This window comes from Carassius gibelio, chromosome A13 (assembly GCF_023724105.1).
Source record: "Carassius gibelio isolate Cgi1373 ecotype wild population from Czech Republic chromosome A13, carGib1.2-hapl.c, whole genome shotgun sequence".
Lineage (NCBI taxonomy): Eukaryota > Metazoa > Chordata > Actinopteri > Cypriniformes > Cyprinidae > Carassius > Carassius gibelio.
In genome coordinates, this window is record NC_068383.1 from 22044521 (window position 1) to 22105982 (window position 61462).

General features: G+C 38.1%; 3 protein-coding genes and 1 long non-coding RNA gene across 5 annotated transcripts; 2 read left to right on the plus strand and 2 right to left on the minus strand.

Annotated features, from left to right (window-relative positions):
- Positions 1-5530: 5530 nt before the first annotated feature.
- On the plus strand, positions 5531-8254 carry LOC128026504 (cystatin-F). The gene is made up of 4 exons (XM_052613742.1): positions 5531-5709; positions 5918-6093; positions 6178-6297; positions 7558-8254. Exons 1-4 carry the CDS (start codon positions 5652-5654, stop codon positions 7648-7650), a joined length of 447 nt encoding a protein of 148 aa, XP_052469702.1. The 5' UTR covers positions 5531-5651; the 3' UTR covers positions 7651-8254.
- LOC128026503 (adipocyte plasma membrane-associated protein-like) lies at positions 7928-15535 on the minus strand. 2 transcript variants are annotated; one of them, XM_052613740.1, is made up of 9 exons: positions 15325-15535; positions 15088-15204; positions 13862-13977; positions 13493-13585; positions 12680-12796; positions 12248-12422; positions 12037-12171; positions 10959-11151; positions 7928-10269 (listed from the first exon to the last, which is right to left on the minus strand). In XM_052613740.1, the coding sequence occupies exons 1-9, from the start codon at positions 15414-15416 to the stop codon at positions 10060-10062; spliced, it is 1248 nt and encodes a 415-aa protein (XP_052469700.1). In that variant the 5' UTR covers positions 15417-15535; the 3' UTR covers positions 7928-10059. The 2 variants fall into 2 exon arrangements, with proteins under 2 accessions (XP_052469700.1, XP_052469701.1); XM_052613741.1 differs by having other exon boundaries at positions 15088-15247; positions 15325-15507.
- A 1628-nt stretch (positions 15536-17163) lies between these two features.
- Positions 17164-19929, plus strand: LOC128026506 (uncharacterized). The gene is made up of 3 exons (XR_008186443.1): positions 17164-17684; positions 17876-17936; positions 19291-19929. It is a non-coding gene; the product is annotated as an uncharacterized LOC128026506 (long non-coding RNA).
- Positions 19930-19946: 17 nt separating this feature from the next.
- Positions 19947-27685, minus strand: LOC128026505 (protein phosphatase 1G). Its single transcript, XM_052613743.1, has 10 exons — positions 27188-27685; positions 26907-26976; positions 26041-26126; positions 25252-25375; positions 24275-24687; positions 23713-23841; positions 23116-23350; positions 22873-23002; positions 22394-22490; positions 19947-21232 (listed from the first exon to the last, which is right to left on the minus strand). The coding sequence occupies exons 1-10, from the start codon at positions 27296-27298 to the stop codon at positions 21044-21046; spliced, it is 1584 nt and encodes a 527-aa protein (XP_052469703.1). The 5' UTR covers positions 27299-27685; the 3' UTR covers positions 19947-21043.
- Between the last annotated feature and the right edge of the window lie 33777 nt (positions 27686-61462).

Genomic DNA, 61462 nt, shown 5'->3' on the forward strand with positions numbered 1-61462 from the left:
TTACCCTCCGAACACTGGACATAGCAGACGTATGTACCGAATACAAGAAGCTATCAATCAAGAAGGTATCAGGATTATGAGTTATTTTTCATTTTTAGTTTTTGATTAATCACTTAGATTAATCATTCATTTTGACAGCACTATAATGTTTATTGTAAATAGTCAACCACACAAGAGTAATTGTTTTTAGCCTGCACCAATGTTCTTGTCCATTGCCCTCACAGAGTCCTGCAGCTAAGCTTGGATGTACATTTACATTCCATTCAAGGTTATTGATGACATGCCTCTGAAGTTTGACTTTTTGCACCATAACAATACTTATTGGCAACTAGTCATCATATCTCTAGCTCTTTAATGTATTTGCATTGTACTAAAATGAGTTCATTTTCAATGGGCATATATGCGGCTGAAACAGGTAGCCTAGTGCATCCCAAATTTTTCAACATGAACATTTTAATATAACATTATAGTCATTATGGCCTTTAGAAAAATGTTTTTTTGAGGAGGTGGGGTAGTGCACAATAGGCCCTTGTGGCACGGCCCAAGCTTTTGTTCTTAATGGCATTTTTTTTCCTTACATTACTTTTACTTTTATACTTTAAGTAGTTTTTTAAACCAGTACTTTTACACCTTTACTTGAGTAAAAAGCTTGAGTTGATACTTCAACTTCTACAAAAGTCTTTTTAAACCCTAGTATCTATACTTCTACTTGAGTAATGAATGCCAATACTTTTGACACCACTGACAGGCTCTAAAAACTGCTAGGGCAGAGCATAAACACAAATTCATAGAAAATAACCAAAACAATCCAAGGTTTTTATTTAGCACAGAGGCTAAATTAACAAATAACCAGACGACACCTGATTCAAATATTCCATCAACGTTTAATAGTAATGACTTTATGAATTTCTTCACTGATAAAATAGATAACATTAGAAATACAATAGCGAATTTAGATTCTACAGCGTCTAATACTTCAGTTTCATCCATCGCACCCAAAGATAAACTGCTATAAGGACAGGATGAGCTAAATAAACTTATCACTGCATCTAAACCAACAACATGTTTATTAGATCCTGTACCCACTAAATTACTAAAAGAGTTGTTACCTGTAGCCGAAGAACTGCTTCTCAATATTATTAACTTGTTGTTATCTTTAGGTCATGTCCCAAAACCATTTAAGCTGGCTGTTATTAAGCCTCTTATTAAAAAGCCAAAACTAGATCCTAGTGAACTGGCAAATTACAGATCCATTTCAAATCTTCCATTTATTTCTAACATTTTTTGAAAAAATTGTGTCTGCTCAGTTGCGCTCCTTCCTGCAAAGAAAAAAAAGATCTGTATAAAGACTTTCAGTCAGGTTTCTTGCGTTAGATCAACGATGCATCTCATTGCTAGCTTTACTTAGTGCTGCGTTCGACACCATAGATCATGACATACTCATAGATCGATTACAAAACAATGCAGGTATTTAAGGGCAGGCTCTAAGATAGTTTAGATCCTACCTGTCCGAACGCTACCATTTTGTTTACTTAAATGGGGTGTCATCTCATTTATCATCAGTAAAATATGGAGTGCCACAAGGATCCGTCCTAGGTCCCCTTTTACTTTCAATATACTGTACATGTTGACCCTTGGTAATATTATAAAAAAATACAGGATTAGTTTCCACTGTTATGCTGATGATACTCAGCTCTATATTTCAACGAGACCAGATAAAACTTTTAAATTATTTAAACTAACAGTGTTAAAAATATAAAAGACTGAATGACCAATAATTTTCTCCTATTAAATTCGGATAAGACAGCGATATTACTTATTGGACCAAAAAACAGTACACAGAATCAAGTAGACTATAGTTTGCAACTAGATCGATGTACTGTTACTTCCTCTACAGTTAAAAATATGGGTGTTATATTAGACAACTTGTCTTTTGAAAACCATATTTCCCATGTTACAAAAACAGCATTCTTCCATCTCAGAAACATTGCCAACCTACGAAACATGTAACCTGTTTCTGATGCAGAAAAGCTAGTTCATGCATTCATGACCTCTAGACTGGTTTATTGTAACTCACTTCTAGGTGGTTGTCCTGCTTCTTCAATAAACAAGCTACAGGTAGTCCAAAAAGCAGTGGCTAGGGTCCTTAACAGGTCAAGAAAATATGATCATATTACCCCAGTTTTACAATCCCTGCACTGGCTACCTATTAAGTTCTGTATCAGTTACAAATTATCATTACTTACATATAAGGCCCTAAATGGTTTAGCTCCTGCATACCTAACTAGTCTTCTACCACATTACATTCCCTAAGTTCACAAAATGCTGGACTTTTGTTAGTTCCTAGGATAGCAAAATCCACTAAAGGTGGTAGAGCTTTTTTACATTTGGCTCCCAAACTCAGGAATAGCCTTCCTGATAATGTTCGGGGTTCAGACACATTCTTTCCGTTTAAATCTAGATTAAAAACACATCTCTTTTGCCAAGCATTCAAATAATGCATCTCATAAATTGTGACTGCAGTTGCATCTGATCAAATGTGCATTCTTACTCTTTTTCTTTGGATAAACTAATTAATTTAGTTTGTTGGAACAGCAGCTATGCTAATGATGTCTCTATTTGTTTCTCTGTTTTGCCACAAGCTCCAGTCTGGATCCAGAACACCTGAGAAGAGATGATGCTGAGCCCTCAGAGGACCCCAGTTGATGCTAGCCCTGAATCAACAAACAGAACTAACAAATATTGCTACAAGTGTGATTGCATCATATAATAATTGCTGTTAATAATGTTCATCGTCTGGCTGACTATGTCTTGTATTAATTTTTCTAAAAAATCCTGTCATATGTGCACAAACTGACAGTCACCACTTATAAGCTACTACTAAATATTGTAAAAATACTTGTAAAAATAGTTTCTTTGTAATGATTTATATTGTAAATGAGCTATACAAAATAAACTTGAACAACATTCTTTTGAATCCTTTACGAAAAAGAAGTTTATTCAAGTATGCTATTTGTATATTTCTTTTAAACTAAAAATAGGAAAATTATGCTTTTAGTTTACTTTTTATTTACTTCTCAGAAATGTACTCCACAAAAATATTCTTAAAAAGACATTTAAGTATACTTGACTTATACTTACTAAAATTCTAAATAGATTTGAGCTATATTCCTAGAATTCATGTTTTCATTATTATAAGATAGAGGGCACTAATACACATCTTCTGCACATAATTTCCAAGAAAACACAAGTGAAGAAGAAAAGGAAACCGATATTAACACGTTATCTAACACGATTCATCTGATATGAATCAGCATCAAAACTGTAACGTTATAGAATAAAATGTTGACCAATGAAGAGTTAATAATTAGTCAAGTTATGGGGTGTTGATCGATGTTATTTCTTTATTTTTTATTAAACTTACCCTCGTTAAAGTGTTAAAAAAAGTGCATGAAGCATTATATACAAATTCAAACCTAAATAGTGATGTAGTATACTTAAAGTATGATGTAAAGTTCACTTAAAGAAAACGTATGAGTATACTTGCAGTATAAAACTACTGAACTAGTAGTTTACTGAGACTGTACTTCAAAATGTACAAAGTATTCAATTAGTAAACTGTCAGTAGATCTATAAGTTCACTTTTAGTATAATTGCAGTACAAACTACAAACATAGAGGTAAACTAGTTGTGTACTTAAGGTTTGCTACCATTATATATAGAGTGTACTTAAAAGTATACTTTTATTAGAAGGTGGCCCAATTTAGTCCCAAGGAGTATTGAAACAGTACACTTACATGTATACTTCTAGAACACTGATATTTGTATACTTGATACATAAAGTATACTTAAAAATATACCTGACCTTTACTTAAGTATACTTAGTAAAATACATTTGAAGTATTCTACTTTTTGGTTAAGGGATAGACTGGAAAATTATGTTGGCATTAATGGAATTGTTTTGGAATGGTTCAAATAATACTTATCTGACCATGATCAATTTGTAGAAGTGCGTAAATGCATAATACCACAAGGCTCAGTACTAGGACCATTGCTTTTCACACTTACAACAACTATCAACAAGAAACATGGTGTTAGCTTTCACTGTTATGCTGCTGATACTCCGCTTTACATTTCTTTGCAGCCTGGCCTAATTCTAAAAAAACGACAAAAAAAAAACAAAAAAAAAAACAGAGGTGTTAATTATTAATATATATATATATTTGCTATGCTTTCAATGTCAAATGACGAAACATTAATTAATGCGTTCATTACCTCAAGGTTAGATTCTTGTAATGATTTATTGGGTGTTTGCTTTGTGCACAACTCCAGCTAGTCCAAATTAGCCTGATTATTTATTATTTTAATCTGGCTTACACATAACACACTACTGCTTTACTATAATTCATATGTAAGGCTGCATTAATTTGGTAAACCAGAACCGTAACACTTTCCATAACACCAGATGTACTCGCTACATCGTTAGAAGAATGGCATCTATGTTAATATTAGTCTGTTTTATTCTTATTCCGAAGTCACTGTAGCCACCAGATCCAGTCTGTATCCAGATCAGAGGGTCACTGCAGTCACCCGGATCCAGTCCAGAGGGTGGATCAGCACTTAGAGACGACCTCTAGACGACCTCACAAGACCACGAGAACCAGACGAGTCCTCTGCTCAATCCGATTTGCGTTGCAGCCTGGAATTAATAAACCATACCATGCTGGCTTCGTCTGGACAGAGGAGGACCGAGCCTGGTATCTCCAAAGGTTTTTTTTTTTCTTCATTTCTGTCACCGATTGAGTTTTGGTTCCTTGCCACCGTCTCCTTTGTCATTGTTGGCTTGACTGCACAGACACTATTAGAAGAGAGCTGAACTGAGCTGGACGATGACATCAATGAATCAACAGTGAACTAATTTTAACTGAATAACTGACTGTTTTCTGACTCGTTTTTCCTGTTTAATACTGCAAAGCTGCTTTGGCACAATCTGTATTGCATAAAGCGCTAAGGTGACTTGACAAAAAATGGGTCGCAACTACAGTTTCATTTTGAATATTATTGACTGCAGAGATGCAGATCTCTAATCTAGCACAAATCAACACAGTTTTACTCCGCTCAGCCAATAAATCAACATTCAGATGCACTACTCACATGTAAGCGTTTATTCTTATCTGCTAATTTCATCACCGGATGTGGGAGGAAACCACAGGAGTTCACTTGCATCTTTCAAAGCATTTCAACACACAACCTCTTTCAGTTCAGTCTGAGGAAGGATTCAGTTCTTTGTTCTTGTTGATTTCGGTGGTCTCTACAATGTTTCATATTTCTAGAAGCAAACCCTCAACTTCTACACGCACTTGGAACTATCTGGAACTATCAAAACTAAAAAAATCAATATATCAAAATATCAAAAATATTAGTTTTGCAGCATCTTTAAGGAACATCACATTGTACTCCAGCAGTAATTAGCAGTCAATTGACTTCACCTGTGTTCCTGTGTAAAAGGCCTTTGAGAGTCCACGTAGGAAACAATACTGCTGACCAATGGGAAATGTGCCTTCCCTCTAGAGGACTGCAGCACACAGTTGGTGGTTGAAGTGTTGCTGAACAGGAAGTTGCTGAGTAGAATTGAGAGAACTTCAACAGACATGAGGGTCTCTTATCAGGCTCTAGTCTTGCTTTTCTTAGCAGGCTTATGCTCACTCGGTAAGACAAGCTTTTCCTATAATTCTTTTCTTATTTGTTTGTAGATGAAGATGTTTGTTTAGTTTTGTGTGTTTTCTTGGAAGGATGAACTATATGGTCACTTAAATGGCTATTGTCTGTAATTGAGCAACACATAATATGATGTTCTTTTGTATAAAGAGCTGTGCAAAAATGACTAATGTTTGCATTTTTTCTTCTTTGACTAAAGAGAAAGTTCCAGTCCATGCATTTGTCAGCAAACCAATCCCAGGAACTCTACAGAACGTCAGCAAGAATGACACTGGGGTGAAGGAGGCCGTCCTGACTGGAACCTACTCATTTAATAATAAATCCAACGATGCCTTCCTCTTCAAAGCATCAGCTGTTGATGATGCGAAGAGACAGGTATAACTCCAGATGCCCATACGTCTCACTGTGTGTGTGTGTGTGTGTGTGTACATGCGTCATCCGATCTCTGCTCTGCTATAGATAGTCAAAGGCATCCGCTACATTCTGGAAGTGGAGATCTCACGGACCATGTGCAGGAAGAGGGGCAACACTGATGACCTCAACAACTGTCCCTTCCAGACAGACAGTCGGTTACGGCAGGTAAGACTGCTTTTCTATGGAGTTAGAGAAGTTCAAATGGCTTTCTGCTTCTGAAGTAACTCTGTGAAGCCAAAATAAGTGTTCAGTTTTCTGAATTCTTCATTAAATCACAGACAGACTTTATTCTTGTGATGCAAAGCTGAATTTTCAGCATCATTGCTCCAGTCTTCAGTGTCACCTGATAGCCTTTAACTTGGTTGTATTTAAATGTATAAGCGGTGTGTTTAAACTTGCACACTACTTTTTACAGGAAGAATATTCATGGCTTCCCTTTAATATTGATGGCTTTATAATAATTATAAATAGTTAGCAAGAGTTTAATATGAGACTAAATATTCAAATCTGGACTATGACCCCCGACCGAAACATGAGCCTGATGCACTTGATCTCAAGTCAGTTCTTGGTTGTCTGTGCAGACAGGAGCATTTCCTTGTTGAAAAATAACATCTGATAGATTCTCTTTAGATAACAATTTGATCTAAACTTGTCGTGAGCAAGCAATTCTGCAATCTTCTCTTTTACTCCAAAGCATTAATTGACTGTTGGTAGCTCTTCAGCTGAAAGACTCCTCCCATCATCCTCCATGATTCACTGTGATCGAGCTGCATTCATTACTGTAGTTCTCACCAGATCTTCAAAGACACCGCTCTGGCTCATCACCATGCAACTCATGTTTTATCATGAATCATCACTCCACACAACTCTGAATCAAACCTCACATACAGTACATGCTTTTTAAGGAGAGCATTGGCTAATTCATACAAATGTTCTTACCAGTCATTTAAGATCATTATAAGCTTAGCATTTAGCTATTTTTGGATTGGCACAGTGTATACTGTATTCACTGTATTAATGTATTCAGGATACATTAAGTTGATCAAAAGTGAAAGTAAAGATGATGCTACTAAAGGTTTCTATTTCAAATAAATGCTGTTCTTTTGAATGTTTTATTAATCAAAAACCGTTTCCAATATTATTAATAATAACCATTATTAACAGTTGAGCACCGATAGTAATTGAGCAGCAGATCAGCATGATTTCTGAAGGATCATGTGACACTGAACACTGGAGTAAGGATGCCTAAATTCAGCTTTGAGTCACATTTCCCAACTTTTCCAGTTTTTGAGAACCCTAAAAAATGTCTATATCAAGATAATTTAATCACCAGACTTAATACGTACAAGGCTTTATTAAACCATATTTTGAAGTTATGAACAACAATCATAAATATGATTTTTATGATCTTTTCTTCTCTTCTAGACCTTCTTCTGTCACTTTGACGTGTGGTCCGTTCCATGGATGAACATGATGTCAACTACATATTTTAAATGTCATTCTGATTATACATTCTGAAATCCTTTTCACCAAATTGTTTTTCAATGGCTCCACCTGGCATGTCATGCTAATTTAATACCGAACTGAAATAAGCCACAGTGCTGGTTATGAAGTCCAGAGAGCTTCAGTTCATCAGATGCTGAGCTTGTGTCGACTGACTCTGAGTGTAAATTATTCAGTGATGTATCAGGGGCCATCGCTTCGATCTCTGAGCTCTTTTCCTTTGAGCCGCAGATCTTTTGAGTAAACTGACCCTCGAAAGACACCAGCACTGATCAAACACACATCCAACGGGTTTGTATGAACTGATTTATTGATTTTTTTTTTTTTTTGTGACTACCCTTTTACTATATGTTATTGGGAATGTGGATGCCATATTTGTCCTAGATTCATAACTCCATATGGCCATTAGGTGGGTACATGCATCTGATGGGACAGTGGGTCTCAGCTGGATTTGTTTCAGAAGCAGCAACCAAAGCATTATCACAAAAAAGTGACAAATTGCTCTTAAAACTAAAATGAAATGCATTGATAGTAAACCATTCATTGATGTACATTTGAAAATGTAATTGTTAGAATATATATTTTGATGTCTAATAAAACAACGCAACATTAAGCATTATTTATATTATATATTTTTTTATTTAGCACATTTTTTTTGTTCATAAATTATTTTTAGATCAAACAACTGCAAGTTCGAGACACACAATCTTTAATGTCGAATGACTTATTTTTGTCAGAAGCTTGAATTCAACATCTTCCACTGACTCCATTGCCCTTCTCTGGGCTTCAAACCCTCAAATTTGGTGCTGCTAACATTATTCTGTAATCTTTAAACTACAGAAAATGTACTCACCCTCAGGTCGTCTAAGACCTAGATGAGTTTGTTTCTTCATCAGAGCAGATTTGGAGAAATGTAGCATACATCACTTGCTCACCAAAGGTTCCTCTGGAGTGAATGGGTGCCGTCAGAATGAGAGTCCAAACAGCTGATAAAGACAACACAATAATCCACAGCACTCGTCCATCAGTTAATATCTTGAGAAGAGTAAAGCTGTGTTTGTAAGAAACAAATCGATCATTAAGGCATTTTAACGTCAAACCATCGTTTCTGGCCAAAATAGCTTCAGGTCCATAATAACACTTCCTCCAGTGAAAAAAACATTCATTGTTGTTCCTCTTGACATCGAAATCCATTTTTGGACTGTTTTTGTTTCTAAAAGCTTGATCTGTGCATATTTCTCTCCTGATTCGGACGAGACAACTTTTTCATTGGAGAAAATAACATTATGGATGGAGGACTATTTTAGCAAGAAGCAATGATTTGAAGTTTGAACGTCTTGATGGATTTGTTTCTTACAAACACGCAGCTTTACTCTTCTCAAGATGTTAACTGATGGACTGGAGCTGTGTGGGTTACTTGTGGACGTTTTTATCAGCTGTTCAGACTCTCATTCTGACGGCACCCATTCACTGCAGAGGAACCTTTTGGTGAGCAAGTGTTGCAATGCTACATTTCTCCAAATCTCTACATCTTGGTTGACCTGAGGGTGAGTACATTTTCAGTAAATTTCAGCGAACTATTCCTTTAAGCCAATTTATTTTGCTTCCCCAACTACCCAAAATTGATTAATTTATTATTTCAGTTTAGCATTGTTCTCTTTTCCTCACTGTTGTCCAATCACGTGGGTCACACCTCACCAGTTGAGAACCACGGTTAACGTATATTATTGCTGATAATTCTTAAAGACGTAAATATGAACTGAAAACACGCAGATACTTGTGTAAAGGTGTGCTAAATACTACGAAACCAGCCGAGAGTGACGCAGATCTCGTTTCAGCAACATATACAAATGGTGATTTCAACCACTCAATTAAAAACGAACCAAAACATTCAAACGCCGGAGCATTTCTAGAACCGGAGATAATTATAGTAGTGTGTTTCAGCAGATTCATTTAATAATGACATCAAAATACCCTTTCACTTCCACTAAACAGCATCTCGATGATGCCACCCACGGAAATTATTAATGTTTTTACCAGTCATCTCGTTTTGTATCACAGTGCCTTGTATCACAAACTGTTAGCAGCTCTATTTTAAGGACCAGAAGACAGTCGGTGCAAATAATGCATGTACAGAAACTGCAGAAAATATGTCACGAGGGGGAAAAACTAAAATAGTAATGGCACTTCTTAAGATAAAAAAAAAAACAACAGCCTGTCAGAGAGCTTATTACACACTGCACGTCTCTAAAAAAAGAAAGAAAGTCACCCACATGGGTTAATGGAACAAAAGCACAGGCATCTATCAGAGCTAAATGAAGAGAACGGTGATCAGACGAAGGGACTGTGTTGTTAGTAAGTCTTGTTGATGTTAGCTTCAGAATCTGTTTGTGTGGAAGCCAGGGTGAAATGGCTGGTGATGTGTCACACTTTGCTCAGATCCAGCTTGCACAGATACGGCGAGCGGAAGGAGCCCAGGTACAGCTGGCCGTTGTACTCGTGCGCCTCGCTGATGTACGCCGCCACCATGCCGTGTGGGTCGTGGAGGCTGCGCACGCATGACCCTCCGTCCTGCAGCTCCACCACCAGACTGTAGCGCGGCACGAACTTCAGCAGAGTGTCCTGACTGAACAGCTGAACGCACAACACGTGGAGGAGCAGATCCATTTCACAAACACATATACAGTAACATTTTCAAAACCAACTAGGATAGTCAGAAAACTGAGGCAACTGTTTCCTAAGAAACCTTCACATTGGACTTGTTCTTGAATGAAGGAAAATAACAAAAACGTGACATTTTAAATCTCTATTTGTAAATTTGAAAAGTGATTTATTTGTTACTGTTACATTTAACTATATTTTTAACCATTTAAATATTTACATATGTCCATTTGAAGTGATTTATTATTTTACCTTTACATTTAATTTAAATAAATGGCTGTAAATGTCTATTTTACATTTAACTTTATTTTAAACCATTTCAATAAACAGCTAGAAACGTCTAAATATTTATGTCTTTTTGAAATATAATTATTTTTATGTTACATCTAAATCAAATAAGAAAATTTAAATAAACATCTACTCTATACATTTCCGTTGTTTTGTCAATTTGAAAAGTGATTTTTTGTATTTTTCCGTTAGTTTAACCTTTTTAATAAACATCTACGTTACAAATGTCTGTTTTTTTCTACTTAATGTGTCTTGATTTATTTTGCGGTTGCATTTTTTTACATTTGTGAATGATTAAAAATAATAAACTATAAATATGTCATTTGAAAAGTTAAAACATGTTGGTTTTTTTTAATAACCATGAATGATAATACCTTAAATATGAGCTTCTTTAACCAGGGTCTTTGGGACAGGAAGTCCAGCATGGAGAAGCCAGGGTTGGGTCTCACAGCGGACATGGAGACCCAGTATCCACCAGAAGAACTGCGCCGGATGTTGTCAGGAAATCCCGGGAGGTTGTCTATAAATGTATCCATCCCTCCTTTAATGAGACCCGAAACATGAATCCTGTGAAGAGAACAGAACAGTCTGTGTTTGGTTTTTCTGAGCCCATCAACATTGGCATCATTAGCAACATAACACTTTTGCTTCCAATTCATCAGCAACCCCTCGAGTCAACATAAAAGTCCTGATTTAACCACCAGACCATCGCAGATGAGCACATTAATATGAACACTTCTGCAGGTCTGAGACCACACTGGCTTTAGTAAGAGAAACATGCTACGCATCTCTCCACACAGGAAGCTTAATGATGGAGTCCGTTGAAACGGCATGCACTCATCATTTCTCCAGGTAAGGAGAGCGGCCTGTGCCTCCGGCAGACATGAGCCATCAAGAGCAGTGAATGAGCACAAAAGTTGAGTATGATTAACAAAAAATGAAAGTAAAGAGACATTTATAACGTTTCAAATTTCAAATATTGTTCTTTTGAACTACGTTTTAATCAACGACAATGCATCACCTCTTCAACTGTTTTCAACAGTGACAATAATAAACAATGTTTCTTGAGCAGCAAATCATCATCATATCAGAATGATTTCTGAAGGATCATGTGACACTGAAGACTGGAGGAATGATGCTGAAAATACAGCTTTGACGTCACAGGAATAAATCACATTTTAAAATACATTTGAATAGAAAACGGTTCTTTTAAATCGTAATAAAACTTCCTTATATTACGGTTTTACTGTTCAAATAAAAGTTCTGTCAAAGAAATTTGTCAAAAACATTGAAAAAGATCTTATTTCTAACTTTTGGCTGTCAGTGTAGCTCTAATGTTGGGGCTAATATCTTCCCATGTTTAAAAAAAAAACAAACAAAAAAAAACACACTATCCAAGTTTCTGAATAATCACCGATCAAAGTAAACAAAGAGCAGTTGAGTGAGCAGCACCTCCTTATTCTGGCCATGGTGGTTTCAGCCACGAGAACAGACTCCTCATCAGGGAAGAGCTGGATGCCGTTTGGAAACCTCAGGTTCTCCATCATCACGGTCACTTCCCTGCTCTCGGTATCATACTCCAGCAGACTGAAACAAGCACAGGAGCAACATCAGTCACTGCCAAAACGATCAGTGACAATGCTCCAAATAATAAAAGAGTTACCGTCCATCTGCCGTGGCTTCCATGATCAGGTGCATGAAGTCCCTGCGCTGCCATCTGCTGCTGGAGTCCGTGAAGTACACCTTCTTCCCATCCCGAGTCACGTCCAGATCATTGACGAAACCCAGACGCTGACCCCCGATCATCTTCCCTGTGCTCACCAGAGACTTCACCTCACCTAAAAGACAGAAAGAGACGGCGCTTGTTCATTGCAGCTCCACAGAGATGGCCACTATGAATGATTGTTGAAAACAAATCCTCGATTCCTCCATTTGTGTCTCACTGAAAAAAAAACTAATAACTAACTACAGGTTTGGAACATGTGGCTGAAAAAATAATCATTTAATGTGTATTTTGAACATGTTTTTGGTTGAATTATTCCTACAAATGAGTGCAGACATGTTAGGGCAGAATATGTGGGTTCCCTTTGCTCACCGGTGACAGGATTGACCTCAAACAGTCCCAAATAGGCATCCGCTACGAGCAAGGTGCCATTAGGACCCACCCGGATTCCCAGAGGACGTCCACAGGTGTGTTCATGCTCCTGAGAGCCTGTGAATCAGGAAACAAGTCACTTGATGGGTATTCAACACCAACGATAACAGCATTTGATGGTGGCATTATTTGAATGATATCTAATCAACATAACTCAATTAATATAAATCTACTGATGTCAAATAACAATGCGTCTGATGGAGCAAAATGCATGAGCTAGTTAACAATTAAAATCCTAAGCACATTTAATGTTTGTTTCCACTGTGTCAGCAGTTTAAACCACAAGCAGGCAAAAGAAAGGAGCATTTCCACTGAATCAAACACCTTTATACTATACTTTAGAAAACATTCAAACATCTCTATGAAGGGCTTTAATATGTTACATTAATGCATGTCCACTTCACATGCATTAATGTATTGCACCAGTGACATAAATCAAATGCAAAAAATTTAGCGCTTATATATATATATAAATATATAAAAGAAAATAATTATGACTTAAAATTGAGCACATAACAAAATCATTTAAACTTATTATATATTATAAATTGAAACATACTCCATGCATTTAAAAAAAATACTATAAATAATATATATTTGCTAGATTGATGCATTTTCTTTTATAAATGTTAACATTATAGTTTAGTATATGTCTTGTGCAACAGAGCCATTTCAAACACTAAGGTCACTCGTGTTGAATTCTGACATTACACGGCGCTTGAGGAAATAGTTCAATATTTGTGGTTTTCTTACCACACGGTGGCTTGCCAAGCGTTGCTAACACATGAATGTTCCTTCCCTCGATTTTGAGGATCTTTCCATCCGCCGTCCCAGTGTAGAAAACATCTGCAAAACAAGAATGATTCAGAAACATTACATGCTGTCATTTAAGCACACCAAATTATATACACACACACACACTTCCATATATCATACTTCCTTATTTACTGTCACGGTCTGCAAGCGCCCTACACAAATATACCTAATCAATCACACTCTCCTTGTCAGCTCAACTTTCATCTACGTTGGCCTGTACAACCTCAATCAGTGCACGCGGACCAACAGCTGGGACAAACTGGGTGAAAGGTCACGCTTGGACTGCATTGCATTGTAAATACTGACCTCCAATGTTAGCAAGGGATTCTGGGCCGATGAGCAGGTCCTCAAACAGTCGCTCGGCCTGTCTGAGTTTTAGGTTGGGCTCGTAACAGCCAGTCATCAGAGGGGGTTCATTCAGACTAATCAGTAAAAATAGAACAGACATTAGTCAAGACTTACATTCATCTGTTGAGGAGATGTCTGCATATCAACTGCAGAGCCATCAATTATAAACTACCGTCAGAACTAAAATAGAAATGAGAAAGCACGGTGGGATCTGGCTTAAGATATTTATATTTGATTTTGTCATGAGGCTCAAGAACACTGTGGCCGCAGATCAGATCAGAAAGGGTTATATTGGATCAGACGGAAAATAATTATTAAAGAGGGTTTCCATCAGCATTAAAGGAACGCTTCAAACAAATATGTGTCTCATCTCCTTTCACTCATTCTGCAGCAGAATGTCTGAGGTGGTTTAAAAACAAACATAAAATCAGTCCATATAATTCACGCACTATCTTCCAGGTCTTCTAAAGTCAATAGGTGCGTTCCAAATCTTCTACTTATGCACTGTTCTATCACGTTTTGTAGTTTAAATAGTGAGTAGTGCGTTCACACTGAACATTCCAAAAATCCAAACTCGAACATTCCAAAAAGAAAAAGAGAACTTTAAAACACCCGATGATGCACTTATACAATTATGCACTAATATATATATATATTTAGAAGTTTAGAAGAATTTTATATATATATATATATATATATATATATATATATATATATATATATATATAATAGGGCTTCTATGGTATTGCAACATTTCCAGCTTGTAATAAGACATTTAACAGTAAATCACTTGACTAGTACCAGTGAGTATAACTCATGGAATCTGTATGACACAATGTCCCAACTGTATTCCTCTATTCACCCCTCGTACACCATTACATGCACATACACGCTTATTGCTGCGTGAGTAATATCATATTGTATAAGTTTTATTCCACAAATGAATCATTTAGTAATCTATGACTACTAGAAAAGGACTTTCTATCCAAGTAAGCAAAATGCAGTTGGAACATTTACACTCCCCATAGATATCTTCATGACTTTTCAAAGCCGGATTCATTTTAGGACCTTAAATTTCCAGGTTTTCCATGACCGAGCAAACCCTGTACACCTGAACTCCCCCACGTGAGCAGCGTGTGTTTCATTCCAGGCCAGTGCGTGGTTAATGAGAGCAGAGAGCTCACCTGAACACCTCTGGATGAATGGGAGACTCCAGCAGGAACACGAGCACGAGCAGTGGGAAGAGCACGAGAGACACTAGTGTCAGGAATGTCACACGAAACACCTTCCCACTGTAAGTGCTGAAACACACACACATACCAGCAGGGATGTCAGGGATGCTGACTGGAAGAGGACACATTTGACACAAGTTAAACTGAAGGAAATATAAATGTTTCAGAAGGCAGGTAGGGCTGTCTCACCTTGTGCTTTTGTACTGGGGTTCATGGGCTTCATCTCTAATTACTTGAGGTCTGTTCAACCTCCTTAACCGCAGTCCTTCGGGCTCATTCATTCTGTTGTAGTGTAACTAAATAAATAAACTAAATAAACGCTGGTCCAACAAGCGACGGATGTATACGCTAAGTTACATCCCAGACTCACGCGCGTTCCCGACAACACTTCAACAGAGAAGAGCCGTTTTAATTTTATTTTTCAAATTAAAAGTCTTGCGCAAAAATATTAGGTAGCAAACCGACTACAGCATCTTACAGTAACATTAAATTGGTATTAATAAACAAACAACAAACATTTTATACAGCAAAACAACTACAACATATTAAGGCTAATTTGGAATTAATAAACAAACAAAAAAGTAAACACAAACTTTTTATGAAAAATATATCGCATTATGTTACATATTATATATGTTGTATAGATAAAACAGCTGAATCAAGAAATTAAGCACAAAACGTGAATAATATGATGTGCTTGTGCACGTCAAAACCTTGAAATGTTGCTTTACTGGAACAAAACTCTTAAAAGCATAAATAATATTCTAACAACACAAACAACGCGATCAATACATACATTATTAATAAAAATCCCCAGGACATTGTTATTGACTTGTACTTTTCGCTTTATTTTGAAATGTAATCTAGTTGTTCTACTCCCGTTATGGGCTATGGTAATTAATTAATAATTTTAATATTTAAAAATACATTTTGATCTATAATTTTGACTTTAATTATGAAAACCACACTTTTATATGGTTTAATGGTTTCTGACTTCACACTGCTGGTTAAAGCTGGCTCTTAGAGAGGTGTGTGTTAGAGGTGTGCGATACCGCTAGATTTGGTATCGATCCGATACCAAGTAAATACAGGGCCAGTATCGCCGATACCGATACCAATATCGATACTTTTTAATAATTAAGGTGGATGCGTCTTCAACCTAAATCTAAATGAATTTTCATGACTTTTAATTTGTTTTTGTGATTTGCATTTTGGGTTATTAATCAGTACTAGGAAAGCTTTTGTTCAGAAACAACTTTTGGTTACTTCTGATTTATTTAAATAAACAAAGTTACAAAATGATTACTTCACAAATATAAAAAATGTAAAAACAAATTCTCTTTTCAAGTAGCATGTTAATAAAAAAAATTTCTCCTCTTGTGCACTTCTTTTCAGGATTGTTTTCTTAAAGTCACAACGTTTTACTTCACAATTGTAAAACAAATTCTCCTTATACAAAATTCCTGAAGCCGACCTCTTCCACTATGGAAAGAGGCTGCAGGTCCTTCACAATCATTTCTGATAGGCGCCTTGTAATATCCACTGCTCTTGGAGAATCAGTTATTGATAAAATAATAAAAAATAATTAATTCTGGTGCACATCTAGGTGAAGTTTAAATATAGAAACTAGTATCCCTTTCACAGCTAACACAAAAAGGGTAGATCGGCCTGAAAATACAGCCATACAACGCTCTTCTTTCTCTCCGCCTCTGACTGACTGCTGTTAGAAATGCGCGGCTGAGCGGTGCGCGCGCCTGACTGCTGGTGGTAGCGCTAGTGGTGAGTCACGTGACGGTACAACACAGGAGAGGGAGAGGAGAGGAGAGCAGTGTCGAGCACGAGCAGCACTCTTAGAGCTTGCTCTGCTCTGTGACAGCAGCAGCATTTTGACAAACACGGCCAGGTGGCAAAACGAGAGAAACTGAAACTTAAGTATCGATATTTTCCCGTTGGTATCGATCAATACCGATACCAACGTTGGTATCGATATTATCGATATTAGTATCGATCTGCCCACCTCTAGTGTGTGTTGATGCTCCAATGGCTGTTATTAACAATGAAGACATCCAGACTACTTTGGATTGCTGTCAAGAGGCATGATCTCAGTGGTTGGTCAAATCTGTGTAATAGTCTGTTTGAACCGTATCTAGTTGAACAGCCTGCAGTTTTCATGGAAAGGTGCACAGGTTTGCTGTAGAATCTCTTTGGTCTGCCTTTTTGCAACCACCTCTGTTTTTACAATAGGAGAAAACGAGTTCTTGTATCCTTATAAAATTCATTAAATTTGCCTCACTGTTCTTAGATCACTTGGATAGAGAGCAACAGGTGCGTCTGACAGCACAAGGCAGCTACTGGCATTGTTTTGCCTGTGGCTTTGAATAATTGTTGCACAATTTTGGTGCTGACATGCATTGCAAATGTAAAAGATATGTTATGAGTGCTGACACAAGCAGTTATTTTGCAGATAACGGGGTCACCACTCTTCGGGAGGTTCACTTTCCAAGTGGAGCCTGCAGCATAAGACAAGTGTGTTTTTGACTAGATGATGGGTAAGATGTTGAGATTTAATATATGCATTCAATTAGTATTCTCTTTCGTTACAGTTACTAGCTCATTCCTTCAGGATTGACCCTTCTCAGATAATACTTAAGGCATTTTTGACTTGCTTAACCTTCTTGTGGTGTTTGAAACCATTGCTCTGTATCTATATAAACTGAATCATTTTGAAATCAATTTCAAGATACGAATCGAGGATGTCTAATTCCATTAAACTGCTGTATGCCACCAAACATCAAGCAGATGTAAGTGAGTCTGTTTAAACAACCTTCCTTCTGTTCATCTGTGAGTGTCAGCTTTAGACAATCAAAAGGAATTTGCAGCATCAGAAATACCCTTCTTTTATAATGGGACAACATTTGGTGCCTAGAATGAAGTTTTAGGGACTTTCTATGAGAGCATATTTATTTTATAAAAATATTAAAATAGCTTGTCACACTCTTATGTCTAATACCTGAATTTAAGCAATTTAAATAAATTCTAAAATTTAATTAATGTTAAATTCTCATGGCAGTAGCTGTAAATGAGGTACAATAACCACATGCTGAAATACAGTATGTTTTACATAAATGGCTGAAATGGTGCATTTTTGACTTGGTTAAAGGAATAGTTTACCAAAAATTAAAATTTTCTATAAATTTGCTCCCCCTCAGGTCATTCAAGATCTAGATGAGTTTGTTTCTTCATCAAAGCAGATTTGGAGAAATGTAGCATTATATCACTGGCTCATCAATGGTTCCTTTGCAGTGAATGGGTGCCGTCAGAATGAGAGTCTAAACAGCTGATAAAAGCAACACAATTATCCACAATTATCCACACCACTCCAGTCCATCAGTTAACATCTTGTCCTCTCAGTCGAAAACCTTTCGCATGGTTGTTTTGAATTGTTTAGCTTACAAGCATTGTTTAATCTGTGCACATCTCTCTCCTGATTCAGACGAGACAACCTTTCCAGCGTAGAAAACATTATCATAGAGGATCGAAAGCAATGGATTAAAATATCTTGATGGATTTGTTTCTTGCAAACACACAGTTTTTCACTGCACAAGATGTTAACTGATGGACTGGAGTGGTGTGATGTTTTCATCAGCTGTTTGGACTCTCATTCTGACGGCACCCATTCACAGCAGAGGATCCATTGGTGATCTACATCTTGGATGACTTCAGGGTAGTAAATATTCATCAAATGGGTCAACTATTCCTTTAATGTCTGTCCATGTTCATTTTTCCTAAATTTATTATGTCATCCTTTCTTAGTAATATTTTCAGGATTGACTACTATTAAATTTGTTCAATTGTTCTTGTTCTTTGTGTTATTATAGTATAGAAGTCTGGTTGTGCAGTTCTTTTTTTTTCTTTTTTTTGCATCTGTAGAGAATCTGAATCATATTTAAGAAGTTGAATAAAAAACTCATGTATTTTATCTGTGTAGTGGACACAAGTCGGCTTTGAAATGCATGAATATGATTGCATTATGGGATATAAGGCATCTAAAAAATAATTGCCGCCTGAGAATTTTTTTTTGTTTTTTGGTGATAACGTTTATCCACTTGGTGTTTTAGTGGATGTATGAAATAATTTCTTCTCAAATTCACACAGGTTTCTCCTATAGAATCACTAACTATCAACATGATAGAGCAGTGGATCCTCTGCAGTGAATGGGTGCCGTCAGAATGAGAGTCCAAACAGCTGATAAAAACATCCACAAGTAATCCACACAGCTCCAGTCCATCAGTTAACATCTTGTGAATACAGATACGTGGTTTTAGGCACTCTGCAACACGCGTCCCTCATCTGCTCTGTATTCAAGGTAAATCATAGCTTCCTTGGGCTTTTTGCTTTAGTACCGCATGGCAAAGTTACTTAAAAAGTGCATCTCTAATGGTGATCACTAATACAATTCATGAAAAGATAGCAAAACTTAAATGTATTTTTAAGAGGGTAGCATCTTCAAGTTTTTATATTATATCACACGGTTCATCATTTCATGCCAGCATTGATAAAGCACACCTTCAACACTCATTCATCCCTATAGAAGAGCTTTACTACACCTGAACCTCACTGTGGGAACCAGGCACTTATCACTGCAACACCTTTATTTTATTTGATAAATTACAGGAGTGTGTTCTCATTTGCAACACATTTTATCACTTTAAGAAAACAGTATTCTTCTAGTAAAGAGTACTTGCTGAATTTAAGTTAAAGTGTACTCTCTTATACAGAGAACTGTAGTTTACAAAAGCACAAACAACAAATCCATTTATAGTTGTTTAATAATACATGTTAATTTATGTGGGGGAGGGGGGTCAAGTGCTGTGAATGGTTATTTTTAACAACTTTGAAAGTAAAAATATTAAATTCAGTCTAATATGAGTTTAAAATGTGCATGTATAATTATAGAAAAATGTGCCTAGTACACGCATGTCACCACTGTAGTACAATGACTGTGCTTCGTATTTGGAGCAGTATTTAATGTTTAGCACACAAACAACAGATAGCAGTGGACAGACACCAAATTTCCTTCCCCACAAGAAAAACTTATTTGCTGTACTTGTCTCCACTTGTTTATTAATACAGAAAAAGTTGTAGTTCTGAGCAATGGCTTCCCTGAACAACCCACCAAGATGTTCTGAAAAAGTACCAAAATATATTCCAGAACACGTTGTATAATGAATTAGATGGATGCTTCAAGACGGAGGACAATGAGAAAACTCCTAGTATGCAGTGAGGATTTCTACTCTATAACTGCAATTTACTGAATTACTTCCAAATAAGGTATTGATCCCAATGTTCACCTTCTAATGGAAACAAAAGATTTATTACTGACATTAGGATCAATAGCAATGCAAACAGAAAGATGTTCTTCACTAACAAGAAACAAGGGAGAAAGGAATGTCCGTGTAATTCAGCATCAGAGACCATTTCAACACGATTATTGAAGGCGATGGCTTCCTCAGGAAAAATATAGACAAGTATCTTTCATCACATTATATTTAAAAAAAAATGCATTTGATCAATACCATATTGGAGTTCAGAAAAAAGGTCACAAATACTGACAATGATCCCCTACTAAATAAAGAAAGAGAAATCAAATAAAGTTGACCGTTATTGGAAAAACACTATGTACATAAACGAGGAGGAGACAGACTCGTGTGTCATCTCTGCTACCATACTGCGCTTTGTTTATTCAATTATCAACTACGGGACAAATGGTCTGGGTTTAACAGTTCTAGTTGCTTGCGTCTTTGAATTGTTTAAAACTAAAACGCTCTTTCTTGTGGAGCGATCCTTAAAACGTTCCCAGTGGTCTGTATTCAAACGGGAAAGTGTCCTGAAGATGACAACGGCACTTCTATTCAGTTTTGGGTTTTTTGCTGTCGTTGGCGTTTTCCTCCTCTGCGCTTTCCTCCGGCTTCCGCTTCTTGCTGCTCTCGCCTCTGTTGCTCCCGAGGTGTGGGGGGAAGGTGATGATTACACAGGTCATGTTGTCACATCCTGTGCCGTCTCCCGAGGTGTCTGGTGCCAAGCAGTGGTCCAGCAGCTAGACGGCAAACAAAAGCACTTCTTAGCAAGCGGACTGATTGTTTTCTTCATGGTTTATAATGACTACAAGACAATATTAATGCAAGTAATAATTATTTAATAATTTCAGAAACCGGGATATATACAGCAGCAAAACAACAAATGTAAATGGCGTGTAGCCTCGTAGTATTTTTACATTAAATAAACACTGCACCAGACTTAAAAAGTAAATACTAGGGCTGGGACTTTAACGCGTTAATTGAGATTAATTAATTACACAAAAAAATAAAGCGTTAACTAAGATTAATTAATTACAGAAAAAAAATTCCCGCATTTTTTATAACTTATTTTTGCACCGCGGAACGTTTCTCACTGGATGCGTTTCGGCGGACTGATTATGCTGAAGAACCAACTAGCGTTCGCATATCACCGCAGCACATCGAGCCTCAAGTATCAACTCAACGCAAAACATGTAGCAGCTAGCGTGGACTTTACACTTTATGTTGAACTATGTATTATTTTGTTGGTGCAACAGTTTATGTTGAACTCTTTATTGTTTTGGCCAAGGTTGTTGAGAGTTGGACTTAGTATGTTATGGCCTCTGAAGCAACAGAGAGATGTTTTCTAATAGTCAGTGTTTCTAATGTTCTGAATGTAATTGACAGTGTTGTGTTTTACTTAAAAAAAAACTTCACAGAAGGTTCCAGCACCTATAAGCTTCCTGAATTTCTGAAATGTACTATTTCTAAATTGTTTCTAAATATGCTATTGCTACACTTAATGGTAAAATTGCACTGGTCTGCTAGACTTGGTTGAACAAAGATAAACAATATTTTGTTGCTTAAGCTTATGTATTCAGTCATTATTCAATGGTATACTATAAATCCATGTGAAAAAAATTACTTCTCACTGTTCTCAGGTCAACATTTATATGCGATTAAAATGCGATTAATTTCGATTAATTAATTACAAAGCCTCTAATTAATTAGATTAATTTTTTTAATCGAGTCCCGGCCCTAGTAAATACATTTAAAAGTCTCTTAATACATATCTGATGGAGTTAACATTACCATCTTGCCAAGAAGAGAGCTTTAACACGAGAGCGTGTCACACATCTACAGAGATGCATTACTGAAATCATAAGAACCTTTAAAAACACAAAACAACTTTCAGCACTTACCTCTTCAATAATGGCAGACAGGGGTCTGTTTTGACCAGCCTCAGTTTTTAACCTCTCATTTACAAAGTCCACCACTTCTTGACTGCTCATCACATTCCTTTAAACACACCAAAACAAATGTAACCACACAGAAAATGTAATCAGCTCACTAGAGGAACTCCTTCAAAGAATTTCTCATGCAAGGTACAATCACAAATCAGAGTGAAATCAATGTGAACATTACATTCAATGGAGTGACTACATTATACCTAGATGTTATGCACCTAGTCATCACAGTGCAGAGAACAAAATTAATTTTTACCCCGATCAATCACGTCAACAAAACGTGCTAATATAGCCAAATACATGCACGAGGTAGATCCAAGAACTCAAAGCAAAATGTTACTTTAAAAATGTAAAATGCGACCTTATCAAAACCTCACACAGCCCTCAAAGATCCAACTTACAAAATCATGTTATATTTGAGTTATTAGTCTTACCAGATGCCATCACAGGCGATAACCATAAACTGGTGGTCTTCGTTGAGAGTCAGCACTTTGACATCAGGTAGAGCAGAGATCATCTGTTCCTCCGGGGGAAGAGCCTTGTTCCTTTTATAAAAGTGATCACCTTCAAGAAAACACAAGAACATCGGTTACTGTTATACTGTTTTTAACCAAAAACTAAATGTGCAAAATAAAAGCATTTGCACAGATAAATGAGCCAGGAAGCAGCAGTGTTACCAATGGCTCTGGAGAGGTTCAGGCCTCCGTTGACGCGGCCGTCCATCGTCACCTTCCCTCCAGCATTCTTGATCCTGCTCAGCTCCAGCTCGTCCTCGGGCTTGTGGTCGTAGGACATGTCCACCGCCTTTCCCTTTTCAGACACCACACACCTGGAGTCTCCAGCGTTGGCCACGATGAGCTGCTTTCCACGAATAAGAGCAACTACAGCTGTGGTGCCACTGTCTGAACCTGGCTGAATAACCGAGAGAGAGAGAGAGAAGTAAATCAAACAGACAACGCACATGGTCATGTGATCCACTCCTTACACAACTTATTTGAAGTTTTCAAAGCATTGGCTTCAGGAAGAATTTGTTCACCCAAAATAATATGCATGCTTATTTTTATTTTTAAGCTAAATCTGAATGTGTTTGCTACAGCACTGGGGATTCTTCATTTGTGTTCCACAGAAAAAAAAAAAAATAGCAAAAAGGTTTCTGAAGAACAGGAACAAAATGAAGACCGAATGAGATCAGAAACATTATCACCTGCTGCATTTCATGAATAAACACTACATTCACAATGAACCAGATCTCAGAGACCATGTGACATGCTCACCTCCTCTTTGCCGTCCATGCCTGGCAAGCACATTTCCTCCTCTTCATCGGTATCCTCTTCCTCTCCCTCTTCTGTGTCATCCTCTTCATCGTTCTCACTGCTGTTCTCATCGTCCTCCTCACTGCAGTCCTATTGGCCATAACAAAAAGAAAGAAATAAATGAAAAAAAGTTACAAAGAAAATAATACCATTCATGTAAAGTAGAACTTTTCATGAAAAAAAAAAACATTTCAAAATAGCATTTAGTACACTGTACAGTACATACTGTGCCATATATTTAGAAAATAAACCAGTTTAAGTTTTTGATTAAAAAAACACTAAAAAAAACTTTCTATTTTAATAGATTTTGAAATGTAATTTGTGACACAAAGCTGAATTTTCTGAAAACAACGACCTCATTCATTGTGTTTCGTCTGCCCACTCTGAGGCACAAGTCATTTATTAAATGAAAATTATTATAATCAGAGGCTCCTCCTACTTTTCTTAGTAAGCAACCCAGAACCTCGGCCATAACACAAACCTAGTCCTGAACGGTCCAAATGTGCTAGATTCATCCCCTCACCTCTTCCTCACTACCCTCCTCCTCATCTTCTCCCTCCTCGGACTCTTCACTGTCCTCGAAGAACTTGGACTTGGCACTTCCTGGAGCAGGAGCTGCAGACGAGGAGCAGGAAGGACCAGCATCAGAAGCAGACGCAGCCGCCCGTCTGCAGGCCCTCATCTTGGAGCCTGCGGCTGCATCTCCAGCACCGGCTGCCTTCTCCTTCCCATTGCTGTCAGCTTCAGACGCCCTGCTTCCCGTCTCACCATTGACTGCCTTCTCAGCATGAGACCTCTCTTCATCATCAGACTCTTTAGAGGCACCCGGAGACGGCTTTTTGGCATTTTTGTTTTGGTTCTGTCCGAAGCGGCTAAGCAGCTCCTCAATTGTCATGGTGGCCTCTTCATGCAGCAGAGCTGCTTCTTCATTATCAACTGACAGGAAAGGTGAACGTTAATTCGTAGCAGTGAAACTGTTCACATTTTACAGCTTAGGTGACAAAACACTAACTAAAGCTCATTATCGGAAACCCTCACAACACACATTGCAATTGCTCGTCACTTATATATTGAGAAGTATCATTACCAGATGTTGAATTTAAAAATAGCATTGCTTAGCATTAACCAAATAAGAAATATAATGCAAGTGTATCTTAAGTATTAATGTTGCATTAATTAAACAGCCCACCAAAATAAGAACAAGACCTAAAAACAACATTTCTCAGGATGCTCAGAACAATTTCTATAAGATGAAAGACTTAAAAGGGAAGTAATCTCCATAAGACAGACTGAAAACTATAAAAACACCAAAACACGTTATAATAGGATCTAAAGCATTGGGAAGCATCTTAAATCTTCCAAACATTTCTTTAAATCTGTCTATGGACACTCGTTTTCTTTAAAAGACAGGACGGGGGCATATTGTTGTGGATAGTAGAAGACCCTGGAGTCCAAAGGTCATCTAAAGGTAAAGGCCACACATACAACCCCGACACTAACCATCATCTTCATCCGCTACTTTTTCGGCTTCACCCTGAGGGCGTCCAGCTATCTGAACCAGTTCCTTGATGACTTCCTGTGTGGTGATCCGGGCATCTATAGCCAGGAACGCATCTTCCAGAGCCTGGGAAGATGACAGCAACCAGCACAAACATAATGGCTATGTTTACATGCACAACTTTTGTTTCAATTGGACTGAAGTAATTCTGATTGAAGCATATGAAAGTAGTGTTTACATGAACACTAAACCAAGAGATTGGCTTGATGAGCACGTTTATATGTCGCAAGTTTCAAATTAGCATTGGTTTTTTGACAATATAGAGTGTATCCCACTGTTTGTGCATGATAAACATTGTAGGACAATGGCTCTTTATTTTTTTCAAACCGTAGACTTAATATTTATCCATTTCTGGTCATATTTTGGCAACAGTGAGCATATAAACCAGTGTGCCACGCTGCTCATACCTATCACACAGTAAAATGCCCAATCTGATTACTAACAGATCATTTGTTTGCATGTAACTGGCTAGTGACTATACCCATTTTCAGATATGATATAATCTAATTAGACTACAGAAAGGCACGTGAGACAATAACGACAGTCAAACACGGTACTTTTCTGCAAAACCCTTCAAATCAATTCAGAATGATCATATTTACACACATGACCTCTACCAAAATACCACAGAGTAGCAGGCATGAGTCAATTAAAGGATCACAGCAGTCGCGAATGATATGGATCATTATCAGACGAGCACAAACCACCGTCTAAGACGCAGCAAGAGTTACCTTTTGCAGTTTGCCATCCTTATACGCCTTCTGCTCTTTAATGATGTCAGGTAAATACTTGGAGCAATACAAAGCCACCTCTTCACCTGGAGATACACAGTAATGAAACGATCAAACTGACAACTCATCCAAGAATCGTATTCACCCAAAAATGATTTGACCTACTGTACGTTAGGGCCACAAAGTGAGAGTTTAAGTGAATAATGACAGTTCACCCAAAAGTAGTACATTGATAACCAAGCGGTTGACGGTAGCCATCACCTCCCATAGTATTTTTCCACACTACTGGAGTCAGTGGCTATCGTCTACGATTCTGTTACTAATATTCTTTTGAATGTTCAATAAAAACAAGAAACTCACAGGTTTGGAACATCATTAGGGTGAGTAAATGATGACATCTTTCATTTTTGGATGAACTATAGCTTTAATGGAATAGTTCATCCACAAAAAAAGTTAATCATTGCAATTCATCAGTTTCATCCATCTGTGAAACATAAAAGGTGATATTTTGATGAATACTGGTAACCAAACTGTTTTGGTTTCACCGTATAGACAAAGAAAAAAAACTTGATTTAGGTTCCACAGAAGCAGATCATTCAGATTTTTGGGTGAACCACCACTTTAAGTCTTTTTTTTCTTTGCACAAAACTATGATATATGGACTATTTATATGGTTCTTTTTGGGGGGAGTTGACAGACATGTTTTACAAAAAAAGAAAAAAATCCTTGTTGTTGTCCACATGAAAAAGTAGCAGACTGGTTTGCAGCTACATTGAATCTGAGAAATACAGACTTGTCATTTTCGGGTGAATTCCCTCTTTAAAGTCTCTTACACGTGTTGTGGCCCATACAGGTCAATAGCTTACCTCCATGACCATCATAGACCGCAAACATCGCGGTTTCCTCATCCAGCTCCGGGATGCAGTTGTGCGCGTCCTAGGGAACAAAACAAGCCGTAAGAAAAGAGCTCGTGACGGGAGTCCCTCTGACCTCACTGGCGCACATCACTGCCAAACAAAACACACAACACAGAGCTAACACGATCACACTTCTATGAAGATCAAACACCGGCTAGAGGTCACTCTCTCGTGTTTATGTTCAGATATCATCAGCGATCCACAGAGAGTGAATTCAGCTGTGTGTTTACCTCCATAGACACCCTCCAGCCCTGCATGGCCGCGAAGCCGAAGCTCATGCTCTCGCTCCCGCCGTCGCCTGTGGTCTTCTCCGTGTTGGGCTGAGACAAGTAAGCTCCCATGACGGTTTCGTGGAGGAAAAGCGCGTAAATGAGAGAAATCCGGTTTGCTGAGTTCAAGGGCAGGTTTAGTGTCTGTGTAAACTCAGCTCTTGTCACATTTCAGTGTGCAGTGACCCTTAGATGAGAGCAGACCGGTGTGTTACTGTTAGCTGCTAGCGCTGCTGATGGAGTTTATAAACGAACAAACACAAACGATAGAAGAGTCCAGACGAGTCTGCCAGAAACTGAGCGAACTCACATTAAACAAGGAGGGCGATAAACGCGTATTTGATTTAAGTCTCTTGAAAAACAAAACAAAAAGCCCTTAACACGTGTGAGTCAACATAATCAACAGCTCTCCAGCAAACCCATTTTACAGAGGGCGGACCTCAGGCTCACCGGAAGCGGAAGTCTGCTTATTTAGCGACGGGTATTCTTATTCGTCAAGTGTTTTTTGGCGGTTGGCAAGCCAACCAATATGCGCTTTACCGCCATCTTCTGGACTGGAGTGTTGTAGGACTATAAGCACTAATTTATTAGCCTATCAAAAAGACAAACTCAAACTGAAGAGAATTTTACATTTGTAAAAGATCAGATTTTCCACCCTCTTTAAAATAATCAAATGATGTTGCGTTGCAGCCTGAAATGAGGACAGAAAGTGTTTTTGTCAGGGATGGGGTGGGTGGGGGGTTTATTCTTTTCTGTACTCTCTTTTTATGACAGTGTGATCAGTAGACTTAAATATAACAGTCATTAAAAATATATTGAAAGTTATTTGCATAAATAGAAAAGAGAAGTGTCCCCAGTATTGATCCCTGGGGCACACCTCTTTCTCACATAGGACTACACATTGTTTTAAATTATGCAGGTATGAATTTAACCACAAAACACATTTAAACACTATATTATATTATAACGCTATATATTTAAAAAAAAATGTTTATACTACCAGGAGGATATGATGGAAATAAAATTTAGGGTTTAATGCATTAATGAACAGATTAAAATGAAGGAAATTAAAAGAATGTATTTTTGCACAAAATGACGGTAGCCTGCCATAATCCACATTTAAGAAAATAAGCGGTTTTCTTCTTTATTTAAATTATTATTGTATAAATATAATTACATTTATGTACTCTGTTCATTCCCGTTAGTATGGCCATAAGACTGGGACACACACTTGTGTCACTTCCTGGTTTTGTTGACAGAGGGCGCTCAAACACAAAACTTCACACACATTTCAGTGACATTTTATGAGACCACTTGAGTCTAATCATTTCCATTTATCGATGCTTGTAAAATTGCAGAACAACCACTATCAGGCACAACAACTTGAATCCCTTTAAGGTTATTGTATTTGGTTTTATTATATGCTGTTACCTTAGAGTTCTTGTATTCTATTTTTAATAATAATAATAATAATAATAATAATAATAATAATAATAATAATAATAATAAAACTTGAGTCAGATCACCTGTCACATTTGATTGTATTTTTATTTTTTAAATGATTTGTTCAGTTTTTAAATTGTAGCACCTTTTATATGATTTTGACTCATTAGACCTGAAAGCATGAAATATATTTTTTTATTTACATATTTTTTATGTTTGTTTACAACAAAAGATTGACAGCTTCTTTAGTCAGATGACTTTTATGAACCTTCTGCACCTCCAGGCGAGATTAAGTCAATTTCTGTGCCATCATTTCTCTCAAGTCCTGAGTTGAAATCAACAATCTGACTGACTTTTCACCAAATCTCCCAGAGAGGGTCATCCCCCAAACCTGGCTGAAAAATGAGAGTCCCTGCTGTGATTGACGTTTTGAAAGAAGCCCGTCCAGATGGAGAGGTGTGAGAAAGTCTCTCAGCAAAAGAGCCTGAGGGGGGAGGAACATTATTCCCTCAACTGCTGAGTCACATGAGCCTCTTTGTTTGACCCACAGCAGCTGATATGTACAAACACTCGCACATGGCTGGAGCGTGGGACTGGTGCGCCACTCACCCACCTAAACAAACAATGAAGAAAACCAGCAGACATCTAAGAAACAAATGACAGTCGAACAACTAAACGAGTTTGAGATGCTACTGAACCTCGTTCTTCTCGATAAACCATGAAGGTCCTGCTAGCACACACCGTCTGCCCTTTTATAATTACTCGGTGTTGTTATTCATGAGGCTTTCCAATATTCACAGACTAATGAGATGATCGACACCTAATCAGGCTTACATTTCTCCTGAAGTGGCCTGAGATGTGTTTGTTCGCTTTGGGAGGGGGAGAACGAGAGTTCCCCTCTCTCTCTGTCTCTTGCGCTCTCCCCTTTTTCTCTCCTTGATGTGAACAACTGATGACCCGGGAATGCACGATCCCCCGGGGATTAGGGTTTGCTGGAGTCTATGGGTATGAAACACTGCCATCTGCCACCGGGCACATTCATATACTCGGCAGAAGGCCACATCATTTGTTGATTTAAATGGAGAAGTTAACTTTCCCAGGACTGTATGACCCTAGCACCCCCAGCTCCTATGCAATACTGTCTGTGAGCCAACGGGAACGAGGCGTATTTCAAGGGATTCCCGTTACCACATGATGATGGATCTCCTTCACACAATATGGCAGTGTGTCTGTGGACTCTGGGGGTGTGGGTGCATCTCCCCAGTTGATTGGTAGAATGCTAATGATTCTGAGAAGACTCAAAACGGCTTCATCCGAGCTGTCAGAGCCGGAGCACCTAAGCTGCAGACACAAAGTCAGGCTTCGGCTATTGTTGGACCAGATGCAAGGGAGGTACTTCAGAGCATTGGACTGAATGCTGGAGCTAAGTGTATAATTAGCCAAACTAACTGATCTCAACTAGTCGTTATCAATCTTGGGGAGTAACTAGTTGAGATTAGCGAATTAACTACATTTTACATTCGTGACATTAGCTCAGCTGTGGTGAAGTGTGAGAAAATACAGTTTTTTTTTTACTGATATTTGGATCACATTGTATTGCAGTCGCAGCCAGCTACGAAAAACGCAAGACGCAAGCGGTGGAATGGGGGAAAAGCGCAAAGTCTAGACTTTTCTAGACTCTAACTTTTAAAAAAGTTTAACTTACTTTATCTTGAGCTTGTCCAGTGAGCATGTTTTCATAGAAAAACAATGGTGAAGTATGTATAGTGCAGTGGAATGTAAAAACCCTTACAGCTGAGAAAACTAAAGCTGCAAACATTCATTTTAGTGATCGTTTCAAAGGTCTTATTCACTCATTCAATCGCTGAGTTCCAGTTTTTGCTTCTATTTAGAGTAAACCTGTCTGTTCAGTGTAATACTAATTGATGCCTGCTTTATTTCAGGCAAAATAAACATGATTTTTATTATAAAAGTAAATGATGTCATCTGGTTTATATATTTAATAAGACATGAAATCCGCCCTAACTATCTTCAGTCTTCAATACTTAATTCTAAAGTGCTTGGTGCTCAAGAAACATTCTTTATTATTGACACTCGTATAGTTGTGAAAGGGGAACAAATGCAAGGCTTCATAGTATGGCGCTCAATCGCAGGAAGCCCCGCCTTGTGAATGAAAGAGCCAATCGCTAATCAGTAAAGTCAGCGTGTCACTGCAGCTGCCGTTAGACGTGCGCTTAGGACTGTGCTTTCAGAAGCTAGCTTTTTATAACGTTATTTGAGCAAAACAAATTATATTTATGACACAGTTGTTGTCAGATTTCTTTGGTGATTTCTAATATGAAACTTACTCGTAAACCTAGTAAAAAGTTTGGGAGAATTTCATGTTTCTCATAAAAAGTAATAGTAGCTGCACTTGCATGCCTGAGACAGTTACTTTAAAAAAATAGAAACCTTTTGTAATATTATAAAAGTTAAAATTCACAATAACTGTGAAACTGTTAACATTTATTAATGAATGATTGTGTAGTTAGCAATAATTTCTAAGTTGATTGTAGTGTGTAAGTGTATTTTAACTACTTTTTGAGCAGCTTGAAACTGCAGATGTTATGGTTTTAAAGTAACTTCTTAACTCTGCTTATTATCCATGTGACTGTACCATTCAGTTTATTCTTGTTTGGGCTGGAAACACTGGAAACTCTTGTCAGAAAATCATTCATAATGTTGAATATAAATGTCACATACTAACACGATCTTATCAGTAGCATTCCCATGGGCATAAAACTGGTCAGCCAGCACAATAATCCCCACTGTGTTTCAAGAAATACCATGCCTTTAGTGCTATGAACTCACATGGAATCTGCAACTGAATTTAATAGTCTGTCTTTCACATGCTACACACCTTCAAGCCCATGCATATATCTTTTTGACAAAATTCTGCTGATTTTCCCCCCAAACGTAAATCCTGACTCTGAAAGGCATCTGTTGTCTATGCATGAACATGCATCAGAAGCAGATATTTTATTAGCTCTGTATGTTGATGTGTGCAGATTTTCTAAACATGACACACACACACACACACACACACACACACACTCAGTTTGACAGTTGTGCTTAGTGTCGCTCCTCTCAGATCTGCTTCAGTTATCGTTCACTGTTCTTCTCTTATTTAGGATGACAGTTATTCTTGCTCTTACTGAACATCTCTGCTGTTTTCCTTCCACTTAATTTCCTAATTAGGGTTAAGAATACTCTCATGCTTTAACACCCTCACAATAATGTCTATCATTTTCTTCCAGAATATGTCCACATTCTCACTTTGTGGACCCAATCACTACGTTTACATGCAGCCAATAACCCGTTCAAAACCGGGATATTAGCAATAACCCGGTCGCGCACGGCCATGTAAACACTGGCAAAAACCCGGATATGCTCATATCCCGGTTTTTAAAAAACGGGATATTATACCTGGGATACCCCTTTTCTAACCCGAATATTTGGTCTTGTAAACGCGTTTCGTCATATCCCCATCAAAATGTGTGTTCTGCGCATGTTCTATTCGCAAGGAATCTTGGTCTTTTGAGTCTTTGGATACAGGAAGAAGAATCGGAAATGACGCATATTGCGTCTTACGTCCAGACGCTAACCGTGCGTCACCGTTTACATTGGGATATTGGCGACTGATTACACATTCCATGTATACAGGAGTAACTCTCTCTGCTCACGCATGTAAACGGGTTATCCCGAATGTTTCAGAAACCCGAATAGTGACCTTAACCCGACCATAACCCAAATTTTAACAGCTTGTAAACGTAGTCAATGATAATGCAAATAACTGAGACAGAGCTTGAAGGGTGTTGCATGAAGTGCGTCTTAAGCTTCTTCTTATTATTGTGTATCATTGTATATTATTGTGCAAGAAAAATATGCAAATTCAACCAATAATCTGCCCCTAAACTAACTAAATGTTAGTGTTTTACAGCAACTTGTGATAATTTCAGCTGGAAACTGCAGTGAAATCTATGTATAGGAACGTTTTGGAGATTTGCAAAAAAATATAGAGATGCATTTTTTTGTTGTTGGATAAATGTAGAAAAAAGTATTGTTAGCTCCATTTTACACATTTTAATATGTTTAAAGTGTGTAATTTCCAACACAATTTTATGGCAATTCGTAACTATTTTCAGTTTTGGCGAATTCTTAGCAAATGCGTATGAATTTTCCATACAATCTGCTTAGGCTCCATTAGGTTTAGGGGTGAACCTGCATGCTGTTTTCTAAAGGTTTTACATTTAACCACTTATCAAATTGTACAACTTCATACAAAATCGGCAAATTGTAAAACTCATGAGATCGTGTTGTTAATTTAAGTTCCACTAGTAACACAGCATAATGACTTTTATCAAACATGTTTCCCAATCATCACTCAAAAAGTCCACAAAGAAACATTGTTTGGGTACTTGTGCTGTTGGGCTGTTCAAACAAACAACGATTAAAATTTTTAAATGTTTCTGTTCACCTTTAAATCCATTCTACAGACAATTAGTTCTCTATGGAAGTGCATAAATGGCCAAAAAGGTCATCAGTTTCTGTCTGAGATATGCTGATGGGCCTGTCTTCAGCTGTATTTGTTCTGCCCCAGTGTCACTGTTTTGCTAAAATGTGCCAAATGAGGGGTTTTCTCAGCAGAACGCTCAAGAGGTGTGAGCACCATTTGGGCGGGTTTATATGAAGCCGGGATTTCCTTGGCCAAGACAGAGACTGAGACAGAGTTTTGTCCCAGTAAATTGGCTTTCTCACCTCTTTAGTTTGTGTTACTGTGGGAAAGGAGCTGGTGAAAGTGCTGTTAGCATTCCTGAACCATACACCATCTGTCACAGGCACCATAAACATCCCCAGCACTTCTCTTCTTCCACTCCTCCAGCACCAAACTGTAGCTTTCTTTGATAGTTTTTTTGCGCACCATTTATATGTTTGTATCAGACGTTGTATTGCTGTGATCTCAGAGATATATATATATATATTTTTTTTTTTTTTGTCAAACTACAATATTCTGGACCAACTTACAAAAAAAAAATTTCAGTCAATTTTTTTTAATTCGTTTGCTTAAACTTTGGAAGACCTGAATGTTAAACGTGATGCCCTTTGCTCAGTGTGCATGAGCCTGTCAGGACAGACCTGCAACCCTTATTTCCTCCACTTGAGAAACGCTGGTCTGAAGGACTCTAAAGGATTTAGAAATTAAATCAAATGAACGCCATCCGTCTTCCTTTTACCATTCAAAGGCGTCTCAGGCTTCTCAATGTGCTGATATTAAATTAGTTCTTCAGGGTTTGGGATGAAGTGGTCAAGTTGCTTTGAATAATGAACTTCAGTCAAAAAACTCGTTGTTTCATTACATTGGTGCACATTACTCTTTACAGATAAGTTAATAATCTGCAAATAGTAATATTAAACAAAACAATAATGCGTTAATTATTCAAAATTATTTTTCTTTACTTTTCTTTAAGGTTCATGCTCCTTTTTTGTAGATAACTGAATAAATAGGGAGGATAATATTAACAGACAATATAAAAGCACTACCACGATATGGTGTGAGTATGAGAAGTAAAAAAAATATATATTATATTTTAACACTCACTATTCTAATTCTATTCTTTAAAAAATCTAACTACCTTTCTAATCTTTTTGTATTCTATTTTCTTGTCATTTATTATGCAATTGTGTGTGAGTGTGTGTGTGTGTGCGTGTAAAGACCTCTAACACTAGCTTGCTCATTTCTTTTATTATTCTATCTGTTTTGTTTTTATTTATTATATTATTTAAAATCCCATGCTACGAGTACTGTGTTAACCTAACTGACCCTTGTTATAGCACTTCTATATCATTGCTCTTTTTGTTGTTTTTGATTGCTTCCACTGTCTTCATCTGTAAGTCGCTTTGGATGAAAGCGTCTGCTAAATGAATAAATGTAAATGTACTATATATATATATATATATATATATATATATAAAATTTATATTCACATACTATTAGATAAGTGATTTTGTTCTAAAGACATTGAGATATTTTACTGAAAAACAAAACCAGAATACAGATGTTTTCCTGCATTATCTGAATGTACCATATGTAACCATTAACTGTAAAAAAATTATGTGTAAATGTAAAATGGTGACAAAGCAGTTTGGGTGGAGTTGCAGGTCACAAATAGAGGGCGCGCGCTGTCAGACGAGCCGCTCTCATTGATTCAGTCCATTCATCCCCTCATCCACATGACTTGAACACACACATGAAGATACATGAGCCATGAAGGGCTGTTTAGTGAAGCCCTCCCTGTGTCTTTACATGCCGTCAGCCTTTGCATTGTACAGTCACCGGCTATGGTGTAAAATTGAATTACCTGTTACAATGAACACTAGACACTGCAATCAGGATGGCTTTCTTTTCCCACAGCGCGGCGTGAGGAAGGGGTGTCAAGGGTAGAAAGCAGACACCAGCTTGTGGGAAAGAGATATAATTCAATCAGATCACAAAATAGCCAAGACCTGTTTTGTTGTCATGAAGTGCTGCACTGAATTCAAAGTAGCTGGTGTGTTAGTAAAAGGCAGATGCATACACTCATTAGGTTAACACACTCTAACCAAGTCCAAGTTAACAAATGCACATCAATAAAGTGACAATCCATTTCCTTTGTTGGGGAAAAACACCAAAAATACTCATCCATATCAAAGGAACCATTAGAAAATCAACTGCAGTATGTGAATTTAAACTGCAAGTCATAGAAATGATGTGGCTTTTTTGCAAAATAATTAACACAACGTAGCCTACCATGGTGTTACCATGTTCTTGCACATGCATGTACTGTTGTAATATCATAGTATTATTTGAAAATACCATGTAAATATCATCTTATTATAATGAAATATATTATATATATATATAATGTGCAATTATTCAGTATGCTATTTTTGTGCATGTTTGTATTCTTTACAATGCTTTGGAATACCATGGAAATACCATGGTATATTAACATAGAAAATCCTTCATTATCATGTATTACCATGCTTTCTACCATGCACTGTTGTAATACCATGGTATTCTTGAACTATAAGTACCAGTGTATGTAAAGAACATGAAATTATTCAGTATTATAGTATATGTGAAAGTACCTTAGTAATACCAGTTTTTTTGTACATGTACTATGGTATTCTTTGGCAATGCCTTGGAATAACATGTAAAAAAATCATAAAATAGTAATCATTCAGTACCATGGTATTACCATGTACCATTCTTTGAAAATATCATGTAAATATCATTGTATGATTATGCAGTCATTCAGTACCATTATATATATATTACTATATACTCTATATGTCCAGAACACATGGTATTACTTTGTTACTACCACATATGTATGAAACCACCATGTACTTACCATATTATATTAATACAATAATCATTCATTACCATGGTATGTACCGTGGCATATAGTATTTTAGCAGAATGGTGATACCATGTCTTCTTTGGATATACACCATGACTTCTTAAAGTATGAAATACTTTTCCATTTAGTATAGTAACTTACTAATTCCATTTCTTTAAAAATATACCATAAATTTCCTTGAAGCACTTCATGTTACCAGGTTAATACCACTGTACATGAAAATAGTAATACTTTAGTACCATAGTATATATATATATATATATATATATATATATATATATATATATATATATATATATATATATATGATAGTACAGTAAATTTTATGACAAATCTGACAAAGAAAATGGTCGTAATTGAGTTTGATATTAACAATTAACTATGACTTTGTGCCATTAAACTCCATTAAAACTGCAATAAAAATTAGCTGTTTATTAATACAGTGACATGCAAAAGTTTGTGAAACCCTTGCAGAATCTGTGAAAATGTGAGTAATTTTAACAAAATAAGAGAGATCACACTTAATGCATGTTATTTTTTATTTAGCATTGTCCTGAGTAAGATATTGTACATAAAAGATGTTTACATTTAGTGCACTACACAAATTTTTTTCAGAAATTATTAAAATGACCCCATTCAAAAGTTTGGGAACCCTTGGTTCCTAGTACTGTGTTCGGTTACCTGATGATCCAAGACCGTCTTTCTTTTTTTGTGATGGTTGTTTATGAGTGCCTTGTTTGTTCTGAACAGTTAAACTGAAAACTGTTCAGTTTTTCTTCAGTTCTTCAGTTTTCCAGGATCTTTGCATATTTGAACCCTTTCCAGCAGTGACTGTATGATTTTGAGATACATCTTTTCACACTGAGGACACATTTGAGGGACTCAAACACTATTAAAACTATCACAACTATCACTATTATCACTACTTAAACTATTAAAAAAGGTTAAAACGTTCACTGATGCTCCAGAAGGAAACAAGATGCATTAAGAGTTGGGGGGTGAAAACTTTTAAACACGATGAAGATGTCCAAATTTTTATCTGATATGGCACAGCTGGAGACTGTGAGATACACAAAACCCTGTTAGTAAAATCTTTCCTCTGCCCTTCTTCTCACATCAGCTTCCGCTTTCTTATCAGCGGCTTACATGACTAATTTTTAGCTCATTATTAGTGCTGCCTAAAGCAGGGCCTTACTGCAGGCGTCTGAGTGACAGAGTTATCAGGGAGGGAAGAGGTGGAGCAGAGGAGTCAGGATGGTCAGTTTCTAAAAGCAGCTGCTAATCATGTGATGTGAGATAAGTGTGTGCTAGTGCTTCCTCTCCGCCAGGCCTGCCCTGACTCAACTCAGGGTTTCGTTTATTGGAGAAAGTCTGACAAATGTAGCTGAATTCATCAGGTCTTATGAGAAAACAGAAATATATTATTTCATTTCTAAGAAATTAATTCACAAATATGCGTTTCTACAAACAAACAAAAACAAAAGAAAACATGAATGTCACGAAAACACGAATGTCCACTCCTAAAACTAACTGAATTTGGATGAAAATGTTCAAATTCATACTTCGCCACCAATTCGCCAAAATGTAAAATAGTTATGAATTGCAATGAGAGTGCTGTTGGGTATTTTTGTTTTCACTTTGTAACATAGAAAATGACATATATACTGTAAATGTAATATTTCTTGTAAAAACAGCTCAACTGTTGTAATCTACTGTAATCTAAAGTACCTTGGATTACTATGTAAATGAATGGCTATGCTTATCAATATAACACTACTGATAAATCTACTTACATTTAAAGCAGCTATACTCTTTCATGTATACATTTTTATCAATGAATATATTAATATATTGTACGAAACAAGAAAGATCTCAGTTTAGGTTAGATTGAGTCAAAAAGACGTGATTTAAAAAGAACTGAATTACTGATTCTTCTGAAAGAACCGGTTCAGTTACATTACAAATGAACAAAGGTAAGTGAAGCATCTGCATGAACTGGAAATGAATCAATGCAATTCATTACTGAACCTTTTTTGGACTGGTTCCATTTACGTTAGATTACAGGCAAATGAAGTGACTGCATGAACCGGTTGACTGAAATGAATCGGTCATTACAAGAAAGGAAACTTTGAAAGATGAACTGCTCATTATTAGGAGAAAACAGGATTATTAAAACATGTCATGCTACACTGCTGTCTGATGGGTAAAGTAGCTATAGGTGCCATGATCAGTTTGATTCAATACACAGGATTGAGTGAAATGAAATGACAATGAAATGTCTGGAGACTGAAGGTGGGGTCCCTGTCCGTTTAGCTGATCCATGGCTCTTTCTCATGGCTCTGTGAGGTGATGGGCCATCTGTGTGAGGCATGAGTGAGGTGAGAGCTCATTCACACCTGATGGGCAGCAAGGGCTCTGGGAATGCTTCCCCAAATCAGCCGGAGGGTCAATTGTTCATGACAACCCTCCACCATCACAAACACCCACATCAGCTCTCACACCACGCAAACAAACAAATAAACAGACAGATAAACAGACAGACAGAAAGGCAGACAGACACACAGACAGACAGACAAACAGACAAACATACAAACAGACAGACAAACATACAAACAGACAGACAGACAAACAGACAAACAGACAAACAGACAGACAGACAAACAAACAAACATACAGACAGACAGACAGACAGACAGACAGACAAACAGACAAACATACAAACAGACAGACAGACAGACAGACAGACAGACAGACAGACAAACAGACAAACAGACAAACATACAAACAGACAGACAGACAAACAGACAGACAAACAGACAGACAGACAGACAGACAAACAGACAGACAAACAAACAAACAGACAAGCAGACAGACAGACAGACATGACTAATAAACAAACAAACAGACAAACCAGCAAACAGACAGATAGACAGACAGACAGACAAACAAAGAGACAAACAGAAAAACAGACAGACAGACAGACAGACAGACAGACAAACAGACAGACAGACAGACAGACAGACAGACAGACAAGCAGACAGACAGACAGACAGACATGAGTAATAAACAAACAAACAGACAAACCAGCAAACAGACAGATAGACAGACAGACAGACAAACAAAGAGACAAACAGAAAAACAGACAGACAGACAGACAGATAGACAAACAGATAGACAGACAGACAGACAAACAAACAGACAAACAAACAAACAAACAAACAGACAGACAGACAGACAGACAAACAAACAAACAAACAAACAAACAAACAGCAAGACAAACAGACAGACAGACAGACAAACCAGCAAACAGATAGACAGGCAGACAGACAAACCAGCAAACAGACAGACAGACAGACAAAAGGAAATAAAGCCAATGTGATGTTGTTATACTTCACTTCCCCCACATTTATTTAGAGTTTAAACTGTACAACATATTTCATTAATTTATTTCAAGTAAAAACGTCATTGGATTACAGTATTTTTACTGTTTTTATTTCTGTATTTCAGTACACCGTATTGCATCATTAATTAAAATCTAGTTAAATCCATCTATAGATATTATTACTGTAACTGTAATTGTTTATTGTATTATATGTATGTATTATTAATACATTCATAATTAATCTCCTCACCATATTGTCATGGTAATGGCAATGAATTTAGATTTTTTTCCTTTTTTTTTTCTTTTAAAGTATATATCATTTAGATACATAATTATGTATAAATTATATATATCATCTAAAAAAAATCCATGCTTTACAGTAGTGACAATTCAATGGGAAATAATCATAACTGAAAATCACATTACAAGACGATCCCTTTTAATGATCCTAAAAATAAACTCTATTTTTCTTACAATACAAAAAAAAAAACTATTTAAAATAATTGGATTACTGAATGTTTATTACTAAACATATTAAATGTTAATATTAATGTACCATTAATCACAATCTACATTTCCCTACCAAACTGTCATTACTTTTCCCCCGTTTTTCTGTTAAAGTATATATAATTTTGATTTAGATCTATTTATCTTATATGTCTTTTAATTGAAATTATGTATAGATAATATTATATATTATATAAAAGAAAATAATCTATGTTTTAGCAATGAGAATCTGGTGGGAAATAAATATAACGCCAAAATTCAAATATTGCTAATGGCTTCGTTTTTCTTATGCAAAATGTTTGTTTTTATTTTTTAAGTGTGAACTGTAACATGTTTTGACAGGCACTGTCCTGCTTGATAGTCTTGGTAATGTTTTCCAGCCTGTGGGCGGTTTCTCATGACATCTTCTTGCTAAATGAGCAGAACTGGCATGATAAGAGAACAAATGAAACAGGACTCTCCAAACGCTTCAATTATCACCTGTCTGTTTGATCAGCAAGAGTTAGAGAACAACACGAAGGTCTGAAGCACCTCCTTGAGAAGAGTCAATGAGCGGGGCTTCATTCAAGCCGCTGTTTGACACACGTCTGTGAAGAGGAAGCTGTGGCACTTATCAAAGCCAGCGGCAACATGTCACTTACCTGTCTACAGAGCAGGGAGTACAATTTACTGCTCAGTTACCCACCTTATCCTGATCGTGCGGGGCTCGTCTCGCTTGCTCGGGAGAACAGGGGGAGCAAGGGAACGCAGCGACTCCAACCTGGTTTCAATATTTTAACCCACTGAGACAGTTATGCTCTGTAACAGATCTGGACATCCTGGGCCACAGCATGGAAAATCAGCACCTCTTCCTGAGTCAAATGAAAGGATTGACTGCTCACATACCTTCCTCTTCACAAGCTTTGTGAAATGATTTACAGGGGACCGGGGCTAACTGTCATACTATTTCCTTCTTAACGGGTTTCCATTGTGAAAGTCGTAACCATACAAGTCTCTAAAGTCTTGACTATATTTTTAAAATTATCGCACAGAACAAAGGTAGAGGTCATTTAACATCGAGTGAGGTTTGGGAGGTTTGGTTGTCACATTACATGGAGTAAGATTTCTCAATGTAACCTGACTTTGTCCTTTCTAATGCATTTAAAACCTTTCGCATTACCAGGCCATTTGTGACCTAGTGCAATGTGCAAAAATGTCAATCAAAGTTAACTTAATTAAAGCCATATTTTGTCAGATTAAGAACTTCTTATGAATGAGTAGATGTGCAACAATGTCAAGTTTTGGATGTTACTTAGTTTACTTACGTAGTTACTTAGTTTATTTGGAACGGTGGAATGTGAGCTTGTAAAAGTAATTTTTAAAGTCAATTTTTTTTCTCTCAAATAAAAACATATTTTGTCTGATCAATTACTTCTCATTAATAAGTCAATGCACAAAAAAGTCAGCATTTTGGATGTTACCATGTTATTATCAAGTTATGACTAGATTTGCAGCCTTTTAATTAAGACACTGAATATCGAAGAACTGTAATTTGAATACATGCCACTATATGGAATTTAGAAGAACATAAAATCTCCATTGAAATGATGATAAAGAACAAAACAAAAACAAAAACAAACAAAAATGGAAAATGTATCAAACCTTTCGTTTGGTCACCAAATATATAAAAAAAAAAAAACGTTTTCAGTTCAAATCAACTGTAGAAACAAAATAATTTTAAGAAGTATGGCATCAGTGAGATCAAGGTAACACTTTCTATTCAAGCCAGAGCCGTAGAGAGTGACTGCGTGAATCACGGACGATGCTAATGTGCCATCAGCAGGATCAAAGGCCATAATAGCTGTGACTTCCACCATGAATTATCATAATGGACACCTCACCTGAGAGCCTCTTCAGAGACTGGCCGAGGGGTCACCGAGGAGAAGACAAGGAACGTGACCCCTGCTCCTGCGCTGTAACCCGCACCATCACGCACGTGATTGATGTAACATCACAGGAAGAGCGTGGCTGCTCAAGCTGCCATCTGTGTGGAATTAGAGCGTTCACAGTTGAGCGTCAAAGCTAAGCCGGCTGTGGAGAGACGTTTCCATCAGGGGTCACGGGGTTGGGAGGCGTAGCGTGGGAAAACTAGTTTGGGGCATAAGGAAGCCTGTTCGTCCCGCTGGCTTTAAAATGCACATGTAATTTGCAGTTCTCGAACGGGAAGGGTACTTGCACGACTCGTCTCAGAAGGGGGTGACTCCTGTGCTGCCGAGGGTCCGTCTAAATGATCACAGGAAATCCCGGATGCCATGATGGACATGCAGCACTTTCTGTCATCCCAAAACATACTCACAAGAAACATAATAATGGGTAATGATTGAGGGGAAAGACCACCAGTCCCTATTTTGAGTTGCATACATCTTTGGCAGATGAAAGCAGCAGGATTTTATCATTGGCCCTGTGTCATTATGGGTAATTGGGGCTGCAGGGTAGAAGAGAGGTCACATTCCTGGTCTCGGTGCAAATGTTTAGAAAAATAATTTAGGTGCTGGATGTTTTCTGTTTTATAAGTGTAAGTGAAACGGTTCAGAGTGTTTAGTCTGTGATAATGCTGAAAACTTTGCTGAACATATCAGACAAGACCAAGACATTTGCTTAGCAGATTGCATATCTAAATACATTATTCAGTCTGATAACCTTACATGAAAAAATATAATATTCATAATCACATACAGGAGCATAGCAAACTAATAAAAATAATAAAAATAATAAACAAAAAAATACATGGAAGAATGAAGGAATGAATAAAATCATAAAATTATGTGTTATATTACATTTTTATAATACATCATTATATTATACTCAGTATATTTTGTTTAATCATTATGTTATTTATTCATGTGTTAAAAATAATCATTACACTTCATTATAAAAATAATATTTTATTTATTTATTTACTAGAAATATTTATTTATTTTATACAAATAAAAATAACCATTATATTTTATTTTAAACTTTATGTTTCATTCATGAAATAATCATATTATAATTATGGTATTTTATTATATCTATCTATCTATCTGTCTATCTGTCTGTCTGTCTATCTATCTATCAGAAATAATCACGATCAATCAAATCAATCAAAACAAAAATATAGTTGAAAGAAAATTCTTTCATCAAATACTGAGAAAAAAACTGAAAAAAGTAAGAAATTTATATATTAATTTTTTTTATTTTACTTGAACTGCTTTCTATTTAGTGAAAATTTGTGGGACACTAGACCTACTAACTTCCACTGTAGAAAAAAAATAAAAATAAAATTTGACAGTTTAAGTTTTTGGGCAAACTATCAGTTTAACACCAAGCAAAAGCTTTTGGCACTGATAATTAAAATGGCAAGTGTTCATTCTGCAATGACAACCATCCACTTACAAACATGCTGCCACCTAAATAATATTCACTAGCCACTTCATCCCTGATCACATATTCATATCAAAGTGCATCATGCTAGTCAGTCAACAGAGATGGCTTAACCTCATGTGTGGAAAACTGCTAGCGCCTGCTGCTAAGTCAACCATTTTCAGCAAGAAGCAATCTTTAAGCAGTAATGACGCAGGTTTTGAGTCTGTTCCAGAGTCTTCAGAAACAAAGCTCCCCAAATGTCAAGATGGCTGTTGTAAAAAGAAACAATAATAAGAGGCTTTCCAAGGCTCTGGAGGGCTTTGTCCTCTTTTATTGTCCTTTATTGCGCCATTGGTTACCCTGAGAGTCTCACACTGAAATACTCATCAGCAACAAATGTGAGGGAAAATAAAGCTGGATTCAATGTGTTTGCTGCTGGACGCTGGGGACGGGCTGACCACCGCATGCAGTCTGTGGGGTTTTCTTCTCCTTCTTTTGTTTTGTGACCTGAGGTTTTCCAGCAACGACTGGACGAACAGGCTCCAGTAAAACACAACTGAGCTAAATTTAACGCCCAGTTTGTCTGTGTACTCATGTGTGCTCAACTGAAGGGAAAAATAAAATCAAGAGAGAGAGAGAGAGCTGTCATGCGCTACTACTGTCTGTGCATCAGGTTTCCAGTTAAATGAACACACGTGTGTGTCAGAGAAATCTGGGACTGATTCTGAGCAAAAAACACACACATTTTTCTTTTAATACTGTTAAAAGAAACATTGACTATTGCTGACTACAACAAAAATAAAATAACACATTCTCTTGTGGAAAAGAAATAGGGCCTACACTTACACTATCATAACTTTAAAGTAGTACTTATTGAGGTAAAGATATAATTAAGTGTGAACTGAACCTGCACTTAAATGCATGTTATCAATAATTAAACGAGAACGTATTATACACCACACTGCATTGTGTTTGCTGAATGAAATCTAATACTTGTTTCTTACTAAATTTATGGTGCTGATTCCAAAAATAGTGGCATGTACACTTTCTCAAAAAATATAATGTGAATTTCATTGCATTTCTGCTTTTGACAGCCATTTGTAAGGTGAACGAGTCTTGTTTTACTCCTTAATCAGCAGATAAACTGGCAAAGACACAAAGTTCCTATCTTTCTCTGAGCCAGCTTACAGTTCTTAGCCTATTTTTCACATTTATGTTTTTTTTGACAATAAATGCAATTTTTCTCTTTTATTTTTTATTTTTTTTTTATTTGACATTTGACTGCTTTGTTTATGTTTTACTATATTAAAGCTGATACATATAATTAGAAAAAACATAATTTTCATGCATTCTTTAAAAAAAAAATTATGGAAAGTTTATGTTGTCAAATTCTTCAAATGAAATCAAATTAGGTAATATTAGGCCTTTTGTCCAAATCAGCAGAATTTAAAAAAATATGTGTGCAATTACACATTTACAATAATGAAACTGCCGTTTCAGTGCATTTAAAATATATTAGATTAAAATGTAATATATAATAAAACACAACAGTTAAAATTATAATGAAGTGCTTTATATGTGCTTTTGTAAATTAAAAATAAACATACTTCATTAAAGCACAATAAAATATAACTAAAACCTTTAATTTTACATTATGAAATAAATATAAACAAACAAAAATTAAAAAGTAACTTAAATTTGTTAAGAAACAGCAACACTGTTGCTTGTTTCTCTCGTAACCCGATTTTTGACTTGTGGCAGAGAGTCTGTGCCACACTGAAGCTTATTCTGGAAGAAACCATTGGTTGACAAAGTGATCAATAACAGTTCTTGTTGTTTATAAGTTCATAAAGTGAACACACACACACCATTAGCTTTGCCCAACTCCCATTAGACATAAATAAATGCATTCTCTACTGCGAGTTTTCTACTGTGTCACAACGTGAACGCGGTGCAGACAGGAAGTGAGCGCCCTTCAGTGTAATTCACATATTCGTTTAGATGAGCATTAAATGTATTCTGAACAAAATTTTAGTGTAGCATTCAGAACAGAAATAACAAAATTTGATATTTTTACCTTAATGACTTCTAAAAAGAAAGCTGACATCTATGTCAAACTGACTAGTTAAAAGATGAACAATTAAAGTAAATGCACACAATTGTATGATGTAAAGCTTATGTATGCATCATGGTAATGCTCATGTGCACATGTGTGTGTGTGTTGGTGCATCTCAAAAAATTTGAATAATATGGAAAAGGTCTTTATTTTTTCTCATTTAATTAAAATAAAAATCTAACTTTCTTATATTTTAGATTCATTGCACACAAACTGAAATATTTCAAGATTTTTGTTTTTTGTTAATTTTGATGGTTACGACTTACAGCTTTGGAAAATTAAAAGTTCAGTATCTCAGGAAAGTAGACTATTTCCATTTTGAGCTTGATTAGTTTGGTTAATTTTGAGTATAAATACTGGGTACCTCTTGGGCCAGTTTAGAACATGCAACCACATTCTGACAGGGCTGGCTGTTCACAAGGTGCTGTATCAAAATATAGTCCTCTTTTCAGATGAAAGTAAATTTAGCACTTCATTTGGAAATCAAGGTCTGGAGTCTGGAAGACTGGAGAGGCACATAATCCAATGTCCAGTGTGAAGTTTCCAAAGTCAGTGATCATTTGTGGTGCCATGACGTCTTCTGGTGTTGGTCCATTGTGTTTTATCAAGTCCAAAGTCAATGCAGTCATCTAACATGAGATTTTGGAGCACTTTATGCTTCCGAGCTTTATGGAGTTGCTGATTTCATTTTACAGCAGGACTTTAGCACCTTCCCACAGTGCTAAAAGTGGTTTGATGACCATGATATTACTGTGCTTGATTGGCCAGCCAACTCACCTGACCTGAACCTCACAGAGAATGATTGCATAATTGAATGCATAATTAGAAATCATGAATGAATGCATAATTAAACCTGCTTTGGAGATCTTGTAACGAATGCACACAGGAAACGAGAGATCCAATCGCAGTATTTAATGGGGAATCGAAAAATCACATCCAAAAACGGGCAAGAGGTCATAACCACAAAATCAGTCCAAAAACAAGAGACAAGAAAAGCACAAGGGAACACGAGATTGGTGACGGAAAACAAGGACTCCATGAAACTGGTAGAAATAGACTGGTTTATATAGACAGGTGAAAACTATGAAAGTGGAGACAGCTGAGTGCAATTAACAGGTGTTAATTGTGATGAAGGGACAAAGCTTTGTGGGAAATGTAGTGCATGTAGTGGGGTGACTATGGGGAAGTGAGATCACTAGTGGACAACCAGGGAAATACAGACCAGACACTATGACATTACCCCCCCCCCCCCCCCCCTAAGGAGCAGCTACCAGATGCTCCACTGAGTACAAGAACAAACCAAGGAACACAGAGACCAGGAGGGAGGTGGACTGGTGGAGGATAAGGGGGAGGGACAGGGTCCCAGGGCAGAGCCGACAGGGCTGGAATCCAGGGTGGAGCAGGTGGAACAGTAGCCCACCACAGCCGAGCAGACGGGACTGACATCCACTGGGTGCCGCAGAAGACCACCACAGCCGTGTGGTTGAGACAGAAGCCCACCAGTCTCGCAGAAGACCACCACAGTGGAATCGATGGCACAGGAGAGCAAGTCTGGTTAGGTAAGCCTGAAATAGAGAACATGAACAGGATAAGGGTGGCCTCCGTGGCCCTGATGAGATGGTAGATGGTCTCCATGGCCATGACAGGGCAGGCGGTGAGCTCCTGGATGGCCTCCATGGCCATGACAGGATAGGATGAGGCGCTTAGGAAGTTCTGCTAAGACGTGAAGAGGCTCTGGTAGTTCAGCGTAGACGTGAAGAGGCTCCGGTAGTTCAGCGGAGATGTGAAGAGGCTCTGGTAGTTCAGTGGAGACGTGAAGAGGCTCCGGTAGTTCAGCGGAGACGTGAAGAGGCTCCGGTAGCTCAGCGTAGACGTGAAGAGGCTGCGGAAGTTCAGCGTAGACGTGGAGAGGCTCCGGTAGTTCAGCGGAGACGTGAAGAGGCTCCGGTAGTTCAGCGTAGACGTGGAGAGGCTCCGGTAGTTCAGCGGAGACGTGAAGAGGCTCCGGTAGCTCAGCGTAGACGTGAAGAGGCTGCGGAAGTTCAGCGTAGACGTGGAGAGGCTCCGGTAGTTCAGCGGAGACGTGAAGAGGCTCCGGTAGCAGTGGAACAGTAGCCCACCACAGCCGAGCAGACGGGACTGACATCCACTGGGTGCCGCAGAAGACCACCACAGCCGTGTGGTTGAGACAGAAGCCCACCAGTCTCGCAGAAGACCACCACAGTGGAATCGATGGCACAGGAGAGCAAGTCTGGTTAGGTAAGCCTGAAATAGAGAACATGAACAGGATAAGGGTGGCCTCCGTGGCCCTGATGAGATGGTAGATGGTCTCCATGGCCATGACAGGGCAGGCGGTGAGCTCCTGGATGGCCTCCATGGCCATGACAGGATAGGATGAGGCGCTTAGGAAGTTCTGCTAAGACGTGAAGAGGCTCTGGTAGTTCAGCGTAGACGTGAAGAGGCTCCGGTAGTTCAGCGGAGATGTGAAGAGGCTCTGGTAGTTCAGTGGAGACGTGAAGAGGCTCCGGTAGTTCAGCGGAGACGTGAAGAGGCTCCGGTAGCTCAGCGTAGACGTGAAGAGGCTGCGGAAGTTCAGCGTAGACGTGGAGAGGCTCCGGTAGTTCAGCGGAGACGTGAAGAGGCTCCGGTAGTTCAGCGTAGACGTGGAGAGGCTCCGGTAGTTCAGCGGAGACGTGAAGAGGCTCCGGTAGCTCAGCGTAGACGTGAAGAGGCTGCGGAAGTTCAGCGTAGACGTGGAGAGGCTCCGGTAGTTCAGCGGAGACGTGAAGAGGCTCCGGTAGCTCAGCGTTGACCTGAAGAGGCTCCGGTAGTTCAGCGTAGACGTGGAGAGGCTGCGGAAGTTCAGCGTAGACGTGGAGAGGCTGCGGAAGTTCAGCGGAGACGTGGAGAGGCTGCGGAAGTTCAGCGTAGACATGGAGAGGCTGCGGAAGTTCAGCGTAGACGTGGAGAGGCTGCGGAAGTTCAGCGTAGACGTGAAGAGGCTCCGGTAGTTCAGCGGAGACGTGGAGAGGCTGCGGAAGTTCAGCGTAGACGTGAAGAGGCTCCGGTAGTTCAGCGGAGACGTGGAGAGGCTGCGGAAGTTCAGTGGAGACGTGGAGAGGCTCCTGTAGTTCAGTGGAGACGTGGAGAGGCTGCGGAAGTTCAGTGGAGACGTGGAGAGGCTCCTGTAGTTCAGTGGAGACGTGGAGAGGCTGCGGAAGTTCAGTGGAGACGTGGAGAGGCTCCTGTAGTTCAGTGGAGACGTGGAGAGGCTCCGGTAGTTCAGCGTTGACCTGAAGAGGCTCCGGTAGTTCAGCGTAGACGTGGAGAGGCTGCGGAAGTTCAGCGTAGACGTGGAGAGGCTGCAGAAGTTCAGCGTAGACGTGGAGAGGCTGCGGAAGTTCAGCGTAGACGTGGAGAGGCTGCGGAAGTTCAGCGTAGACGTGAAGAGGCTCCGGTAGTTCAGCGGAGACGTGGAGAGGCTGCGGAAGTTCAGCGTAGACGTGAAGAGGCTCCGGTAGTTCAGTGGAGACGTGGAGAGGCTCCTGTAGTTCAGTGGAGACGTGGAGAGGCTCCTGTAGTTCAGTGGAGACGTGGAGAGGCTCCTGTAGTTCAGCGGAGACGTGAAGAGGCTCCTGTAGTTCAGCGTAGACGTGGAGAGGCTCCTGTAGTTCAGCGGAGACGTGGAGAGGCTCCTGTAGTTCAGCGTAGACGTGGAGAGGCTCCTGTAGTTCAGCGTAGACGTGAAGAGGCTCCTGTAGTTCAGCGGAGACGTGGAGAGGCTCCGGTAGTTCAGCGGAGACGTGGAGAGGCTCCTGTAGTTCAGCGGAGACGTGGAGAGGCTCCTGTAGTTCAGCGGAGACGTGGAGAGGCTCCTGTAGTTCAGCGGAGACGTGGAGAGGCTCCTGTAGTTCAACGTAGACGTGGAGAGGCTCCGGTAGTTCAGCGTAGACGTGGAGAGGCTCCGGTAGTTCAGCGGAGACGTGAAGAGGCTCCTGTAGCTCAGCGTAGACGTGAAGAGGCTCCTGTAGCTCAGCGTAGACGTGAAGAGGCTCCTGTAGTTCAGCGGAGACGTGAAGAGGCTCCTGTAGTTCAGCGGAGACGTGAAGAGGCTCCTGTAGTTCAGCGGAGACGTGAAGAGGCTCCTGTAGTTCAGCGTAGACGTGAAGAGGCTCCTGTAGCTCAGCGTAGACGTGAAGAGGCTCCTGTAGCTCAGCGTAGACATGAAGAGGCTCCTGTAGCTCAGCGACGACGCGGACTGAAAGATCTGTGATTAGTCGGCTTGGTAGTATCACATTTCCTCCTACGCATTTCCGGAATGATCTTCTGCACTCTGGATCACCCGCCATTTTTAAATTCCGAAATTCAGTGAAGAGCCAACATGGAAATGGACCAAGTGACCGAGCGATTAATTGAAGAAGACAGATAAGCTCCAGCTCCAACATGATCTGCTCTCTTTCAGTCGCCATTGTTCGTAGAAGCCGGCGAGGATCGAGGAATGTAAACACAGTGGAACCCACTCGCGTAAACTAGCATTTCGGCGGTGTAACTGCAGAGCAAAACAGATATACGCAGAAGTATAAATGCTCATGACGGCGTTGCCTACGTGCGTAGCTTACGACATACACTACAGCGTACACTCGATGCAGAAGTATAAATTGGCCTTAACTGTGGTTGGGCTTGACTCATGAGCATTAATGGTGACTTGACGTGACTCATGAAGATCATTGGTGACTTGACCTTGCCCATGAAGATCATTGGTGACTTGACTTGACTCATGAGATCTAACTGTGGTTTTGCTTGACTCGTGAGGGTCAACAGGGACCTGACTCGACTCTGGAGGGACCACGGGGACCTGACTGACAAGGCGTTGTGGGTAATGTAGTGCCTGCAGTGGGGTGACTATGGGGAACTGAGACCACTAGTGGACACCCAGGGATAGATAGATAGATAGATAGATAGATAGATAGATAGATAGATAGATAGATAGATAGATAGATAGATTGGCTCAAATTGGCTCAAATTATTGAAAATTAAAAAGTTGAAAAATATTTTAGATTTTCATTCACTGAAAACAAATTTGTAAAAACATGCCATAATTATTTGTAAATAGATTTTTACTCTATTTTACATTAAAGCTAATTCAAAGCAAAACCATAATATATATATATATATATATATATATATATATATATATATATATATATATATATACATATTTGTGTGTGTGTGTGTGTGTGTGTCTGTGTATAGTTTTACTTTATTGATTAATTTTTCACTCCGTTGATATTGTCAATTTGCTGTTTTCAGTTAAATGGTTAAATTACTTTTGCTTAATGCAACAAAAATGCAGTACTTGTTTCCCCATCTCAGATGACATGGAGAACTGTTGCAGGTGGGCCGTTGAGTCCTGATTACTGATAAAGTTTTGCAAACATTTCCCAGTAGGCTCGTACAGCTTTAGTTTCATGCTTTATAAGTGAAGGCTGCCATATGGCTAACAGGTCTTCAACAGCCCTGCGTGTGTTTGTCCTGCTCAGGTATTATCAGTTAGATACAGTTGAGCTGTAAAGCAGCAGAAAGGTTTGGCCAAAGTCAGTGAGGTTCAGTTTCAGCGCTCACTGACTTTTCTCTCGGCTCTTTTGTGTGGATTTGTTTTTGCTCCTCATGGTAGGGTGCTGTCGGTTGTGTGTAGAATCATCAGACTTCATCAGCATCTGTGCTGTAGACAGTAGCTTCACAAAGAGCCCCTCACTGACAACGGCCGTCTTTTTTCAATGCCGTTGGTCTGTGCACCTGGGAGTCATGCGAGTACAAAGTGATGTCATAAAATTCAATCAGTAACAGCACAGATGCACAGCGCTCTGATCAACATCAACCAGAAGTTCCCGCAGGACTCTTATGACCGTTGGCGGGACCCTGTAGGGTCAGCCATTCAAACCAACTTTGATTACCAATTAAATGAATCAAGTTTATGAAATATCAATGCTAGGTGAAGTAACTATGTGAGGAAAAAAGTGAGTACGGAGATTGCATTCATTATATTAAATGAACTGATTAAATTTGATGTAAATTTTGACATTAAATTTATGAAAAAAAAAAATAATAATCTCATGGGATACATAGTTCTCATAAAACAGCAAAAATTGCAATGAATTTGTCATGTTTTAAAATGTTTTGTAAAAATATATAGGAATAAACGTTTATTATTTATTTTATCAAATAGGTTAATATAATTGAACAATTTTCAAAACAATTCTTCCTTATGTGATTTTTTTACTCTATTTTACATTAAACAGTTTGAATTTAATTGGCTACAAGGCCTGTTTTGTTGAAATTAGGATCATGCTGACTGAAAAATATTCACCCATTATTCATCTATATCCAAAAATAGATTGAGGAATGTTTCAAACAACCAATTAGATTTGCAAGAGAGCTGAGTGCTAATAATGTTATTCCCCGTGCTTAATATTGCAATTAAGATTATGTTTAATAAAAAAACATTCATGTGTTAGTCAAATTTGTGCAAACATCCCCATTAAATGTTTTGATTTTGCAACATCCATAACTGTTTTATTGCTCACCAAGATTTGTATTCATGTACTTGAGTAAATACAAGTTTAGTAACTAGTAAAAGATTTTTGGACTTTATCACTTGATTGTCATATTCCTGTAACAACCTAAATGGCAGCAGCTTTAGGAGTTAAAGGTAGATAGGTACCTTAACATTCATACAGTATTATTATATTTAGTGGCACACTTTCTTTGTTTTCAATTATTTAGTAGAGTATATTGAGGTGAACTGAATAAAGTGTCCGTTCACCCAAAATAAGTACAATACTGTCATTACTCACCCTCATGTCATTCCAAAATCATATGACTTAGTTTTTTATGTAGAACACACACACACACACACACACACACACACACACACACATGTTGGTGTATGTGGTTTATGGGGACATCCCATAGGCGTAATGGGTTTTATTCTGTACAAACTGTATTTTCTATTGCCCTATCCCAACCCTACACCTAAACCTAACCCTCACAGGAAACTTTGTGCATTTTTGGATTTTCAAAATAACGTTTAAGCGTTTTAATTTCCGGGAACACTAAAAATGTCCTCATAAACCACCTCCTGATTGTAATACCTGTGTCATACCCATGTCATTATACAAATTTGTTTCCTCATTAACCACATAAACAAGCTCACACACACACACACACACACAGAAATAATAATAATAATAATAAGTTTTCCGTGTCTGTGGGGCCCATTATTATTTATATTTAGACTAAAAATACAGTAATTATTTATTTTATTTTTAGAATATTTTTAGAATACAGTAAGTTATACAGGTTTGGAATGCCATGAAGGTGAGTAATTAATGACATGATGATGAAAGTAATTTGTATGAACCTGTTTTGTAGGAAATAAATAAATAAATAAATAAATAAATAAATAAAGTAAAAATAAATTCTGTGTCAATTGTTGCAACTGAAACAGTGTGTGTGTGTGTGTGTGTGTGTGTGTGTGTTTCAGTTGAGAGCTTTTTCCAGCAGAATCTCTGAAACATCTCCAACTACATGACATCAACACAGCATTACACAAGGATTATGCATATTATAAAAATGATGTAAAACATAAAATAAATAAATAAGAGTAAGACAAATAGGCTGTTACAAAATCTAAACATTTGATGAGTATGTTTGTTCGGTCGCCTCGAGTGCTGAAGTGGGGTCAGTTGGATTGCTGCAGCGCACACAGGTCAACAACAACAAACCTTTACATGACCCTGCCGTGGGACATGTGCGTTCCTCTGCACACACATGAAGAGGGGAAAAGGAAACTCTTTTCAGGATCTGTTCACTGAATGGGCAGCAGGATCACTTCATCAGTAGAAGCGAACAGATGGTGGATGTGCAACAGGCAACATATGTTCCAATGACCCGAGGCCATTACTACAGATGGAGGGTGGGAAGGAGGCCGGCTCTGAAACATAACCTGACATTTCCTCCTCATTTGGCAGCGCATTGTTACGTATCACAAAGAGAGATTAGCTTAAAGCAGTGAATAGCAGCACAAAATCTCTTTAAAGGCAAAATACCCTCGCATTTCTCCACACACTTTACTTAACCAAGCTAGGTGGACAGACCGTATTTCACTTGGTGGTCTGGGACAGAGGAGGGCTGACTGATATATAGCTCTCTTGTTCTCCTTGGGTGATTTCATTCCACTTCTGTTCTGAGGAGGTGGAGATGCTTCCACATGTCTTTGCTTGACATGCCTCCACAGACAGCAACAGGTCACTGCTGCAAAATTATGCATTAACAGCAACCAAAAAAAAAGTTTAAACACCAAAACTGACCATACATGCTTTCTTTAAGAGATAATACAGCTCAAAATTTAAAATCTGTCATCATTTATGCATGCTCATGTCATCAGACCTGTATGGGTTTTCTTCTGCAGAGCACACAATTCATTTTGAAGAATGTTGTTAACCAAAATGTTGTTTTCAAACCTAATCCATTCCAATCTTAAAACAAAAACAAACAAACAAAACAACAACAACAACAACAACAACAACAAAAAACAAAATAAAACAAAACAAAACAAAACCTGTACGGTTTTCTTCTACGAACAAAAAAGATATTTTAAAGAATGTTGGTAACCAAAATGTTGTTTTCAAACCTAATCCATTCCAATCTTAAAACAAAAACAAACAAACAAAACAACAACAACAACAACAAAAAACAAAACAAAACAAAACAAAACAAAACCTGTACGGTTTTCTTCTACGAACAAAAAAGATATTTTAAAGAATGTTGGTAACCAAAATGTTGTTTTCAAACCTAATCCATTCCAATCTTAATACAAAAACAAACAAACAAACAACAACAACAAAAAACAAAACAAAACAAAACAAAACAAATTCTGTATGGTTTTCTTCTACGAACACAAAAGATATTTTAAAGAATGTTGGTAACCAAAATGTTGTTTTCAAACCTAATTCATTCCAATCTTAAAAAACAAACAAACAAACAAACAAAAAAACAAGAGAAAAAAAAAAAAAAAAAAACCTGTATCGTTTTCTGACCTAATTCTAAACCTAATCCATTCCAATCTTAAAAAAAAGATTTTCTTTTCTACGAACACAAATGATATTTTAAAGAATGTTGGTAACCAACATGATATTTCCAAACATAATCCAATCCAATGCAAAACAACAGACAAGACAAGACAAGATGATCACATGGATTATAAGTAAAATGACTGGATTTTGCAGAATTTTGCCATACATGTAACCATTAAATCTGACCACAATTTACCCTATTGTCATATTGTATCATATACTGACAAAAACATAAATAGTAATGCTATAAAGTTCATAAATGTAATTTATGTATGACAAACACATGTTTTTAATAGTAAGATCTCTCTTTATAGTTCTGCGCAGTGTAGCTTTTAACCACAAGGTCGGCTATTCAACTTTTTGCTTGTTTTTTTTTTTCTTTTTTTTTTCTTTTTTAAGAATGAATTTAAAATCACAGTAACCTTTTATTATTGTCATAATTAACTGTTGTTCTGTACATTGGCAAGTAGATGTAAGACACATATCAGTAAAGAAACAAACAGTTCTATGAAGGTTTGTAAGCATCGGTGAGCATCACACAGAATTTGCCCCCTAGTCCAAAAACAAAAAACTAACAACACCAAAAATAAAAGGGTTATTTTTTCCAGCAGTTGTCTATTTTTCTTTTGTTGGTTTATATCTTGGTGGGAGTCCACATACAATTACAGCCAGAGTAAATCTGGGACCAGTTCCTGAGTTTTTCAGTCCTCTATTCATAGCTGCTGCCATAAATATCAGTGGCTGTGTATGTATTCAGTACACCTCTGTATTTTTAGACTCATGCAAAGCCATTTCTGCATTTTAAGCAGTGGTGAAAAGAGATATGTCCACACAGCACATCATAACACTACCTGATGCTGCTGTAATATTAGACAGCCGTTTTTATTTTGTGTTTAGATCAGGAAGCAGTGGGTCATTTTTAACTACGGAACGACTTTATGTTTTGATGCAAAAACCAAAAGTGGCAGAGGGGTGGTTATTATGGAAAACAGATCTAACAATCTGTAATTATCATCATTACCACCATCATCAAACAAACATGTCCTCACGGTGTACCATTACATCATTACCAGGAAACACAACAGGTTTGGTTTGGGGGGGTTGTCATTGAAATTTGAGTCCAAAAACAAACAGTTTAGACAGTCATAGGGAATAATTATTATACATTACCTTTCAAATGTATTTTTTTTATACTTTTATTCAGCAAGGATGAATTCAGTTGATCAAAGTGGATCATGTGAAGATTGGAGTAATAATGCATCACAATATTCAGATAATACAAATGGGTATTTAATATTTTTATTATATTTAAAATAAATGCAGCCTTGGTGAGAATAATCAATCAATCAATCAATCAACCAAAATGAAAAAAACAAAAAACAAATTACATGATATGACATGACAAACGTTCCAGTGACATTTTCAAACAACTTTACAGTAAACAAACAAACAAATAAATTGTGATGGTCTGAAAGGGGTTACAGTAAATAATACACTGCTTAATTATAAAACATTTTATTATAAATTCTCTTGTCAAGTGCATGCATACAAACATATAAATGGCTTTAAAAAAGAGAACTGACCTTAGTTGAAAGTCATTTTATTATTTAGATACCGAACAGAACTGTTATAGAGTACAGGGAATAGCTTGTTACTGTAACTGATGTGTTTTGTTATAGCAGAGACAGTTTTCGGCAAAATGGACCCCATCCTCAAAAGAGCAGCCCCTCCTCAGTTCCACAAGCAGAAAGTGTATATGCGAGGGATGGAGTGCCAGATAATTGTTGGCTCCATCATGCCTCTGTCGCTCTCGTGCTCTGTGAAGGAAACAGTGATGACAGCGTGCCAAAGTCTGGCTTCTTGTGGCAGCGTGTGTCTCCACCTCCACCCCACAGCGCCTGCTGCAGAGGCGACGGCCGCCCTCCCTCATTGAGTCAGGACACCCAATCCCCCTCACACTAACTCCAGCGTCAGTCTGCTGAGCTCTGACCACACAGCCATGAGAATAGAGGCTATATTTACCATTAGCGCAGACATACACACACAGTCCAACACATGCTATAATTTAACAGATGAAAAGGACAATGTGTTGTTGTGTTGTTCATCTGGTGGTTTCATACGTTTATTTTAAAAAGGCACTGGATACACAATAGGCACCCAGTCGTGCCAGGACGGAGCAAACCGATTTAGAATCAGGAAATGATTCTGTACGGATAAAAATAACTTCATTTAGCATTTCATTTGCATAAGATACTTCCCAACCGTTTCCATTGAAGCATGACAGCTGGGTTTCGAAAATAAAATAAAAATCCTGTTAATTTTCTCTGTAAGGAAACGAATGTTTAACGATAACACATAAACATTTTTGACAGAGCCAAAAAGAGCTCGGCAATGTTTTGCAAAAATAAGCCTCTTATGCTCACCAAGGCTGCATTTATCGGATTAAAAAATGCATTAAAAACTGCAATATTGTGAAATATTATTGTAATTTAAAACTACTGTTTTCTATTTGAATTTATTTCTGTGATGTAAAGCTGAAATTTTGGCATTATTTCTCCTTGATTTGGTGTCACATGATCTTCAGAAATCATTCTAATATGCTGATTTGCTTCTCAAGAAACGTTTATTTTACCTACCAGTCACTGTTTGCATTTTCTACACATTTTCAGTTATTCTCATCCATTCAAACTCCTATGTGATTTCCAAATTGATGCAATGATGGTTTCATGGTATTAAATTTTCAATGATCCCCAATTGTCAGCAATTGTCGATTTCAAACACTTTTCAACTGCCAAAGATCCGTCGGTCTGCTCTTCGCTTTGGATGAGTAAATCTGTCGCCTCCTTTTCCTGCGGTGTTTATATGCTCTAGCCATTCCTTGTCGAGTCACGTGTTTTTCTAGTACTGGTTTTCATTCTCTGTAGATAAGGGGAAGAGCTGTGCCTTGAGCACTTAAGCTGTGGAACTTTCTCCATATCCTATTTCCTCTCTTGGGTGTTTAACAATACCTAACAGAGACACTGTTACACAGCCTTATGGGCAAAGAGAGGGGCACACCAAAAAACTTATTATCTGGATAGTAATAAATTAATTCACAGAATTTTTGTTTTGGGACTGCAGTATCATCATGATCAGATCAATAGATCACATTTTGGTCCCACAACTGCAACTTTTGATGAAATTACACACACATTATCATTACATCTTTTTTCAAGAATGACTGCTTGAAAATGTAGAATCTGAATGTGTTGTGGGAGACAAATTATCTTTGTAATTGCAAACAACTGGAGTCGACGCCAAACCAGCAGTTTAAAGGTAAGAGATCATCTGAGACTAATTAGAGTCTGAGCAGAACGAACGGGTTTGGCACACGGTTTAGGAAGCTTTCATTGAGGTCACTGAATCATATCATCCACACGGAAGGGAAGAAAAGACTGCAATCTAAGATATAATTCGGAAGACTTTCAAGGATATCACTGAACACAGAATAGGAGAGTTTGTCCTCTGGTAAAAATGCACATTCATGAACAATTTGTTGTGATTTTAACGGATTCCTCAGAATCATGTCACAAACATCCGCAGTCAAATCAAAAGGGCAGAATCTAATTGAACATGGACATAAACATTCACATCTGAGAAAGCAGTTCATTACTGCTTTTTTCTGTGGGTGATAAATGTTTCCACAGGAGCCTATATTCATTTCACATCAGGCAGTGTTGTTTAGTATTAAGACTGGGGCCATTTATAACTTAATAAAAGTCATTTCAGTTGTCAAAGCAGATTAGAAGTAAAAGGTTGATTCTACAAATAAGGCATGCTGTAAACTACAAAAGTACAGTGTTGTGGACAACTTTGACGTATAGGCTTGACAAAAGACTAAAAGACTGAACAGATTGATTGACAGATAGATGATAGATGGGTGGATGGATAGTGTTTTGCTGATGACACATCTCAACGAGACCAGATTCAACTTCAAAATTATATAAACTAACAGAGTGTGTTAAAAATTATAAATATTGGATGACCAATAATAAGACAGTTATAAGATATATTACTTATTTGACCAGAAAACAGTAAACACAATCTCATAGATTACAATTTGCAACTGTCATGCTGTCTATTCTCTGTTTCCCTGGGTGTCCACTAGTGTGCTCACTTCCCCTTAGGCACTTCAAAGTAGGCACTACAATTCCCACTAGCCTTGTCCCTTCATCACAGTAATTTCACTCCAACTAATTGCACCAGGTGCCTTCACTTAATTGTCATTAGCCTCCTCTGTATGGAGTCCTTTCCTTCCATTACCCAGTTTCCTCATCTTCCGAGTTTCTGTTCCCGTTTCTGTTCCTTTCCTGTTGGTTTCTGTGTTGGATGGATTTATGGTTTGACCCCTGCTTGTTTGATTTCTCTTTGGATTACCCAATAAAACCCATACTGCGACTGGATCTATCGTCTCCTGCGTTTCACTGGGTCCCCGATTGTCACAGAAGGACTCCATCCCTAAAGATCCAGCGGTATGTCGTTTGATGTTTCCTGTTCCCCAGCCAGTATGACTAAATATTTAAAATTAACCACCCTCCGCCAAGAGGGCAATGAGGTGGGTGCCATGGCACAGGTGTTCTGGTCCCTGGCCGAGGGCATGGGATATAATGATGTGGCCCTAAGGGACTATTTCAATAGCGGGCTGGATGACCCGGTTCCTCAAAAGGAAATGGCTCATTTGGACACATTTGGGTTCTGGGAATTCATGTGCTACTTGCAGCATTTGGCTTCCGTGGGATGCCCCAGCCACTCCTGTCTCTTCCGGTGGGATGGCCACCAGCCCAGCGCCACTGCACAACGTGGTCGTTAGCCCAGCGCCACTGCCCAAGATGGCCGCCAGCCCAGCATCTCAGCACAAGATGGCCGCAAGCCCAGCACCACTGCCCAAGATGGCCGCCAGCCCAGCATCTCAGCACAAGATGGCCGCAAGCCCAGCACCACTGCCCAAGATGGCCGCCAGCACAGCATCTCAGCATGAGATGGCCGCAAGCCCAGCACCACTGCCCAGGATGGCGGCCAGCCCAGTGCCACAGCACAAGATGGTTGCTAGCCCAGCGCAATGCCCAAGATGGCCACCGGTCCAGCGCCACGGCCCAAGATGGCCGCCGGTCCAGAGTCATGGCACAAGATGGCTGCTTGTCCAGCGCCTCTGCACAGAATTACAGCCACAGTTGACCCTCCAGAGTCGAGTCAGGTTCCCGTTGACCCTCCAGAGTTGAGTCAGGTGCTCAGTGACTCTCCAGAGTCAGGGCTAGTCACCGTTGACCTTCCAGAGTCAGAACTAGTCATCGTTGACCTTCCAGAGTCAGGGCTAGTCACTGTTGACACTCCGGAGTCAAGTCAAGTCCCCGGTGAAATTCATGGACAAGGGCAAGTCACCAATGAAATTCACGGGCAGAGTCCAGTCACCAGTATTCTTCATGAGCAAGGTCAAGTCACCGACTATGTTCATGGGCAAAGGCAAGTCACCATTCATCTTAATGAACAAAAGCAATTCACCATTGATCTTCATGTGCAAAATCAAGTCACCAATAATCTTCATGAGCAGAGTAAAGTCAGCATTGATCTTCTGGAATCCAGTATAAACACCATGGGATCACCAGAGTTTCTTCACGTCTCTGCTGAACTAACAGAGCCTCTCCACGCCATGGATGGACGGATGGGTGGATGGATGGATGGGCGGACAGATGGATGGATGGATGGGTGGATGGATGGATGGATGGATTGGTGTGTGGGTGGATGGATGGATGGGTGGATGGAGGAATGGATAGATGGATGGATGGATGGATTGAGGGATGGATAGATGGATGGACGGACAGATGGATGGATGGATGGATTGAGGGGTGGATAGATGGATAGATGGATTGATGGACGGACAGATGGATGGATGGATAGATTGAGGGATGGATGGATGGATGGATGGACGGATGGGCGGTACTATCATATACCTTGCTAGTAGTGTGATGAAGCTCTGGGCTGCTGTCTGCTGCAAAGGAGCTGGGGTCATCTTTCTCGAAGCAGATTATCAGCCTCCACGAGTCTCGCTATGGCAAGAAAAGAAGCATTTAAATGCAGTTTTAATTGGAGGTTTGACCCTCTCACAATTAGCATTTGCAGTGGAGCATCAGTGGAAACATAAAACGTACAATTCTGAAGCCTGAACTTCACCACCATGTCCCCAAAAGACTCAGGCAATGATTACTGCCTCAAACGCATATATAAATTACAACCAGACTTTTATACGTCTAGCTCTGACAGCATATTGCAATTGACACTTTAAGACATCTGAGATTCAAAACAATCCTCTTAGTGACAGAAAAATATTGCGGTAAATTAATTTCAGGGAAAAGAGGCAAAGTTTAGGAAGTAGTAAAAAAATGAGAAAGGAATGACAAACTGTCAGAAACAATCTCGTTTCAGTCTTCAGGACCGTTGAGCGATGAGAGGTTCTTGTTTCTGTTTTAAATTTTCACTCTTTAGACTTCCAGTACTTTTTTAAGCTCTAGAGACATAAATATCATGCTTTTTGTTGCAAGAAATACTTGATAGTTAGCTAGATAGATAACACGCATAAATTGTTTGAATCCACTTCTAAAATGGTCCCTCAGATTTTGTGAACTTTTAGACTATATTTAGCAATTAAATAATTAACTATTCGGATGACCTAAAATATTGATCTGTGTCCAATATTTTGTAGTCAACCCTTTCACCAAATGATTTTCAAAATAACATTCCATAATGAAATGCAAAAACATTTTTCTTTAATTTCATAAACAAATTTACTTATAA

Coding starts and splice junctions, on each gene's coding strand:
- LOC128026503 (XM_052613740.1), bottom strand. CDS start 15,416: ATGAATGAGCCCGAAGGACTGCGGTTAAGGAGGTTGAACAGACCTCAA. Junction 13,586..13,861: donor ATCCCTTGCTAACATTGGAG/GTCAGTATTTAC, acceptor CTTGTTTTGCAG/ATGTTTTCTACACTGGGACG. Junction 10,270..10,958: donor TAAAGAAGCTCATATTTAAG/GTATTATCATTC, acceptor TTGTGCGTTCAG/CTGTTCAGTCAGGACACTCT.
- LOC128026504 (XM_052613742.1), top strand. CDS start 5,652: ATGAGGGTCTCTTATCAGGCTCTAGTCTTGCTTTTCTTAGCAGGCTTA. Junction 5,710..5,917: donor AGCAGGCTTATGCTCACTCG/GTAAGACAAGCT, acceptor CTTTGACTAAAG/AGAAAGTTCCAGTCCATGCA. Junction 6,094..6,177: donor TTGATGATGCGAAGAGACAG/GTATAACTCCAG, acceptor GCTCTGCTATAG/ATAGTCAAAGGCATCCGCTA.
- LOC128026505 (XM_052613743.1), bottom strand. CDS start 27,298: ATGGGAGCTTACTTGTCTCAGCCCAACACGGAGAAGACCACAGGCGAC. Junction 26,977..27,187: donor GCTGGAGGGTGTCTATGGAG/GTAAACACACAG, acceptor TTTGTTCCCTAG/GACGCGCACAACTGCATCCC. Junction 25,376..26,040: donor AGGATGGCAAACTGCAAAAG/GTAACTCTTGCT, acceptor TCATCTTCCCAG/GCTCTGGAAGATGCGTTCCT.